The sequence below is a fragment of the Talpa europaea genome, assembly GCF_964194135.1.
Source record: "Talpa europaea genome assembly, chromosome: 15".
Lineage (NCBI taxonomy): Eukaryota > Metazoa > Chordata > Mammalia > Eulipotyphla > Talpidae > Talpa > Talpa europaea.
This window is the reverse complement of record NC_140083.1, coordinates 65,707,141-65,779,229: the sequence shown is the minus strand read 5'-3', so window position 1 is coordinate 65,779,229 and position 72,089 is coordinate 65,707,141.

Genomic DNA, 72,089 nt, shown 5'->3' with positions numbered 1-72,089 from the left:
AGAATTCAGAGATTGATTATAACAAAGAGTTAATGCAGATGGAAAAGTTAGTGAAGTAATATTTATGGAGAATTTTGGAAATGTATAATTTTGTTAACATTGGTCAGCAAGGATCCAGAAGTAAGAGTATTCTGGAGAGAAAAGCATGCTACATGTGGAAAAGCCTTGTGTTAAAATGTAGACCAGGGGAGCGGGCACCCTTAGTTGGAGGGAAATAGTATGATATACTCTTGGATGAGAAAGGACACAGAAGACATAGAGCTTGTAAACTGAGACAATCATTGACATCTTCAGGTTACTCTAAATTCTCAAGGTCTCCAATAAGTTGTCCTGCTCTGTGTTATCCACAGTCACAAATTACTTTATGTCAATAGTGGCATCATTGGTAGTAACGGGGTGATAAGAAATGATACATGTGCATTTATGCAGTATGCATGCATTTGTGTAAATACACATACCCTTGGAATTACTGATATATTTGATTCACATTTAAGAGGAAGAAGTCAAGGATGATCATTTGCCTTTAATTTTTGATATACTTTCAGACTTACACAAAGTCTAAAAAAGTGCTATAAAAAGTGACATATCCTGATTTAGATTACTTAATAATAAAATGACTAAAACATTATTATATTTGACATATTCTTGCCCTTGTCACCTTTATCTCTATTTAGGGGCATGTCTTTGTGTTCACAAAATTTGGAAGGTTTTTAGTCAACATTCTTTTCAAAGTGGTTGAAGTTGATTTTTTTCAAAATTTATTTATAACTTTAATAGGCAAAATATTATTACTTGAACAACTTTAAATAAATGCTGAATGTGATACTTCTGACATTACTCTTATGCTGACTGAGGGTGAGTATTTTAGGGAACACTGATTTGTGATCCCACTTCCCAGTGGAGATTCTTATTTTCTTTTTTTCTTTTTTTTTTTTTTTAATAGAGGCATGTTTTATTTATTTATTTATTTGTTTGTTTGTTTTTGTTTATACATGCACTGGGTACAGTCAGAAGCACGGGAGGGTGAGAGAATTCACCAGAGCCAGAGCGGGGAGCAGAGCAGGCAGAAGGACCTAAGTACACTGCTGAGGGGAGCAGCGGGCGGCAGGAGAGGTCTGTGCGCCATGCGGGACCCTCCTCCGGAGGCCGGGGAGCAGCCGGGGATTGAACCGGTGCCGCAGAGGCCACGGGCAGCTTCGCAACCCAGCACTCAACCGCTGCGCCACGGGGGAGGCCCGAGATTCTTATTTTCTACTCCATCACATCAGAAGTTGAAACTAGTGCAGGGGAGGCAAAATTTTACCTCTACCCATCTTGTGTTTTCTCATAGAGGTCTTTAACAAAAAGATTAAAAAGAGAAAAGTGTGTACTAACTCATATAGTGCACAAATGCTGGAGAACACATAATTTAGACTAACTCAAAATAGCAACCAAAAGTGTAGCTCATTATAAAGCTTCTCCAACAAAACCAATTTGTAGGAAAAAAATGATAGAATATCAACACTTCTAAGTTTCCAAGGGGGCTACATTGTGGGAAGTTAATATGAAAGGAAATTAACAGAGTACAGCTTGTTTGTAGAGTCCTCTGGTGCCATCTTTGGGTTGATAAGAGTCTGTTTCAGAAAAAGATTTTCTATCTTGACTTTAGTCAGAAATGTGAGGTAGAAAGACTATCCTTTGTGTTTGCTGCTGTTTTTGTTTGTGTGTTTGTTTCTTTTAGTGATGAACTAACAATAGCTGTATTGAAATATAACTGAAGTATAATTTTGTGTAAACTTAAGATGTGTAGTATGATGATATGATACATTTTTAATGCAAGATGAGATGCAAAATAGGTGAGTTGACACATCCATTAGTTCACACTCACAGTTACCATTTGTTATTGTTTATAACTGGTGATTTGTACCTTTTCACAAGCATCCTATTTCCCTCAGCCCCAACCTCCTGACACCACCATTCCATTTTCAGTTCTCTGATTTAGACATTTCTAGGTTGCATGGATACGTGAGATGATGCAGTATTAGGCTTTCTGTGATTGACTATTTCACTCACAAAACCCTCTCCAGATTAATGCATGTTGCCACATTAGTCTCCTTCATGACTGCATGGTATATTCATGTGTGTGTGTGTGTGTGTGTGTGTGTCTGTGTACACAACACATTCTGTTTATCCTTTCATCTGTCAATGGACACTTAGCTGCTTTTCATGTCTTGGCTATGTAAATAATGAGGCAATGAACATGGGGCAGGAGACAGCTCTTTGAGATGGTGATTTTAAGCTGCTATTTAATTGTTTTTAGCTCAAAATAGTATTTATGTCACACAGGCATTTTGGGCTTTGCTTTTGATTTACTTCATTAGCATTGGTTTTTGTTACTCTTTCCTGAATTACAGGTTGTATTTGTAATTGCTATTTGTAATATGTTGTAATCTCTGAGTGTCCCAGTTTTTGAAGATAATTTGCATTGATTCATAAGGTTAAGTGGCCCATACACTTTATCTTGAGGCCCAGCGCTCCATGACAACCTGAAAAGCAGAAACTAAAGTTCCTTGAGTTTATTATAAATCCTCAAAATGAAAACCTATTTCTCTGGTGGCTTTTATTTGGGATTCCAATTTTCACTGAATTATAAAATTCTACACAATTTTGACCTTCTTATCAGTTTAACAATGTCTTCTTTAAGTTTTCTTATCCACAAAATTATAAAACTTTTTTTTCTATTTACTTTGAGACTTAATATCAAGCTGTTTACCATTACTTGATTCCAGAAATTGAAGTCTAGCCCAGTTCATATTGCCTTATTTTATTTAAAACACTAAATGAATTTTTTGCATGCTTTCTGTGACTTAAATATTTTAATGTATAATCTTAAAACAAGATATGACTAATTGTTATGTTTTGAAATTCTGTGGTGTGTATTTTGAATTTCAAATAAAATTCAAAAAATAATTTCACCAAAATTTCCTCTTTGACGCTGTAGAACAAAATAAGTTATTTTCTTCATGGTGTTTTAAAAATTATCTCCACAAATGTTAAAACCCATATCTTCATGTCTTTTACAAAATGCATAAACAGTGATTGTACTTAGAATAAAAACTAAGATTATCAATAAAGTTTGGGAAGTCCTGCAGGATTTAGCCTCTGTTCTTCTTGTCCTTAATGATCCTCTTCTCCATCCTTCTGCTCCCATCAAACTGACCTTCCTGACAATCACAAACTTCTTTAACTTCCGCACATTTGCAACTGTTATTCCATGTACCACAAATCTGTATTCTAACAATTAATTTACCAAGACAGCATTCTCCAGGACTGACCGCATACTGGATCAAGAGACAAACAACAAATTCATGAAGACTGAAAGCATATCAAGCAACTTCTTTGACCATAAGTGAATCACAGTAGAAATAAACTATAAGAAGAAAACAGGGAGAACCTCTAATAAGTGGAGACTGAAAAACAAGCTTCTGAAAGAAAATTAGATTAACTAAGAAATCAAAAAACAATATTTAAGACAAATGACAATGAGGACCACACTTCAAGAACTTATATAGCAGAACACAAAAATACTGTAAGGAAGCATATAACAACGCAACCCATATCAAGAAACAACAGAGAGCTCCAATAAATAACCCTTTCTATCATTTTGAGGAACTAGAAAAAGAAGAACAAATAAAACAAAACCCTGTAGAAGAATGGAATAAAATTAGAGATGAAAAAAATGAAATAGTAATAAAAAAAAAAGCAGTCCAAGCAATTAATCCCTCTCTCTCTCTCTCTCTCTTTTTTATTTTTTTTGGGGGGACCCTCTCCTGTGGCTGGGGATGGAGCTGGCGCTGCAGAGGCTGCGGGCAGCCTCGCAACCCAGCGCTCAACCGCTGCACCACCAGGGGAGTCAGTCCAAGCTATTAATAAAACCAAAAGGTAATTCTTTGGAAAAATAAAGAAAATGGAGAAAATTCTAGTTAAGCTCAATGGGAAAATAAGGGAGGATATGCAAATAAATAGGATTAGAAATGAAAGAAAGTGACAGCGGACAGGACATAAATTCAGAGGGTAATAAGAGACTACTCTGAACACTTTAATGCTAACAAATTCAGTAATCTACAGAGATGGACAAATACCTCGCAGCATATAATTGAGACTAAATAGGAAAGAAATAGAAGTCTTTTTTTTAAATTTTTTTAAAAAGATTTATTTATTTGTTTATACAAGCACTAGGTACAGTCAGAAGCGCAGGAAGGTGAGAGAATTCACCAGAGCCAGAGCGGGAACAGAACAGGAAGACTGATGAAATACACTGCTGAGGGGAGCAGCGGGTGGCAGGAGAGGTCTGTGCGCCATGTGGGACCCTCACCCCGTGGTGGGGGATCAAACCGGCGCTGCAGAGGCTGCGGGTAGCTTCGCAACCCAGCGCTCAATGGCTGCGCCACCAGGGGAGGCCCAAGAAATATAAGTTTTAACCAGACTTCACAAGTTTTTTTTTTTTTTTTTAAAGTGAGGAAATTGGAACAGCAATCTAAGCTGTCGCAAAAACAAAAGTCCAGTACCAGTTCTCTTCACACTGAATCCCACCAAAACTGCAAGCATAAGCTAATACCCAGTCTGTGAAAACTCTTCCAAAAACTGAGTTTTTGTTGTTGTTGTTGTTGAAGTTTCTGAGAGTACTTCAAAAACTGAGAGTACTTCATTTGTTGAAGTTTCCACTCGTGCCACCCAATGGTATGAATTTACTGACATTAAAAAATTATATTTAAAACCATAAAAGCACCACAATACTGTTAGGGGGAAAAGGATGTCCTAAAGCTAATTCCATGCAGTCTTTGTGGACTCCACCCCCACTCCAGGCCAAAGCCATCAGGACATTGGGAAAGACGAATCCCGTCACCACCAAAGGGTAGGTGGCTGGGACCTGAGGGTGGAGTTAAGCAGCCAGGTTTGGTATAAAACCAGACATAGGGGCTTTGGGGGGTTCCCTTTTGGCTCTCCGCCAGCTCTCAGCTCTTGGCCAGCTCTCAGGGTGCCTTTGGGTTTCCAGGTCGGCGGATCGGGTAGGACGCATTAAAGACTTTATTTCCCTATTTTCTCCCTGAGTTGTACATTTCCTCATTTCCCTTTCCCTTGTAAATGAACCTTTTATTAACCTTTTGTGTGTGCCTGCAGTGGAGTCTTAATAAGTCCCTTTGAAGCGCGCGGTGAGGACCCACAGCCAGGCAACACGGTTTATATCGGGGCTGCCCTATAACAATACCAGTGCTCAGACAAAATAAATATAACACATGGTTACATGGGATCTCAACAGAGTATGACATCACAAGGTAAGAACAACTCTCCAGCACCCAAACCCCAAAAGATGGAAAATTGTACCCCCATGGAAGAGAGTTCAGAATTCAAAGAGACAGAAGGAAAGTCAGAAAGGCAAATCAAAGTAATACAAGAGAACGTGGAAAAACTAATCAAAGCGATACAACAAAATTCAGAAAAATAAGTTCATGAACTCAGAAACAGGATTAATGAACAGAAAGTGGAAATTAAAGTTTTAAATAAGAAAGTAGCAGAAATTCAGCAGGTAAACAGCTGAACAAATTGCAATCAAGCACTCTTCACAAAGCTATGGAAGTAAAAAGAGCAAATGAAATATTGAATCAGTGACCTCAAAGACAGCAATGCACTAAAGGACTCAGGTGGATGTTAAATGAGCTGTTAGAGAGAGAGAGAGAGAGAGAGAGAGAGAGAGAGATATGAAGCAATTCAAGAAATATCGATGGGGCCTCTCAGATGGAGCAAGGGGTTAAACATCAGTACTATGAGGCTATCTGCAGCCACTGCAGCAAGAGTTTGATCCCGGCCTGGGGAGCTACCCGCATGGCACAGCAGACCTCTCCTGACTGACCTGCTTCTCCCCTCAGCAGTGTATTTCAGTCTATCTTCCTGTTCTGTCCCACAGTCTGTCTCTGGTGAATCCTCTCACCACCCCTCGCCCCGATGGCCTGTACCCCAGTTCTTATATGAATAAATAAATCTTAAAAAAAAAAAAGAGAGAAATATTGATAACGTGCTGTCAGGTTTTGAGGTCTAGTCTCCCAGCCAAGAATGGATCCCAGGCTGCTGTGGCAGAGCCCAGCCCCAGCCTAACTAGACAACCATGGGCTGGTGACTCAGGAAGCCACAGCAGGAACTGCACTGATGCTCAGGCAAGCAAGTGAAAAGTGGCAAGTTGTTTACAGAAATGGATTTAAGGAAAAATGTATTAAAGAGAAAAGGAACAGAGAGTGAAAAACCCAGCTCCTGGACCAGGCCAGGGAGGGGCAAGGAAGCTAAAGTGAGTTGTGCCTCAGGGAATATGCACCTTCTTTCCCTAATGAGTCTAAAGCCCCATCAGTTTCTTTGTGATTGGTTAGTGCTGGGTGGTCTCACTCACTCTGCCTTAAAGTCTCTGTGCCCAGAATTAAGCCTCTGTCCCAGCCCTTTAATCTTAGCATCCTTTTTCTTTATTGTCCTTGTTGGGCAATATCTTGTTGCCCCTAGTCCTGGGGTGTTTGATTATTTCCTTTGGAATTTGTTGCCCTTATCTCTGGAGCCTTCCTACTCCTCCAAGGCCCTTCCTAGTCTATTCTGATCCTAGAAGCTGCCTCTTGCCCTATGGCTCAGGATCTGACAGACTGTTTCTGGGACCCCCCCTAGAGCATGACAAGTTCTGTGCTGAGGTCTGCAGATCCTACTGTGGACCACCTGCATCCTGACCCATGCAGCCTTGCTGAGGTGGGTTAAGGTGAACCCTGCGAGGGGACTGCCAGTTCCACAAGGTAGACTGCAGGAAGCCCATGGCCTCTGGGCCTTGCCTTGCCCAACTGGCTGGGCTGCAAGTTTGGCATTTTCTAAGGCAGGTGAGGTCCCCCTCCTCTGGACTTTACTCCTAGCATGTGCTTTTATTTGAGTTTCCTTTACAAAGTGATTCACTTTGTTCTGTGACTACCTAGCTGTGAGTACTTGGAGGAGATGAGCTCAGCCTCCTTACTGGGCTGCCCTCTTGGCCACCCTCACTAAGTGCTGCTCTGTTATCACTTAAGGTCCAGGATTGTGGCCCTGCCTGTTATTAGCATTGCAGTGAAGTGGATCCCTGAGGCTATAGCAATGAAATGGGGAAGGGAAATAGGACTTGTTGCCAAAGAAAAAAAGTGAGAAAGATGCACCAAAGAAAGGTTAAAGGGTTCAGGTATCTCTGTTTAATATAACTTTGAGGTGAGGGGTGATCACAAATGATAACCTTTTTCCTTAATTATTTTTTTCTCAATGATTAAACAATAAAGTATAAAGTGTAATATTCACTCTTACTCCTTTCTACAAGTTCCCTGAACTCTCCCCCACTAAAAGAATCACAGATTATCATTTTAAAAATTTTCTGTGTAGTTAAAACATATATGCAGTTTCTGTTCCATCCTTCAAAAAAATACACATTTAAAAAAACTACAGAAGTATTTTGTGAATTTTTTCACTAACAAAATATCTTAGTGATTATTCCATATAGTTTTTTTTTTTTTTTTTTTTTTTTATAGAGGCATGCTTTATTTATTTGTTTGCTGGTTTGTTTGTTTGTTTTGTTTATACATGCACTGGGTACAGTCAGAAGCGTGGGAGGGTGAGAGAATTCACCAGAGCCAGAGCGGGGAGCAGAGCAGGCAGAAGGACTGAAGTACACTGCTGAGGGGAGCAGCGGGCGGCAGGAGAGGTCTGCACGCCATGTGGGACCCTCCTCTGGTGGCCGGGGAGCAGCCGGGGATCGAACCGGCGCCGCAGAGGCCGCGCGCAGTTTCGCAACCCAGCGCTCAACCGCTGCGCCACCGGGGAGGCCCTCCATATAGTTTCTTAAAATGTTGTCAATTTTTTAATAGTTGCTTGCATTACATTTGGTTTGCATATAGCATAAACATTCATTATTATATATAATGATTGACAGACTTATTTTTCTCTAATACATTTTTAAATTGTTTCTTAATGTTTGTAAAAAAAAATAAACTGCAGGAGAAATTCCTGAAAGAGTAAAATTATTTATACTATTAATATTTCAATATTATTTATAAATACTGTTATATCTATTTCAAATTTATTTTCACTATTAAATATAAAAATTGAATAGAAGAACATTTGAAGTAAAAATGCTTCTTTGCTTCAAATTCATTTTAACTAATTTTATTTGTTTTGCTGCATCATACATAAAATGGACATTTTGATATTTACGTATTTTTCTAATATATATAATTTATAGGGGTTATTACCCTCCTTTTCTGACATTATTTATTATATAATGACTTTTTTATTGACCTAATGAAGTGAACTTGAAATATATTCATTTTCCTACAGTGATGAAGAAATAGCCCATATTAGCTATATAAAATTGGAAAAAGTTGAAGGAAAGTATTAAATGAATTCAAATTTAAATAATCTAAGCTAAATTATCAGTAGAATTCTCAAGGCTTGAATATTTTTTATTACCCAAAGAATAAAAAAAACAAAAAATTGTATTTGAAATGAATGTGAATAATTCATATTTTAGTATTTGTTGTTTGGTTGATTAGTTTCATTCCCATGACTGATAGAAATGATTCATGGGATTTGATGGATGTTCCACTACAAGAAATGCAAAGGGAGAGGGAGTTAAAAAAAAAAAAAAAAAAAACAGCATCTACTCTGCGGCTGAAAGGGTAAAACAAGAGACAAAAATACCTAAAAAATATATCCAGAATAATAATTAAATTGAGACTGTAGGGACTCCCTGGTGGCACAGGGGTTAAAAACAGCACAAGCTATTGCCAGCCACTGCAGCATGAGTTAGACCCCAGATTGGCCAGGGAGAAACCCACATGGCACAACAGACCTCTCCCGCCTAGCCACTGCTTCCCTCAGCAGCGTATTTCAGTAGATCTGCCTGTTCTGCTCCCCACTCTCTCTGGTGAATCCTTTCAGCCCCCACACCTCTGGCTTACACCCCAGTTCTTGATGCATAAATAAATAAATCTTTAAAAAACATGAGACTGTAATAAAGTATATTGAAAATGCTAAAAAAAAAAAAAAGGTATTTTCTTGACAGTCAATGGCATTCAATTATATAGGTGGCAATGCAGGATTTGAGCAAAAAAGATTGACCATTAGTGCAATTATACTAGGTATCTTGTGTAACTTGAGGTAAGACTGAAGAAAGGCCCAATCTATTGATTATGCAGAGCTAAACTGAGCAGCATATAAGAGTTTCCTGTGTGGTTGCATCCAGAGCTCTCTTATTCTTGACCTTTGTGCTCACCTGTCAGAGTCTCTCGTGGGAGAGAAAAAGGCAGTATTAGCCTGTGCATTTTTTAATTTTCTTTTTTTCTTTATTGGGCTCTGTATCCATACCATGGACCATCACAAATTTTAAATTACAACTGCTTTAATAAGACTTAACATCTGCTTCCTACGAGGAGATATATATACGGACTCTACAAAAGATCAGATAATTCTTTTCTAAAAAGGTATTTATCATTTTCCAGATACTCATTCTAATTTTTAAAATGTCCTTCTTTTAGAATTTTAAGGGCTATTAGCTTAAAAAACTGAAATTATATTTTCAAAGGCAGATTTCTATATCAACATGTTCATATATATAATACATATATATATATTGGATTTCAAGTGATGTATATGTATATACCAAGAAAAAAAGTGATAAAAACATGTGTGGAAGATGGGGCAATGAGGACAGAGAGGAAAAGAGGGAATAAAGTTCTGAAGAAAAGAGAAATACTAGGTGCGACCAGGTAGTGTTAAGGAAGATATTTTAAATATTTATTTTTAGTAATTTTATTAATATTATCAGTGTTATTATTTGATGTGATGTTTTATGATACTCAGGAATTTAAAAATTTTATGCAATATGGGATTAAAGAGAAAAAACAAGGAAAAACATAATTCAACTTGGGGTAATAATAATGGAGTTTCCCATGGGATGTTTCTTTGATTATGAGAACTTGAGTCTCATCTTCAGTAAGAGTGAAAACATCTCTCATGGATTCCTTTCAAATTTTCTAAAATATTTTACTTTGAATTTTTTTTTCAATTCCTTTTGTGCTACAGTTTGTTTAGGACTCAAAACAGTAATTTGGACAATAAAGGGAACTTGTTTTAATGACACAAAGAAATTGAGCACAAATTTATGGCAGTAACAATGAAAATGAAGATATATCAAAGACTCCATAAGCCAATGGGGTGACTTTGATAACATCAAGAAAAGAGATGATTGATAGAATGAGGACAGAGTGTGAGAAATTGAAAGAAGAAATTATTATGGAAAGATCTAGTTCTACTAAGGTTGTGAAAAAAGATCTACATAACAAATAAACAAAATTTATGAGCAAAAATAGAAGGAAAATATAGAATATGAGATAAGTTTGAATAAAGCATGGAGGCTGAGAATTGCTTGTATTGACCATTTTCTTCAACACCCATCTCATTTAATGATTTCACAACATACATGAACTGAAATATATTTTTCTGTTGCTTTTTACCTTATATATGCAGTTCAGTATGAAGGAAGCAGTTTATTTTAATATGGGAGAAATATCTCAACCTCACAGAAGGCAGAACCTGGAAGGACTTCAAAGAAAGGGCCCATCAAATTTCAGTCATCAAAGTATGTGTGCTTTGTATAATTTTTATATCAAATTGCCATTAAGATATATAAAAGTATGCACTATCATGCTTATATATACATGCACACACACACACACACACATACTTCAAATGTGTGTATTTTACTAAACAAGGAAATATACACTTTTGAAGGCAGTTTGAAACTTATTTTCCTTCCTATAAGCATTAAATCAATGGTTTTTGTGTCTTTACATTTTTCCATTGAGATAACATTGGTTAATAGCATTATGTACATTTCAAGTGCACATGGTAATAAATCAACATCTGTATATCCTATGATAATTTCACCACTAAAAGTATAATTCTTTTTCTCACTACACCACTGACAACTTTCATTGGATTTACACTCCCCTTCCTACCCTTTTTTGGTAACCACTAAAATGATTTTACAGTCTAAAAGTTTATTTATATTTTATTTAGTTCATCTGTTTGTTTTGCTTCTTTATGTACCACTGAGAGTGAAATATTAATGATATTTGTCTAATTTTGTCTTATTTATTTCACTAAGAATTTCATCTTTGTTTATAACTGAATGGTATTCGTTGTGTAATGAAACCAAATCTTTTATCAATATTGTGTCAACTAGTACTTAGGATGTTTCCACTCTTGGTTATTTTAAATAATCTTTGACAAACAAAGGGTACATGTATCACTTTGCATTAGTATTATTGTTTCTTTACATCAATATCCTGATGTTGGTTTACTGGATCATGTGGAATATTCTTGAGGAATCGCCATACTGTTCCATAATGGCTCCATTTCACTTTCCCAACTGTGTACAAGAATCCCCTTCTCTCCATAGCATCACAAATATTTTTAGTTCATTGTCTTTTGATAACACAGGAATCAGGTTTTACATTTTATAAGGCAAGTCCAATATTTATTCCATGTTTATGGTGATAGATTCATAGATATAAAGAAAAAAACATAGAAAAATACAGCAGCTCTTTAAAAATATTATCTTATCAAAATTACTTTATAACAAATATGCTAATCTGTTACCAAAAGAAAAAAAAAAAAACAAAGAGAACAAAACACAAATCATACCATCAAATTAGTGTAAATAAGATTTGACCATATTTTTCAAATCTTTTGCTACATGTAATTTAATGAATTTATGTTCTTTATACTTTCATGTTTTTTCTTTTAATCAAATGTAACATTATTCTTTGGCTCTTACTTTCATATGACATAAAAGGTATACTTTCTCTATTCTAAATATTGGAGCAAGTTTGAATTGCATCTACCCTCTTCTCTCTCATTTTCAAAGCATCACCTAGAGAGTCACCTAGTTTTTTGACTTCCAATATCATCTACATGTTAATTTTTCAAAACTTATACCCATTTTGGATATTTCCTGTATTCCAAACTAACTCAATCCAAATCCTAATCCAAATGACCTCTTGGAGGTTAACAGATATCTCAAGTAAATAGCCCAAACTGAATTCCAGATGCTATCCATTAAATAATCCTTTATGCTTTCTCCCACTTAGTACAACATCAGACTTTCAGTTACAAACACCAACAAAACCTTAAACATCCTTGAGCTATTGGCTCAAATCTACATCAGCAAATCCTGACAGCTTTTACTTAAAATAGCAGGATTTCATCAGATTCTGCACGTCTCCAGCACATGTACCAAGCTGCCAAATTCTCTTTTATATTATTACAGTAGATGCTTGTCTGGTCTCCTTCTCTCTTTACCTATATGCCTTTCCACATCCACACCTTTCCTCATCCATGTCTGCAGCAGCAGAATGCCTGGGGTCACCTATTGAAATTATACATCATGGCAATCCTCCCTCAGACAGTTCCTAATTCATCAGAAAAAACTCTACTAGCTCCTTTGACATACAGAGTCGACAAAGCTCTACTGTTGTCACAGGCTTATTTTCTCTTTCTGTAGGTCTCCCTGCTCCAGCTTCTTCATGGAAAATCATTGCAGTGACTCTGGGGATCATTTGCCTGGGGCTTATAATGTCTTTAGGATACTTTGTTACAATGTGTAAGTCACAGTGTAAAATAGAAATCTTTTGCACTATATATAGAGTGAAATATGAGAAAGCTAATACAGATTTGATTAGTTCAATTTCTGGAACAAATATAACACTATTCCCACAGATGAAGATAATTTATTTAATGTGTGTGGGTTTTTTTTTTTTGTTTTTTGTTTTTTGTTTTTTTGCAAGTAGAAGAACTGGGGTGTTGGCTAGAAGTGAAGGGCTGAGAGGATTCACCAGAGACAGAGTGGGGAGTAGAACAGGCTGATTTCATGAAATATACTGGGAAGGGAGCAGTGGACCAGATAGGAGAAGTCTGCTGTGTCATATATAGTTAGTTCCTGACTGGCGATGGAACTCATGCAATACAGACCTTACAATTTACTCTCATGTTTCCTTCATAAGAATAAATTTTTAAGTATTTCTGACTGTAAAGATATTCTCACAGTCTTTTCAAATTATATTTCTTTCTGTGTCCAATTGCTATAAAAAAGTTGTTTACTTGTATTATAATTTGACTTTGTGTTTATAACTCCATTATAATGAATACATAAATGTCCAAATGTTTTTCTTTATTATCTGATCCTATATTTCTTAATCATCTTCAGTACTGGAAACCATGCTTGTATCAGTGATTTTTTTTTTAAATTGGAAATAATAATAATAATAATAAAAAAAACTCTGACCTTTATGAAAATTCTTTAGGGACTCCAAAATTAGTTCAAGTAGAAGAATACCCAGGAAATGTCTCTTACAGCACAGAAGCAAACAAAACAGGTAATTTTGGAAGAGTCTTGTGTTATAATGTTATTTTCAGAAGAGAGAAGAAAATTAACTTTGTATCAACTATTTGCTTTATACATACAACTGAATGCCTGTATGAGTCAAATCTATTTGTATGTCTAAATGTGTTTTTCATGTAGTCAAATGCATACATTTGTCAACACTCAGAACAATGAATAGCATATGGTGACCGAAGATTGAATGAGTTATTTTGAAAAGACATCATGATTTTATAGAGTGGATATCTGTTCTTGATTTAAGCTATGTATTTCTCACATAATTTTGAAACTTAAAAATAGTAATGTGTATGAATGTTTCCTTTTTCTTAGAGCACAAAAAACATTGCATAAACAGTTTCAACTGTGACACATCCTATATGTACATTATTAATTGTGTAATTTTAAGACATTGGTTCCCATTACGTTTCTTACGAATTCTGAAAACCAAAATGTTTTTGTAAAGGTGAATTAAGTAAAGTGAAATCAAACACTAAATTACAATGTAAACTGTGTTTAATGTAAAACTCAAAGATATTTTATTTGTAGATCTCAGATGCCATGTAAGTATATCTGATGTGATTTGCAATGATGGAAGGTATTCATTTATATCCCATTGTTTTAATAGACTGTAAATCCCTTTCTTGTCCAATGGGCTGGCATCAGTATGGAGAAAACTGCTACTATTTTGCAAGATCATCTCTTGCTTGGAACAAATGTCAGAGCTATTGCAAGGGTGTAAAATCAAGTTTCCTTAAAGTGAATACTGATGAGGAGATGGTACATATAAGATTTTCTTTCATATGTCATTTTTAGTATCAGAAAATATTAAGAAAGACAGCAATCACTCATGTTACATTCTTATAAACACTTTTTATGCAGCAAGCAAATGAATCTTTACTATTTGACTAATTTTTATGTCCACTAAAGTAACGTTTGGATTGCTTTGTCAGCACTCAGGAGAAGTAGAGATACATGATAATATTTCATTTCTATTCTCATCCTACTTCTTTCTCTGGTCACCTCTGTGAATAAGGACTTCCCACAAGACTATTTTAGGGAATCCTGCCATGGTCCCAGCTGTATGAACTTATAAATTTATTATATTCCCCTTCTTACTTCCCTGACTTTCAATTTTTTTTTTTTTTAAATCATCCTGTGCCACCTTTTAGGTTCCCCAGGGCCTTCATCAGACTTTCTCTTTGTTATTACATCTTTATTTTAAGATTTTAACTTGTTAGACAGTTTCTTTTGAAAACGTTTTTGATTCACCAAGACTTGTTCATTCTACTTTGATCCTATAGTTCCAAAATGTGTTGCAGGTGTAAATGCTTATTACATTGTAAAACTAATTACAGTTTTCAATGACTAAGAAATGTGACTACAGCTTTAAGAGTTTTTGATCGCCTTTATAACCCATAACCTATGATAATGACTTATATAATACAAACTTTAAAAAATTCCTTGGTGCAGCGGTTGAGCGCTGCGTTGTGAAGTTGCCCGCAGCCTCTGCAGCGCCAGTTCAATCCCCGGCTGCTCCCCGGCCACCGGAAGAGGGTGCCACATGGCGTGCAGACCTCTCCTGATGCCCGCTGCTCCCCTCAGCAGTGTACTTTGGTCCTTCTGCCTGTCCTGTTCCCCGCTCTGGCTCTGGTGAATTCTCTCACCCTCCCATGCTTCTGACTGTACCCAGTGCTTGTATAAATAAATAAATAAATCCTAAATAAATAAATAAATAAATGTTCGATAAATAAGCGTAATCAGCTTGTGACCGAGCCTCTGGTTAAAGAATACACAGTTAATCCCTCCTAATTCTTTTTTTTTTTCTTTTTAAAGATTTATTTATTTACACAAGCACTGGGTACAGTCAGAAATGCGGGCAGGTGAGAATTCACCAGAGCAGGGAGTAGAACAGGCAGAGTGACAAAATACACTGCTGAGGGGAGTAGTGCGCACGGCAGGAGAGGTCTGTCGCACCACGTGGGACCCTCGCCGGTGGCCTGGAATGGGAACCCACACTGCAGAGCCTGTGGGCAGCTTCGCAGTCCAGCACTCAGCTGCTGCGCCACCAGAGGAGGCCCCTCTCCTAATTCTTAGCATATAGTCAAACGGACTCTGCAGGAATATCTATAAATTAAACATATTTAATTTTAAGTCATTATAGTCCCCTTTCAGGAAAAGTTCTACTTACTGACTTGTTTTCCTCCCCTTGCAGAATTTTGTCTTTAAATTTTCAAAGATGCAATGTGACATGCAGAATGAAAAGTTTTCAATCAGTTTATACTACAACAGCAGACAACTGAAATGGGAGTGGCTGGATGGTACAGATCTTACCCTGAGCAAGTAAGTCTTCAACTTTTGAAAATTTAGTCCAATGGAGGAAGTTATTCATTTTTTCTTGTATATATACACACACATACACACACACACACATATATACAAACATATATATGCACAGACACATATATATACACACACGTGTATATATTCTTTGCATATGGACTAATGACAGATTTCATGACAAATGCATCCATAGTAAATCAACAAGGAAGAAACAATTGAATGAAATCCTCTGCAGTATTATCATATACAACTCAGGAATGCAAATATTTTGACCAAGGCATAGAATCATAGACATCTTCATGCATATTAAAATCCAAACACCAATAATTGAATGGAGTGGAGAGGAGAAGAAACTGCTGATTACCAGTGATAAAATTGGTACAAATAAAATTGGTTCAAAAGAAAGGTTCAAATATAGACCATAATGATCTCCTATTAATAAGTTTGGAAAACCCCAAAATTTCCTATAAAGCTTTCATAGGAGAGTGACATCAATTATCTACAATTAATTACATATTCAGTTTATGTTCCTATCAGATTATGGGTGCATTAATGACTGAAGAGATGAAATAACACAATCACCCAGAATCATCATAGAACATTCTGTATAAGGTGTCCCTAAATTCACTTTATTGTACTCCAATGCTTAGTGAACAGATTATGAAATGTAGTGATATTTGTGCAATGAAAAACAATTGATTTTGAAAATCAGAAATTTATTTAGTTCTTTTATTATTTTCCAGAACATACCTTCCAACCTACCTTTCTAATTAAGCATTCATTGCAAACACCTGCTGTAAAATATATACTCATATAAATACCCAAATATATCATAAAAAAGGTTCGAAAAACTCTTGAGACTTACCATTCTAAGAACCACTCTAAAGCTAAATTGCTCTATCTCTACTAGAGTGATAATAGCCTTGTTACTCAAACATTCTGAGTTCAGTTTTTGTAGCATCATCTGTAAAAATAAGGTAAATAAAGGAAACTAGCTAAGGGAGAACGCAAAAAACTAATATATTGAGTGATAAGTTTCAGGATGGGGAAAGTGGTACTTCAAACAACTCAATAAAGATGTTTTTTACCTTTATTCCTTCTCCACACATCTTTATAGCAAAGGAAATAAATCATGAAATACATGAATCTACTTAAAACATATGATCTCTACTATGAAATCTTATGAACAAAATAGGCTCGAGTCTTTACACTGTGTCCACACTTAACGGACATGTTTTCCTAATATAAGTCCTGTGTTCAAATTAAGACTATAGAGTAGCCTAATATTCTAAGACATTGCATTTTTATTTCAAATTGCTGCATTTTCACATAGTGACCACATGACCAGCTTCAAGAACTAGAATGCATATTTCAAGAGATTTTCCCTGAATTCCTTTGATTCTCATTAATGTATTCAAATGTATCATCTTTTAAAAGCTTCACTCATTTTTACTAGGATTCTGATCTTTCCTCTTGAAGGATTAAGCTAATTGTTTCCATTGTTAGTGATGACAACAATAATTTTGTTCATCTAGTTAAGAGTGGAACATGTTTATACAAATGCTATTGTATAAAGGGAAACTGTAAACCCCAGTGAAAATGGAAACCACTTTAAGTTTCATGCGGGCACAGAGATTATAGCCAGAATTTTAAGCATGTTAAATCTTTCTTTTTCCATATCTAACATTAACTTCTGTATGACACTTGAGTACACTCATTATTTCTCTTAGCAGAGATTTGGGAAAATAATGTTTCCTTTTCTTTGGAAGTATATCAAAATAGTATTGATCTTAAAATAGATATATAAAGCAAATTAATCTTTTAACAGAAATAATTTTCTCTTCTAGGTCTCTAATTCCAGGATATGAAAATGCTAATGATAAATGCATGCATATAAAATATGGTAAGACAGTTACTGAAAATTGCCAAACTGTGGGCTATTGTATCTGTAAGAAGACAACATATCAGATTAAATAAAATACAGTGAAAAGAAAGAAAAAAAAAAAAAAACAAACATCTGAGAGTTTCATGTGTGGAGTTTCAACTGCACCAGATAATTATTTCTGTAATAGTAGGTGTCGTTCATTATAATATCTAAAAATATAAATGTGATCGATACTATTCAAAAGCCTAACAACTGACACAAAGAAAATTATGAATGTAAGGGACATTATTGAGACAGGATTTTAAATAAAATCCTTCACTACTAGAATAGTATTATTAGTAAATTCTGCTAAAGGTAGTCAATTTGTTTAGTAATTTCAAAATGAATTCTGTTATACTTTCATACTAATGTTGATGTCTCTGTGCAACACCAGTCTCTTCTGTCTCATTAAGTTATCTGTGTGAGAATGAAACCTCAGGGTTAGAAGACAAAATTGCCTGAACAAATGAATCTCAAAAATAATTGCATTTTTGGGCCTTCCCTGGTGGTGCAGGGGTCGAGCGCTGGGCTGCAAGGCAGCCCGCAGCCTCTGCAGCTCTGGTTCGTTCCCCGGCCACCAGCGAGGGTTCCACAAAAAAAAAAAAAAAAAAAAAAAAATGCATTTTTGAGAAATTGGAAAAGTGGTTTAAAAATAGATTTGGAATGTTCAGAGATTGATTATAATAAAGAGTTAATGTAGGTGGAAAAGTTAGTGAAGTAATATTTATGGAGAGTTTTGGAAATGTGTAATTTTGTTAACAAAGTTCAGCAAGGATCCAGCAGTAAGAGTAATCTAGAGAGAAAAAGCATGCTACATGTGGAAAAGCTTTGTGTTGAAATGTAGACTGGGGAGCTGGATCCCAGAGTTGGACGGAAATAGTATGATATACTCCTGGAGGAGAAAGAAGGACACAGAAAACACGGAGCTTAAAAACTGTGAGACAGACGTTGACATCTTCAGGTTACTCGCAATTCTCAAGGTATCCACGCCGACCCATAATGGAATGAAGTTTTCCCGCTCTTCCTCATCCACAGTCACAAATTACTTTGTGTCAAGACTGGCATAACCGGTAGTAACGGGGTGATAAGAAATGATACATATGCATGTACGCATGCATTTATGTGTATATACATACCCTTGGATTTCCTGATATATTAGATTCATGTTTAAGAGAAAGAAGACAAGGATGATCATTTGTCTTTAATTTTTGATATGTTTTCAGACTTACACAAAGCCTAAAAAAGTGTTATAAAAAGTGACATATCCCCTGATTCAGATTACTTAATAAGAAAAAGACTAACACATTATTATATTTAACATATTCTTGTCTATGTCATCTTTATCTCTTTAAGTGACATGCCTTTAGTTCACACAATTTGGAAGGTTATTAGTCAACATTCTTTTCAAAGTGGTTGAAGTTGATTTTTTTTCAAAATTTATTTATAACTTTAACAGGCAAAATATTATTACTTGAACAACTTTAAATAAATGTTGAATGTGATACTTCTAACATTGCCCTGATGCTGACTGGGGGTGTGTTTAAGGGAGCACTGATTTGTGATCCCAGTTCCCAGTGGAGATTCTTATTTTCTACTCCATCTTGTCAGAATTTGAAACTAGTGCAGGGGAGGCAAAATTTTACCTCTACTCATCTTGTGTTTTCTCATAGAGGTCTTTAACAAAAAGATTAACAAGAGAAAAGAGTGTACTAACTCATATAGTGCGTAACATGCTAGAAAACACATAATTTAGACTAACTCAAAATAGCAAACAAGAAGTGAAGCTTATTATAAAGCTTCTCCAACAAAACAATTTGTAGAAAAATGATAGAATGTCAACACTTCTAAGTTTCCAAGGGGCTTAAATTGTGGGAAGTTAATATGGAAGGGAATTAATAGAGTACAGCTTGTTTGTAGAGTCCTCTGGTGCCATCTCTGGGTTGATAAGAGTCTGTTTCAGTAAAAGATTTTCTATCCTGCCTTTAGTCAGAGAAGTGAGGTAGAAAGACCATTCCTTGTGTTTGCTTCTGTCTTGTTTTGTTGTAATGATGAAATACCAATTGTTGTATTGAAATATAACTGAAGTATAATAATGTATAAATCTAAGGTGTGTAACTTGATGATATGATACATTTCTAATTCAAGATGATACATACAATAAGGTGAGTTGACATATCCATTAGTTCACACTAACAGCTACCATTTCTTATTGTTTATGACTGGTGGTTTGTACCTTTTCACAAGCATCCTATTTCTCTCAGCCCCAAGCTCCTGACATCACCATTCTATTTTCAGTTCTCTGATTCATACATTTCTAGGTTGCACGTATAAGTGAGATGATGCAATATTGGGCTTTCTGTGATTGACTATTTCACTCAGCAAATGGCTCTCCAGGTTCATGCCTGTTGCCACAAATGACAGACTTTCCCCTCTTCTTCATGACTGCATGGTATATTAATGTGTGTGTGTGTGTGTGTGTGTACACACAACACATTCTGTTTATCCTATCAGCTGTCAATGGACACTTAGTTAGTGTTCATGTCCTGGCTATGTAAATAATGACACAATGAACATGGGGCAGGAGACAGCTCTTTGGGATAGTGATTTCAAGCTGCTATTTAAATGTCTTCAGTTCAAAATAAAAGTTATGTCAGAAGTACTGTGAGCTTTGCTTTTGCTTTGCTTCATTAGCAGTGGTTTTTGTTACTCTTTCCTGAATTATGGATTGTATTTGTTATTATTTTTTGTAAAATCATGTTGTAATCGCTGAGTGTCCCAGTTTTTGAAGATAATTTGTGTTGATTTTTAAGGTTAAGTGGCCCATACACTTTATCTTGAGGCCCAGTCCTCTGTGACAACCTGAAAAGCAGGAACTAAAGTTCCTTGAGTTTATTATAAATTCTCAGAATGAAAGCCTATTTCTCTGGTGTTTTTTATTTGGGATTCCAATTTTCAATGAATTATAAAATTCTACATAATTTTAACCTTCTTATCAGTTTAACAAAGACTTCTTCAAGTTTTATCATCCACAATATTATAAAACATTTTTCTATTTTCTTTGAGACTTAATATCAACCTGTCTACCATTACTAATTCCAGAAATTGAAGCCTAGCCCAGTTCATATTGCCTTATTTTATTTAAAACAGTATAAGACTTTTTATTGCATGCTTTCTGTGAATTAAATATTTAAATGTATAATCTTAAAACAAATATGACTAATTGTTATATTTTGGAAATTCTGAGGGGTGAGTTTCAAATTGCAAAGAACACTTAAAAAATAATTTCACCAAAATTTCCTCTTTGATTATGTAGAAAATAATTTATTTTCTTCATGGTATTTTAAAAAAAATTATATCCGCAAATGTTGTTAGCCCATATCTTCATGTCTTTTACAAAATACATAAATAGGGCCTCCCTGGTGGTGCAAGGGTTTAAGACGCAACCTATGAAGCAATGCACAGCCACTGCAGCACAAGTTCAATCCCTGGTCAGGGAACTACCCACATGGTGCAGCAGACCTCTCCTGACTCACCCGCTGCTCCCCTCAGCAGTGTATTTCAATCAGTCTTCCTTTTCTGTTTCCCACTCTGTCTCTGGTGGATCCTCCCACCCCCACACCTCTGGCCTGTACCCCAGTTCTTGTATGCATAAATAAATAAATCTTTAAAAAATACATAAATAGCAATTACACTAGAATAAAAACTAAGATTATCAATAAAGTTTGCAAAACCCTGTAGGATTTAAGTCTTTGTCCTCCATGCCCTTATGCTCCTCTTCTCCATCCTTCTGTTCCCATCAAACTGACCTTCCTGAGATTCACACACTTTTCCAACTTCTGCACATTTGCAACTATTATTCCATGTAACACAAATCTGTATTCTAACAATCAATTTTCCCAGGCAGCATTCTCCAGGACTGACCACATATTGGGTCATGAGACAAACAACAAACTCATTAATACTGGAAGCATACCAAGCATCTTCTCTGACCATAAATGTATCATGCTAAAAGTAAACCACAAGAAGAGAACAGGGAGATCCTCTAATATGTGGGGACTGAAAAACAAGCTACTGGAAGAACAAGAGGTTAACTAGGAAATCAAAGAAATCAAAAAATTATTCAAGACAAATGACAATGAGGGCACAACCTTCAGAACTTATATAGCAGAACAGAAGAATACTAAGAAGGGAGTATATAACAATACAGTCCCACATCAAGAAACAAGAAGGAGCACAAATAAATAACTATGTCTTTCACTTTGAGGAACTAGAAAAAAAGAACATGTAAAAAAAAATTCTGTAGAAGAATGGAATAAAATTAAAGAATAAAATAGTTTTCAAAAAAATAGTCCGAGCTTTTTATGAAACCAAAAGGTAATTCTTTGAAAAAATACACCAAATGGAGAAAATTCTAGTTAAGCTCACTGAGAAAATACGGGAGAACATTCAAATAAATAGGAATAGAAATGCAAGAGAAGTTACAGCAGATATGGCAGAAATTCGGAGGATAATAAGAGACTACTGTGAACATTTTTATGCAGATAAATTCAATAATCTAGAAGAAATGGACAAACATTTAGAATCATATAACAGTCTGAGACTAAATAGGAAAGAAATAGAAGTCTTAAATAGTCCTCACAAGTGAGGAAATTGAAACAACAATCATCCTTTCCCAAAAACAAAAGTCCAGGATGAGGTGCTTTCACACTGAGTCCTACCAAAACTGCAAGAATAAGCTAATGCTCAGTCTGCTCAAAATCTTCTAAAAACTGAGAGAGAAGGAAAACTCTTTTTTATATTTAAAGAATGGGTTTATTAGGGAGAGGGAAAAATGAGTAAAAGACACTTGCTTAGACACAAGTGGCAGGAAGAGCTGCCCCAAAAGGGACAGGTCTGTTGAGAGAGGCCTGCATGGTTGCAGGTGGGCAGCCTTGAGGAGAGCGGCCTCCGCTGAGGGAGGTCACTGAAGAGAAGTCCTGGGATGGCACAGGTCACGGACAGGCAGTGGGGGCTGCTGCCTGCAGAGGAGAAAGCTGGTGAAAAGAAGCACCTGCATAGTCACAGGTGAGCAGACAAGTGCTGCCGAGAAGGAAAACTTTTAAACATATTTTATGAGGGCAGTGTCACTCTGCTACCAAAACCAAATGAAAACAGCACATGCACACATACACACACACAGAGAACTATAGATCAATCTCTCTAATTAATTAAGATCGATGCTAAAATCCTCAGTGGAATCTTAGCAAACTGCATCCAACTCTGCATTCAAGGGATTATACACCACAACCAAGTCGGGTATAATTATACCAGGGACACAAAGATGGTTCAACATCTGAAAATCAATCAATATAATTCATCATATCAACAGAAAGCAGAATACTAATTAAATTGAGACTGTAATAAGGTATATTGAAATTATTTTAAAAAACTGGTTACTTTATTAAGAGTTAACGACATTCAATTATATAGGTAGCAATGAAAGATTTGAGCAAAAAGAATGACCATTAGTGCAAATATACTAAGTATCTTGTGTAATTTGAGGTAAGACTGAAGAAAGGTCGGACATAAAGATAATGCAGCCCTAAACTGAGCAGCATAGAAGAGTTTCCTGTGTGGTTGCATCCAGAGCTCTCTTATTCTTGACCTCTGTGCTCACCTGTCAGAGTCTCTCATGGGAGAGAAAAAGGCAGTATTAGCCTGTGCATTTATTTATTTATTTTATATTCATTACTCTGCTGCATGTCCATACCATGGACCATGACGAATTTTAAATTCCAGCTTATTTAGTAAGAGTTAACATCTGCTTCCTCCAAGGATATGTATATACTCGCTTTACAAAAGACCAGATATTTTTCTTCTGAAAAGCAGGTATTTATCATTTTCCAGATATTCTAATTTTCAAAATGCGTTTCTTTTAGAATTTTAACTGTTATTAATTTATTAAAAAGTCTGAAATTATAGATTCAAAGGCAGATTGCTATATCAATGTTTGTGTATATAATACATATGTATATTGGATTTCAAGTGGTATATATGTATATGTATATCATATATATAGTATTCTATATGTCTTTATGTATGAATTAGGGAAAAAAGGTAATAAAAGCATATATGGAAGACTGGGGAATGAATGAGGAGACAGGAAAAGAGGTAATAAAGGTTGAAAAACAGAGAAACACTAGGTATGATCATGTAGTTTTGTTAATTACATTTTTTTAGTAATTTTATTATTATTATCACTATTATTGTTTGATATGATGATTTCTGATAATCGGAAGTTTTTAAGTTGTATGTGATATGGGGTTAAAGAAAAGAAATAAGAATAAACAAAATTCAACTTGGGGTAAAGATAATTAAGTTACTCATAGGGTGTTTCTTTGATTATGAGAACTTGAGTCTATTATTTTCTGTAAGAGTGAAAAATCTCTTATGGATTCCTTTCAAATGTTCTAAAATATTTTAATTTGAATTTTTTTCCAAATTCCTTCTGAGCTACTTTATTTAGGTTTCAAATTTATAATGAGCAAAAATAGAAGGAAAACATAAAATATAAGGAGAATTTGAATAAAATATGGAGGTTGAGAAGTGCTTGTGATGACCATCTTTTTCAACACCAATTTTATTAATGGTTTCACAACATACGTGAACTCAAAACATATTTTTCTGTAGATTTATCTTATATCTGTTGTTCAGTAATGGAGGAAGAATTTTATTCTGAAGTGGAGGAAGCATCTCAGCCTAACAGAAGGCAATATCTTGAAATACCTCAAAGTAAGGGCCCAACAGATATTAGCCCTCAAGGTATGTGTGCTTTGTTCAATTTTTATTTCAAATTGCCCTTATGTACATAAAAATATGTATTATGCTCACACACTAAAGCACATGTGCAACTCCACATAATTCAAATATTTGAATTTCGCTGATCAAGGAAATACACACTTTTGAGGGCAGGCTAAGACTTATAGTCCTCTTGAAAGATTGAATGAATCTTTTTTTTGTGTGTGTCTTCTTAAATTTTTTGATTGAAGTAACATTGGTTAACAGCATTATGTAGATTTCAAGTACACGCGATTATAAATGAACATCTGTATATACTTCCATAATTTCACCACTAAAAGCATAATTCCTTCCCTCACTATACCACTGACCACTTTTATTGGATTTACCCTCCGTCCTCATCCTTGCCTTCTGTTTACCACTAAAATGACCTTTTGGTCTAACAGTTTTTGTTTTTTTTTTATTTAGTTCATTTGTTTGTTTTGTTTCTTTCTGTACCAAATAAGAGTGAAATATTAACAGTATTTGTCTTATTTCCCTAAGAATTTAATCTTTGTTTATAACTGATTAGTATCCCATTGTGTGGTGAGACCAAACCTCTTTTATCAATAGTCAACTAGTACTTAGATTGTTTCCACTCTTGGTTACCGTAAATAATCTTTGACAAACACAGGGTACATATATCACTTAGAACTATTATTTTGTACTTTATATAAATACCCTAAAGGGGGATAAATGGATTTTGTGGATTTTTTTCTGTTTTTTTTTTATTTTAATTATTATTATTTTTTAATATTTTATATAATTCTTATATCATTTTTCATTTTTGCACAATGTATGCATTTTCATTTTGGTTATGATTTGGTAATTGTATGGGGAATATAACCAAAATGAAAATACATACATTGTGCAAAGATTTTGTGGAATTTTTTTGAGGAATCTCCATACCCTTTTCCATAATGGATTCATTTCACAATCCCACTTAGTATAAGAATTCCTTTCTCTCCATTACCTCACAAATATTTTTACTTAATTACCTTTTTATAATGTGAGCATCAGGCTTTCTCTATACAAGGTAGTCAATATATATTCCAGATATATGGTGATAGCTTCGCATATAAAGAAAAATATTATAGAAAAATACAGCAGTTCATTAAAAATATCATCTTACTAAAACACAATGTTAAACAGCTACCAGAAAGAAATTAATGTATTATTTTTACCACCAAATTAATGGATATAAGATTTGAACATGTTATCTTTCAAATCTTATTGACACATAATTAAATGAATGTACACTCTGTTCTTTAAATATTCTTTCTTGTTTTTTCTTTTACCCAAATGCAGTTTTATTCTTTAGCTCTTATTTTCATATGACATAAAACATATACTTTCCCTGTTCTCTAACTACTGGACCATCTTTGAATGTAGCTATGCTCTTTTTTTTTTTTTTTTCATGTTTCAATCACCACCTAGTGATTCACCCAGGCTTTTGACTTCAGATAACATCTGCATGTTAAATTTTTCAAAACTTATATACATTTTGGATCTTTCCCCTGTTCCAAACTAACTCAGTCCAAATCTAATCCAAATGACCTCTTAGAGGTTAACAGATATCTCAAGCATATAGCCAAACTGAATTCCAGATGCTATCCCATTAAATGCTCACTTATGCTTTTCCCCACTTAGTTACAACATCAGGAATTCGGTCATAAACACCAACAAAACCTTAAACATCCTTGAGCTTTTGGCACACAATCTACATCAGTAAATCCTGACAGCTTTTACCTAAAATATCACAATTTCTTCAGATTCTCCACACCTCCAACACCTGCTCCAAGCTACCAATTTCTCTTTTATATCATTACAGGAGATGCTTGTCTGGTCTCCTTCTTTCTTTACCTATGCACCTTTCCACATCCACACCTTTCCTCATCCATCTCTGCAGAGTGTCCAGGGGTCGCCTATACTTAAACCTCATGACAATCCTCTCTTAGACAGCTTCCTAGTTCATCAGAGAAAAGTTAAGCTCTCCATTGACATGCAGAATCCACAAAGTTGTACTGTTGTCACAGGCTTATTTTCTGTTTCTGTAGGTCTTCCTGCTCTATCTTCTTCATGGAAAATCATTGCAGTTACTCTGGGGATCATTTGCCTGGGGCTTATTTCATCTTTAGGATACTTTGTTACACAGTGTAAGTCACAGGGTGAAATAGAAATCTTCTTTTGTACTGCTTATGAAGTGAAATATTTAGAAAAAAAATATATATATATATATTTGATTAGTTCAATTCCTGAAATAAGTAAAATACTGTTCCTATAGATGACGATGATTTCTTATAGGCATATTGAACTGGTAGACATTTTGAAGCATAGCATGTCACTTACTTACTACCTGATGATTTATTCTTATGTTTCATTTATGAGAATAAGTTTAAAAATATTTCTGCTTATAAAAATTTTCTCACAGTCTATTCAAAGTAAAAATTCCTTTTGTGACCAATTGCTATGTCAAGTTGTTATACTTGTATATTTTTTTATTTATAACTCCGTTATATTGAATACATAAGTGTCCAATTGCTTTTCTCTAGGATCTGATCCTATATTTCTTAATCATCTTCAGTATTGGAAACCAATGTTATATCAATGATTTTTAAAAAATAGGATATAATAATAAAAAAATGATCTCTGAGCTTTCTGAAATTTCTTTAGGGAGTCCAAAATCAGATCAAGTAGAATACCCAGGAAATATCTCTTACAGCACAGAAGCAAGTAAAACAGGTAATTTTGGAAGAGTCTTGTGTTATAATTTTATTTTCAGAAGAGAGAAGAAAATTAACTTCCTATCAACTGTTTTCTTTATACATATAACTGAATACATGTATGAATGTCAGAATGTATTTTTCATGTAGTCAAATATATACATTGTCACATACTCAGAAATTATGAAATTAGCTTATGGTGACCAAAGATTGAAAGAGTTATTATGAAAAGTCATCATGAGTTTGTATTAAGTGAATATCTATTCATGATTTTAGCTATTATATTTCTCATAATTTTTGAAACTTTACAATAGTAATGTGTGTGAATATTCCTTTTTTCTTAGAGCACAAAGAACATTAAATCAACAATTTCTACTGTGACATATCCAATATGCATGTTATAAATTCTGTGATTTTAAAACAGTGGCTCCCATTTTGTTTCTTATGAATTGAAAACCAAAATGTTTTCATAAAGGTGAATTAAATAAAGTGAAATCAAACACTAAAATGTATACAGTCTGCAATGTATACAGTCTGTAATGTAAAAGTCAAAGATATTTTATTTGTAGATCTCAGATGTTATGTAAGTTTACCTGATGTGATTTGCACTGAAGGAAGTTATTCAATTATCTCCCATTGTTTTAATAGATTGTAAATACCTTACTTGTGAAACGGGCTGGCATCAGTATGGAGAAAACTGCTACTATTTTGCAAGATCATCTCTTGCTTGGAACAAATGTCAGAGCTATTGCAAGGGTTTAAATTCAAGTTTCCTTAAAGTGAATACTGATAAAGAGATGGTAAATAAATGATTTTCTTTCATTTGTCATTTTTAGTATCAGAAAATATGTCATTTTTAGTATCAGAAAATATTAAGAAAGACAGCAATCACTCATGTTACATTCTTCTAAACACTTTTTATGCTGCAAGCAAGGGAATCTTTACTATTTGACTAATTTTTGTGTCCACTAAAGTAACATTTGGATTGCTTTGTCAGCACTCAGAAGTAGAGATATCATGATAATATTTCATTTATATTCTGATCCTACTTCTTTCTCTGGTCACCTCTGTGATTAAGGACTTCCCACAACACTATTTTAGGGAAGCCTGCCATGGTCCCAGCTGTATGGGGTGGGGGGATCCTATAAATTCATCATATTCCCCTTCTTATATCCTTGACTCTCAAATTGTTTTTGTTTTTTTTTTTTCCATCTTCCTGTGCCACATTTTAGGTCCTCCGCCCACCCCAACAAACTTTCTCTTTGATTCACCAAGACTTGTTCATTCTACTTTGGTCCTATAGCTCCAAATGTGCGGCAGGTGTAACTGCTTATTATATTGGCTAACTAATTACAGGTTTCAATGACTAGTAAATGTGATTATAGCTATAGGGATTTTTTATCACCTTTATAACCATAACTTATGATAATGACTACTATATAATACACATTTTAAAAATAATTGTTTGATAAATGAGAGTAATCAGCTTGAGACCAAGCCTCAGGCTAAAGAATCTACAGTTAATCCCTCCTGATTCTTACCATATAGTCAAATGGACTCTGCAGGAATGTTTGTAAATTAAATATATTTAATTTTAAGTCATTGTAGTCCTCTTTCAGGAAAAGTTCTACTTACTGAATTATTTTCCTCCCCCTGTAGGATTTTGTCTTTAAATTTTCAAAGATGCAATGTGACATGCAGAATGAAAAGTTTTCAATCAGTTTATACTACAAAAGCAGACAAATGAAATGGGTGTGGCTCGATGGTACAGATCTTACCCTGAACAAGTAAGTCTCTAACTTTGGAAAATTTAGTCCAGTCCAGGAAGTTATTATTTCATATATAAACATATATATTCATATACATATATTTCATATGTATTTTCATATATTTTCAGATATATATACACACATACACATATATACACACATGCACATATATATATACACACATGTGTATATATTCTTTGCATATGAACTAATGACAGATTTCATGACAAATGCATCCATAATAAATAAACAAGGAAGAAATAATTAGATGGAAACAAAGCTAAATATCATTCATATCATTTGTGTTTTGTATCAGGTTTATGACTGATGTATCACCATTCTGCAATCTATGAAGTAGCAATTGAATAGAAAATTGCACCTAATATCTGGGTACATTTGAGAGCTCACATATTGCTTTTGTACATGATTGGTTTGACTCTAAGACATGCAGGCATGTGAGATTTTCTCAAACCTGCCCTCTCCTTCTCTAGGACACCTATAGTGCAATTTGCCTAGCTTTTCTGGACTTGGCATCACAAATTACTGCAGTCTGGGGGGGCTTTAAGCTAACTGAATTTACTCTCTCACAATTCAGAAAGGAAGATGTCTAAAATTAAGGTTTGGTACAGTTGGTTCCTTCCGGAAGTTCATTTCCTTTGAAGGAGCTACAGAAATTTTCCAGAGAGAAGTTTCATTGTTATTCACAATGAATGAATTTCTTGTACTATGTATTCTGTAGAGTCATTTTATCAAAATGCTATAATATAAAGGAAATGTAGCAAAACCCACTGACAATGAATGATATTCTTAGACAGCATAATGCCAAAGAAATGCTAGATTTAGGGCCTCACTGGTGGCGCAAGGTGTTAAGCACCATACTATAAAGCAATCCGCAGCCACTACAACATGAGTTCGATCCCCGGATGGCCAGGGAGAAACCCACATGGCGAGGCAGACCTCTCCAGTCTTGCCAGCTGTTCCCCTCAGCAGTGTATTTCAGTCAGTCTGCCTGTTCTGTTCCCCATTCTGTTTCTGGTGGATCCTCTCACCCACCCCCATCTCTGGTCTGTACCCCAGCTCTTGTATGCATAAATAAATAACTCTTTAAAAAAAGAAATGCTAAATGGTCATCTTTGGCATCATTTAAATATATACCACCCATTTCACATTGTTTCTTTTCTGCATATTTGTGTACAATTTTTCTTGAATAAGAATCTTTCATGGGACTTAACCTAATATAATATGATATCAGCCCTATCCTTACTTTAATTACATGTATTACAAACTATTTCAAATTAGGTCACATTCTGAGTTCTAGGCAGAGATTACTGTTAGGGGTTACTATAAACAGATTTCATACTTTATCAGAAAGAAATTTTTAGGCCCCAAATAATGATTTCATTAGGCTATTTAGAACTGGAGGGTATAAAATACATTATAAAAAAACAGTATTCCATGAAATCCTCTAGTACAGTTTAAAATTCCCTGCATATAACTCAATAGACAAATATTTTGACGAAGGAGGCATAGAATCATAAACATCTCATACATATTAAAATCAAACTACAAATAATTGAATGGACAGGTGAGGAGAAGAAACTGCTAATGACCAGTGATAAAATTGGTACAAATAAAATTGGTTCAAAAGAAAGGTTCAAATATCAACAATAAAGTTCTCCTACTAATAAGTTTGGAAAACTCCGAATTTTCCTATAATGTTTTCATAGGAGAGTGACATCAATTATCTACAATTAATTACATATTCAGCTTATCATCCTATCAGATTATGGGTGCAGTAATGAAATCACACAATCACCCTAAATCATCATAGAACAAGGATCTCTGTATAGGGTGCGCATATATTCACTCTATTGTACTCCATTACTTAGTGAACAGATTATGAAATGTAGTGATATTTATGTAGTGCAAAAGGAAACAATCAATTTTGAAAATCAGAAATTTATTAAGTTCTTTATTAAGTTCTTTGATCTTCTTCCAGAACATACCTTCCAATCTACCTTCGTAATTAAACATTTATTTCAAACACCTGCTCATATAAATGTATACATATAAAAAAAAAAGTATTCCATGAAATCCTCTAGAACAGTTTAAAATCCCCTGCATACAACTCAATAGACAATTTTTTTTTAAGATTGATTGATTGATTGATATAAGCACTGGGTACAGTCAGAAGGGCGGGAGGGTGACAGAATTCACCAGAGCCAGAGCAGGGAACAGAACAGGCAGATTGACGAAATACACTGCTGAGGGGAGCAGCGGGCACTGCAGGAGAGGTCTGCGTGCCATGTGGGACCCTGGCCGGCGCCTGGGGATCAGGCCAGTGCTGCAGCTTTGCAGCCCAGCGCTCAACCGCTGTGCCACCAGGGGAGGCCCTCAACAGACTAATGTGTTGACCAAGGCATAGAATCATAAGCATTTCATACATATTAAATGTCAAATATATCATAAAAAATGTTTGTAAAACTCATGAGACTTACCATTCTAAGTACAGCTCTGAAGCTAAACTGCTGTTACTGGCATACTAGTCTTGTTAGTCAAACGTTTTGAGTTCAGTTTTTGTAGCATCATCTGTAAAAATAAGGTAAATAAGGGAATCTACTTCATAGGGAGAATGCAATCAAATACATTGAATGAGTTTCAGGATGAGGAAAGTGTCCAGTACTCCCAACAACTCAATAATGTTGTCTTTTATCTTTATTCCTTCTCTGCACATCTTTACAGTAAAGGAAAAAAAAAATCATGAAATGCATGAATCTAATTAAAACATATGATTGTTACTATGAAATCTTATGAAGAAAACAGGCTAACGTCCTTCCACTGTGCCCACACTTAACAGACTTGATTTCCTAACATATGTCCTGTGTTCAAATGAGACTACAGAGTTACCTAGCATTTTTAAGAGATTACATTTTTATTTCAAATTGCTGCACTTTCACTTAGTGATCACGTGACCCGCTTCAAGAACTAGAGTGCATAGTTCCTGAGACTTTTCCTGAATTCCTTTGATTCTCATTAATATATTCAAAGGTTTCATCTTTAAATGCTTGACTCATTTTTATGAGGATTCTGATCTTTCCTCTCAAAGGAATAAGCTAAATATTTCCAATGTTAGCGCTGACAGCGATAATTTTGTTCACACACTGTAGTTAAGCAGTGGAGTGTGTGCACCTGTAGGGGCAGGATAGGCACAGTGCAGGTTTTCTGATACAGCAAACGGGTAAAAGAGGAATCCTGGAGCCCTCCGTGGCTTTCTCAGACTTTTATTGAACTTTACAAGCTTTGCAGCAACCAGGTACAGGCATGCAGAGGTTGGGGGCGGGGGGAGGGGGAGCCAGGGGGCCAGGGGGCCGGAAGGCCTCCAAGCCCCTGGAAAGACTTCACTCTGGGCTTCTCTGGCCTTCTTTCCCTCTTCTCTCTCCTACCTCTACTGCTGCTTCTCTTCTCAGTAACTGTCTCAATACTCCTTCCTCCCATGGCCCACAGAAATAAACGATAATTTGCAACAATGTAACAACTGCAGGTGCCCCATCAGGCAAGGCAATCCTAATGGTGGGAGGGCAGAAAAGCCTGAAAAACCATTTACCCTACAGTATCTAAATGCTGTTGTATAAAGGGAAACTGTAAACCCCAGTGAAAATGGAAGCCACTCTGAAGTTGCACGTGGGTACAGAGTTTACAGCCAAACTTTTAAGCATGTTACTTCCCATTTTCAGATTTAATATTAACTTTTGTATAACATTTGAGTAGACTCATTATTTGTCTTACCAGAGACTTAGGAAAATAACATTCCCTTTTCTATGGAAGTATATCAAAATAGTACTGATCTTAAAATAAAATTGATATATAAAGCAAATTAATCTTTTAATGGACAATGTTTTCTCTTCTAGGTCTCTAATTCTAGGATATGAAAATGCTAATGATAAATGCATGCATATAAAATATGATAAGACAGTTGCTGAAAATTGCCAAACTGCGGGCTATTGTATCTGTAAGAAGACAACATATTCAGATTAAATAAAATACAGTGAAAAGAAAACAAATATTTGAGACTTTCATATGTTAGAACTTCAACAGCACCAGATATTTATATAGCTAATATTAGGTGTCATTTATTATAATATCTAAAACTATAAATGCAATAGATACCATTCAATAACCAAAGAAATGACACAAAGGAAATTAAGAATGTAAGGGACATTACAAAATGGAATTTTGAATAAAATCCTTTAATACTGGGACAATGCTATTAGTAAATTCTGCTTAAGGTGGTCAAATTTTTAGTACTTTCAAAATAAATTCTGTTATAGTTTCCTACTATGTTGATGTCTCTGTGCAACACCAGTCTCTTCTGTCTCATTAAGTCAGCTGTGGGAGAATGAACCCTCAGAGTTAGAAGATAAAAAAGCCTGAACAAATGAATCTCAAAAAAAATTACATATATGAGAAATGGGAAAAATGGTTTAAAATAAGATTTGGAGAGTTCAGAGATTGATTATAACAAAGAGTTAATGCAGGTGGAAAAGTTACTGAAGTAATATTTATGGAGAGTTTTGGAAATGTATAATTTTGTTAACAAATGTCAGCCAGGATCCAGAAGTAAGATTAATTGGGAGAGAAAAACATGCTACATGTGGAAAAGCCTTGTGTTGAAATGTAGACTAGGGGAGCTGGATTCCAGAGTTGGAGGGAAATAGTATGATATACTCGTGGAGGAGAAAGAAGCGCACAGAAAACACAGAGTCTAAAAACTCTGAAACTTTGACATTGTCTTTATGACATCCCTGTCTCAATTTAGTCACATGTCTTTGTGTTCACAAAATTTGGAAAGTTATTAGTCAACATTCTTTTCAAAGTGACTGAAGTTAATTTTTCTCAATATTTATAACAGGCAAACTGTTGTTACTCAAACAATTTGAAATAAATGTTGAACATGATACTTCTGACATTGTCCTTTTGCTGACTGAGGGTGTGTTTTAGTGAGCACTGATTTCTGATACCAGGTCCCAGTGGAGATTCTTATTTTCTACTCCAATTTGTCAGAAGTTAAAACTAGTGCAGGGGAGGCAAAATTTTACCTCTACCTATCAAGTGTTTTCAGGCGGGGGTCTTTAACACTAAGAATAACAAGAGAAAAAATAATGCAGACTAAGTCAAAATAGCAACCAAGAAGTGCAGCTTATTGTAAAGCTTCTCCAACAAAAATATTTTGTAGAAAAATGATAGAATATTAACAATTCTAAGTTTCCAAGGGGGCTACATTGTGGGAAGTTAATATGTAAGGAAATTAACAGAGTACAGCTTGTTTGTAGAGTCCTCTGGTGCCATCTCTGGGTTGATAAGAATCTGTTTCAGTAAAAGAATTTCTATCCTGCGTTTAGTCAGAAAAATGAGGTAGAAAGACCATTCCTGGTGTTTGCTGCTGTTTTGTTTTGTTTTAGTGATGAACTACCAATAATTACATTGAAGTATAACAGAAATATAATGATGTGTAAATTTAAGGCATGTGACATGATATGATACATTTATAATGCAAGATGATACACACAATAAGGTGAGTTGACACAACCATTAGTTCAGTTACCATTTGCTACTGTTTATAACTGTTAGTTTGTTCCTCTTCACAAGCATCCTATTTCCCTCATCCCCAAGCTCCTGACACCACCATTCTATTTTCAGTTCTCTGATTTAGACATTTCTAGGCTGCATGTATAAGTGAGATGATGAAGTATTGGGCTTTCTGTGATAGACTGTTTCACTCAGCAAAAGGCTCCCCAGGTTCATCCATGTTGCCACAAATGACAGACTTTCCCCTCTTCTTCATGACTGAATAGTATTTTAGTGTGTGTATGTGTGTGTGTGTGTGTGTGTGTGTGTGTGTGTACACAACACATTCTGTTTATCCTTTCATCTGTCAATGGGCACTTAGTTTTCATGTCTTGGCTATGTAAATAATGACACAATGAACATGGGGCAGGAGACAGCTCTTTCAGATGGTGACTTCAAGCTGTTATTTAATTGTTTTCAGCTCAAAATAATATTTATGTCATGCAGGCATTTTGGGCTTTGCTTTTGATTTGTTTCATTAGTAGTGGTTTCTGTTACTCTTTCCTGAATTACAGGTTGTATTTGTAATTGTGTTTCTGCAATATAATGTTGTAATCTCTGAGTGCCCTAGTTTTTGAAGATAATTTGTGTTGATTCATAAGGTTAAGTGGCCCATACACTTTATCTTATGTCCCAGTGCTTCCTGACAACCTGAAAAGCAAGAACGAAAGTTCCTTGAGTTTATTATAAATTCTCAGAATGAAAGTCTATTTCTGTGGTGGCTTTTATTTAGGATTCCAATTTTCAATGAATTATGAAATTCTACTCAATTTTAACCTTCTTATCAATTTAATAATGTCTTCTTCAGTATTATAAAACAATTTTTCTATTTTCTTTGAGACTTAATATCAACCTGTTTACCAATACTTAATTCCAGAAATTGAAGCCTAGCCCAGTTCATATTGCCTTATTTTATTTAAAACACTAAATCAATTTTTATTGCATGCTTTCTGTGACTTAAATATTTTAATGTATAATCTTAAAACAAAATACAACTAATTGTTATGTTTTGAAATTCTGTGGGGTATTTTTAATTTCAAATAAAATTCAAAAAATAATTTCACCAATATATCCTCTTTGACTATGTAGAAAATAAGTTATTTTCCTCATGGCATTTTAAAAATTATCTCCACAAATGTTATTAACCCTTATCTTCATGTCTTTTACAAAATGCATAAACAGTGATTGTACTTAGAATGAAAACTAAGATTATCAATAAAGTTTGGGAAGTCCTGCAGGATTTAGCCTCTGTTCTTCTTGTCCTTAATGGTCCTCTTCTCCATCCTTCTGCTCCCATCAAACTGACCCTCCTGAGAATCACAGACTTTTCCAACTGCACATTTGCAACTGTTATTCCATGTACCACAAATCTGTATTCTAACAATTAATTTACTGAGACAGCATTCTCCAGGACTGACCACATACTGGATCAAGAGACAAACAACAAATTCATGAAGACTGAAAGCATTCAAGCATATCTCTGACCATAAGTGAATCACACTAGAAATAAACTACAAAAAGAGAATAGGGAGAACCTCTAATACGTGGAGACTGAAAAACAAGCTACTGAAAAAATACTAGGTTAACTAGGAAATAAAAAAAAATATTCAAGACAAATGACAATGAGGACCACACTTCAAGAACTTATGTAGCACAGCACAAGCAATACTACGAGGAAGCATATAACAAGGCAGTCCCATATCAAGAAACAAGAGAGAGTTCCAATAAATAATGCTTTCCATCATTTTGAGGAACTAGAAAAAGAAGAACAAATAAACAAAACTCTGTAGAAGAATGGAATAAAATTAGAGAAGAAATAAATAAAATAGAAATCCAAAAAAAAGCAGTCCAAGCTATTAATAAAACCAAAAGGTAATTCTTTGAAAAAATAAAGAAAATGGAGAAAATTCTAGTTAAGCTCACTGAGAAAATAAGGGAGAACATTCAAATAAATAGGATTAGAAATGAAAGAGAAGTGACAGCAGACAAGGCATAAATTCAGAGGATAGTAAGAGACTACTATGAACACTTAAAGGCTAACAAATTCAATAATCTACAGAGATGGACAAATACCTAGCATCGTATAATTGATACTAAATAGAAAAGAAATAGAAGTCTTAACCAGACTTCACAAGGTCTTTCTGAGACAGGGCAAGCTAGGATTATTAGGCAGTTTTAGGGACAGTGCAGGAGGGGACCTCTGAAGAATTTAGGGAGGCTTCAGAGATAAGGACAACCAAAGAAATATAACCAATTCCATTAGGAAAAACAAACATGCCAGGACCAAGGACAACATTGTTAATGCTGGTCCTGGTTTCCTTCAGGTGGTAAAGGGAGGCGGAGATTGGAGAAATGGAGAGTGGTTTAATTTATGGTCACATTAGAAGGGCAGCTGTTTAACTTCAATGCAGGGATGCCCATCCAGAAGACTGGGCCATAAATTTAAAGATGCAACAAATGGGAAAATAGAAAGCTGTTAGATAAGAAATGTGAAGATCCTGCACTCAGTAGCAAATTAAGTGAGACAGCCGAGAACTAACCAATCACAAAGAGACTGGGGCAGCTTTAGAATAATGAGGGAAAAAAGGTATATATTCCCTAAGACACAACTCCACTTTGGCTTCCTTGCCCCTCCCAGGCCTGGTTCCCTGGCCTGGGAGTCCCACTTTATTTCTGCTCTTTTTCTCCTCAATAAACTTTTTCTTCTAAACAAACCTGCCTCTTCTCGCTTGCTTGCCTGAGCGTCTGCGAAGTTCCTGCTGCGGCTTCGTGAGACACCAACCCGTGGGGGTCTAGTGGCTGGGGCTCAGCGCTGCCCTGCAGCCTGGGATCCGTTCCTGGCTGGGAGACTAGGCCTGACAATTCCGGTATCATTTCTAAGTGAGGAAATTGGAACAGCAATCTAAGCTGTCCCCAAAACAAAAGTCCAGAACCAGTTCTCTTCACACTGAATTCCACCAAAACTGTAAGCATAAGCTAATACCCAGTCTGCACAAACTCTTCCAAAAACTGAGTTTTTCATTTGTTGACGTTTCTGAGAGTACTTCAAAAACTGAGAGTACTTCATTTGTTGAAGTTTCTACTCCAGCGACCCAATAATATGAATTTACTGACATTAAAAAATTTTATTTAAAACCATGAAAACACCACAATACCAGTGCTCAGACAAAATAAATATAACACATGGTTACATTGGATCTCAACAGAGTATGACATCACAAGGTAGGAACAACTATCCAGCACCCAGATCCCCCAAAATGTAAAATTGTACCCGCCATGGGAGAGAGTTCAGAATTCAAAGAGACAGAAGGAAAGTCAGAAAGGCCAATCAAAGTAATACAAGAGAATGTGAAAAACCTAGAGATACAACAAAATTCAGAAAAATAATTACATGAACTCAGAAATAGGATTAATGAACAGAAAGTGGAAATGAAAGTTTTAAATAAGAAAAGAGCAGAAATTCAGCAGGTAAACAGCTCAACAAATTGCAATCAAGCACTTCTTCAGAAATCTATGAAGTAAAAATGTTAGGGGGAAAAGGATGTCCTAAAGCTAATTCCATACAGGCTTTGTGGACTCCACCCCCACCCCAGGCCAAAGCCAGACACTGGGAACTCCAAATCCCATCATCACCAAAGGGAAGGTGGCTGGGACCTGAGAGGGGGTTAAGCAGCCATTTGGTATAAAGCCAGACACGTGGGCTTTGGGGGATTCCCCATTTTGGCTCTCTGCCAGCTGGCAGCATCCAGCCAGCTCTGAGAGTGACTTTGGGTTTCCAGGTCGGCTCATCAGGTAGGACGCATTAAAGACTTTATTTCCCTATTTTCTCCTTGAATTGTAAATTTTCCTTATTTCCTTTTCCCTTGTAAATAAACCTTTTGTTACACTTTTATTAACCTTTTGTGTGTGTCTGTAGTGGAGTATTCATAAGTCCCTTTTAAGCGCGCGGGTGAGGACCCACAGCTAGGAACCCATTCAACATCGGGGCTGCTCTATAACAAAAAGAGCAAATGGAATATTGAATCAGTGACCTCAAACACAGCAATGCACTAAAGGACTCAAGTGGATGTTAAATGAGCTGTTAAAAAAAGAGAGAGAAAAGAAGAGGCAATTCAAGAAATATTGATGGGGCCTCCCTGGTAGAGCAAGGGATTAAGCATCACACTATGAGGCTGCAAGGCCACTGTAGCAAGAGTTCAATCCTGGTTGGGGAGACACCCACATGGCACAGCAGACCTCTCCTGACTGACCTGCTTCTCCCCTCAGCAATGTATTTCAGTCTATCTTCCTGTTCTGTCCCACAATCTGTCTCTGGTGAATCCTCTCACCACCCCTAGCCCCGATGGCCAATAACCCCAGTTCTTGTATTCATAAATAAATAAATCTTCCAAAAAAAAGAAATATTGATACCATACTGTCAGGTTTTCAGGTCTAGTCTCCCAGCCAGGAAAGGATCCCAGGCTGCTGTGGCAGAGTCGAGTCCCAGCCTCACTAGACCACCAAGGGCTGGTGTCTCAGGAAGCCGCAGCAGGAACTACGCTGACCTAATGCTCAGGCAAGCAAGGGAAAAGCCGAAAAGCAGCAAATTGCTTGCAGAAAGGGATTTAAGGAAAAATGTATTAAGGAGAAAAGGAACAAAGTGAGAAACAAAGAAACAAAGTGAGAGACTCCCAGCTCCTGGACCAGGGCAGGGAGGGACAAGGAAGCTCCAGTGAGTTGTGCCTCAGGGAATATGCACCTTCTTTCCCTGATTAGTCTAAAGCCCCATCAGTTCCTTTGTGATTGGTTAGTTCTGGGTGGTCTCACTCACTCTGCCTTAAAGTCTCTGTGCCCAGAATTAAGCCTCTGTCCCAGCCCATTAATCTTAGCATCCTTTTTCTTTATTGTCCTTGTTGGGCAATATCTTGTTGCCCCTAGTCCTGGGGTGTTTGATTAGTTCCTTTGGAATTTGTTGCCCTTATCTCTGGATCCTTCCTATTCCTCCAGGGCCCTTCCTATTCTATTCTGATCCTAGAAGCTACCTCTTGCCCTATGGCTCAGGATCTGAGAGTCTGCTTCTGGGACCCTCCCTAGAGCCTGACAAGCTCTGTGCTGAGGTCTGCAGAGCCTACTGTGGACCACCTGCTTCCTGACCCATGCCCATGGCCTCTGAGCCTTGCCTTGCCCACCTGGCTGGGCTGCAAGTTCGGCATTTTCTAAGGCAGGTGAGGTCCACCTCCTCTGGACTTTACTAATCTTAGCATGTGCTTTTATCTGAGTTTCCCATACAAAGTGATTCACTGTGTTCTGTGACTACCTAGCTGTGGGTACCTGGAGGAGATGAGCTCAGCCTCCTTACTGGGCTGCCCTCTTGCCCACCCTCACTAAGTGCTGCTCTCTTATCACTTAAGATCCAGGACTGTGTCCCTGCCTGTTATTATTAGCATTACAGTGAAGTGGGTCCCTGAGGCTATAGCAATGGAATGGGCAAGGGAAAAAGGACTTGTTGCCAAAGGAAAAAAGTAAGAAAGATGCACAAAAGAAAGATTAAAGGGTTCAGATATCTCTGTTTAATTTACCTTTGAGGTGAGGGGTGATCACAGAAGATACCCTTTTTCCTTATATTTTTTTCTCAAGGATTAAACAATAGGAGGATAAAGTGTAACATTTACTCTTAATCCTTTCTGCAAGTTCCCTGACCCCCCCCAAAAGAATCACAGATTATCATTTTAAAAATTTTCTGTGCAGTTAACGTATATATGCAGTTTCTGCTCCATTCTTCAAAAAAAAAAAAAACACATTTAAAAAACTACAAAAGTATTTTGTGAATTTTTTTCACTAAGAAAATATCCTAGTGATTATTCCATATAGTTTCTTAAAATGTTGTCAATTTTTAATAAATAGTTGCTGGCATTACATTTGGTTTGCATATAGCATAAACATTCATTAGTATATATAAAGATTCACAGACTTATTTTTTTCCAATGCATTTTTAAATTGTTTCTTAATGTTGCTAAAAAAAACTCTTTAGGAGAAATTCCTGAAACAGTAAAATTATTTATGTTATTAATATTTTAATATTATTTATAAATACTGGTATAATTGTTTCAAATTTATTTTCACTGTTAAATATAAATCAATAGAAGAATGCTTGAGGTAAAAATGCTTGTTTGAAATTCATTTTAACTAATTTTATTTATGTTTTGCTGCATCATACATATAATGGACATTTTGATATTTACACTTTTTCTAACATATATAATTTTAAAGGGGTTATTTCCCTCCTTTTCTGATATACTTATTTCTATAGTCGCTTTTTTATTGACCTAATGAAGTAAATTTGAAATGTATTCAATTTCCTACAGTGATGAAGAAATAGCCCATATTAGTTATGTAAAATTGGAAAAAGCTGAAGGAAAGTATAGAATTAATTCAAATTTAAATTAATCTAAGCTAATAGAATTAGAATTCTCTAGAATTCAATAGAATTGTCAAGGCTTGAATATTTTTATTACCCAAAGAATAAAAAAAAAATTGAAAAACTGTATTTGAAATGAATTTGAATATCTCACATTTTAGAATTTGTTGTTTGGTTGATTCCTTTCATTCACATGACTGATAGAAATGATTCTTGGGATTTGATGGATAATCCACAAACAAGAAATGCAAAGGGGCTGAGAAAATTCACTAGTGATGAAAAAAAAAAAAAAGCACCTACTCTACAACTGAAAGTGTAAAACAAGAGACAAAAGTACCTCAAAAATAAATACAGAATAATAATTAAATTGAGAATGTAGGGACTCCCTGGTGGTGCAGGGGTTAAAGACAGCACAATCAAGCTACTGCCAGCCACTGCAGCATGAGTTCTATCCCAGATTGGCCAGGGAGAAACTCACATGGCACAGCAGACCTCTCCTGCCTTGCCCACTGCTCCCCTCAGCAGTGTATTTCAGTAGATCTGCCTGTTCTGCTCCCCACTCTCTCTGGTGAATCCTTTCAGCCCCCACACCTCTGCCTGTATCCCAGTCCTTGTATGCATAAATAAATATTTTTTTTTAAATTGAGACTGTAATAAAGTATATTGAAAATGTTAAAAAAAAAAACCCTGAAGTTATTTTCTTAACAGTCAATGGCAATCAATTATATAGGTGGCAATGCAAGATTTGAGCAAAAAAAATTGACCATTTGTCCAAATATACTAGGTATCTTGTGTAACTTGAGGTGAGACTGAAGAAAGGTCCAATCTAGAGATGATACAGAGCTAAATTGAGAAGCAGTAGAAGAGTTTCCTGTGTGGTTGCATCCAGAGCTCTCTTATTCTTGACCATTGTGCTCACCTGTCAGAGTTTCTCATGGGAGAGTAAAGGCAGCATTAGGTTGTGCATTTTTTTATTTCCTTATCTTCTTTACTGGACTCTGTATCCATACCATGGACCATCACAAATTTTAAATTAAAACTGCTTTAGTAAGACTTAACATCTGCTTCCTCCGAGGAGATATATATACGCACTCTACAAAAGATCAGATAATTCTCTTCTAAAAAGGTATTTATAATTTTCCAGATACTTACTCTAATTTTTAAAATGTGCTTCTTTTAGAATTTTAAAGGCTATTAGCTTAAAAAAAACCTGAAATTATATATTCAAAGGCAGATTGCTATATCAACATGTTTATACATATAATAAATGTATATATTGGATTTCAAGTGATGTATATGTATATACCAATATGTCTCTGTGTTATTTGGGAGAAAAAAAGTGATAAAAACATGTGTGGAAGATGAGGGAATGAGGACCGAGAGGAAAAGAGGGAATAAAGTTCTAAAGAAAAGAGAAATATAAGGTGTGACCAAGTAATTTAAGCAAGTTATTTTAAATATTTAATTTCAGTAATTTTATTATTATTACCACTGTTATCCTTTGATATGATGTTTTATGATACTCAGGAATTTAGAAATTTTATGCAATATGGGATTAAAGAGAAGAAAAGAGGAAAAACATAATTCAACTTGAGGTAATAATAATTGAGTTTCCCATGGGATGTTTCTTTGATTATGAGAACTTGAGTCTCATCTTCAGTAAGAGTTAAAACATCTCTCATGGATTACTTTCAAATTTTCTAAAATATATTACTTTGAATTTTTTTTTTCCAAATTCCTTTTGAGCTACAGTTTAGGACTCAAAACCGTACTTTTTGATAATAAATGCAACTTGTTTTAATGACACAAAGAAATTGTATACAAATTTATGGCAGTAACAATGAAAATGGAGACAGATCAAGGACTCCATAAGCCAATGGTATGACTTTGATAACAGCAAGAAAAGAGGAGATGATTGATAGAATGAGGACAGAGTGTGAGAAACCGAAAGAAGAAATTGTTATGGAATGATCTAGTTCTATTAAGGATGTTAAAAATGATCTATATAGCAAATAAACAAAATTTATAATGAGCAAAAATTGAAGGAAAATATAGAATATGAGATGAGTTTGAATAAAACATGGAGGCTGAGATTCGCTTGTATTGACCATTTTCTTCACCATCAATCTCATTTAATGATTTCACAACATACATGAACTGAAATATATTTTTCTGTTGCTTTTTATTTATATATGCAGTTTAGTATGACGGAAGCAGTTTATTTTAATATGGAAGACATATCTCAACCTCACAAAAGGCAGAACCTGGAAAGACTTCGAAGAAAGGGCCCATCAAATTTCAGTCATCTAAGTATGTGTTCTTTGTATAATTTTTATATCAAATTGCCATTGAGATATATAAAAGTATGCATTATCATGCTTACACATACATGTACACACACATAATTCAAATGTCTGTACTTTACTAAACAAAGAAATATACACTTTTGAAGGCAGGTTGAAATTTATATTCCTTCTTATAAGCATTAAATCAATGCTTTTGTGTCTTTACATTTTTCCATTGAGATAACATTGGTTAATAGCATTATGTAGATTTCAAGTGCACATGGTTGTAAATCAACATCTATATGCTACGATAATTTACCACTAAAAGTATGAGTCCTTTTCTCACTACACCCTTGACCACTTTCATTGGATCTACACTCCCCTTCCCATACATTTTGGTAACCACTAAAATGACTTTATGGTCTAAACGTTTATTTTTATTTTATTTTGTTGATCTGATTGTTTTGCTTCTTTATGTACCACTGAGAGTGAAATATTAATGATATTTGTCTAATTTTGTCTTATTTATTTCACTAAGAATTTCATCTTTGTTTATAACTGAATGGTATTCCATTGTGTAATGAAACCAAATCTGCTTTTATCAATAATCTGTCTACTAGTACTTAGGATGTTTCCACTGTTGGTTATTTTAAATAACCTTTGACAAACAAAAAGTACATGTATCACTTTGCATTAGTATTATTGTTTCTTTACAATCTGGGTATTGATATACCCAGATGCTGGATAACTGGATCATGTGGAATATTCTTGAGGAATCGCCATACTGTTCCATAATGGCTCCGTTTCACTTTCCCTACTGTGTACAAGAATCCCCTTCTCTCCACAGCGTCACAAATATTTTTAGTTCATTGTCTTTTGATATCACAGGAATCAGGTTTTAAGGCAAGTCTAATATTTATTCCATGTATATGGTGATAGCATCATAGATATAAAGAAAAAACATAGAAAAGTACAGCAGCTCTTTAAAAATATTATCTTATCAAAATTACTTTATAACAAATATGCTAATCTGTTATCAAAAGGAAAAAAAAAGCACAAAACACAAATCATACCACCAAATAAATGTAAATAAGATTTGACCATATTTTTTCAAATCTTTTGCTACATGTAATTTAATGAATGTATGTTCTTTCAATATACTTTCTTGTTTTTTCTTTTAATCAAATGTAACTTTATTCTTCAGCTCTTACTTTCATGTGACATAAAAGGTATACTTTCTCTATTCTAAATATTGGAGCAAGTTTGAATTGCATTTACCCTCTTCTCTCTCATTTTCACAGGATCACCTAGTGAGTCACCTAGATTTTTGACTTCCAATATCATCTACATGTTAATTTTTCAAAACTTATATTCATTTTGAATATTTCCTGTATTCCAAACTAACTCAATTCAAATCCTAACCCAAATGACCTCTTGGAGGTTAACAGGTATCTCAAGTAAATAGCCCAAACCGAACTCCAGATGCTATCCCATTAAATACTCCTTTATGCTTTCCCCTACTTAGTTACATCAGGCTTTCAGTTACAAACACCAACAAAACCTTAAACATCCTTGAGCTATTGGCTCAAATCTACATCAGCAAATCCTGACAGCTTTTACTTAAAATAGCAGGATTTCATCAGATTCTGCACGTCTCCAGCACATGAACCAAGCTGCCAAATTCTCATTTGTATTATTACAGTAGATGCTTGTCCGGTCTCCTTCTTTCTTTACCTATGCACCTTTCCACATCCACACCTTTCCTTATCCATGTCTGCAGCAGCAGAATTTCAGGGGTCACCTATTGAACTTAAACCTCATGACAATCCTCTTTGACAGCTTCCTAGTTCATCAGAAACAACCCTACTTGCTCCTTGACATACAGAGTACACAAAGCTCTGCTGTTGTCACAGGCTTATTTTCTCTTTCTGTAGGTCTCCCTTCTCCATCTTGTTCATGGAAAATCATTGCAGTGGCTCTGGGGATCATTTGCCTGGGGCTTATAATGTCTTTAGGATACTTTGTTACAATGTGTAAGTAACAGTGTAAAATAGAAATCTTTTGCACTACTTACAGAGTGAAATATTAGAAAGATAATACAGATTTGATTAGTTCAATTTCTGGTACAAATATAATACTATTTCCATAGATGAAGATAATTTATTTAATGTGTTTTTTTTTATTTTTTTGCAAATAGAAGAACTGGGGTGTTGGCCAGAGGTGAGGGGCTGAGAGGATTCACCAGAGACAGAGTGGGGAGTAGAACAGGCAGATTTCATGAAATACACTGGGAAGGGAGCAGTGGACCAGACAGGAGAAGTCTGCTGTGCCGTATATGGTTAGTTCCTGACTGCGGATGGAACTCATGCAATACAGACCTTACAATTTATTCTCATGTTTCCTTTATAAGAATAAGTTTATAAGTATTTCTGACTATAAAGATATTCTCACAGTCTTTCCCAATTAAATTGCTTTCTGTGTTCAATTGCTATAAAAAGTTGTTTACTTGTATTGTAATTTGACTTTTTTTGTTTATAACTCCATTATAATGAATATATAAATGTCCAATTGCTTTTCTCTAGTATCCGATCCTATATTTCTTAATCATCTTCAGTATTGGAAACCAAGGTTGTATCAGTGATTTTTTTTTAAGTGGAAATAATAATAATAAAAAAAAAATCTGACCTTTCTGAAAATTCTTTAGGGACTCCAAAATTAGTTCAAGTAGAAGAATACCCAGGAAATATCTCTTACAACACAGAAGCAAGTAAAACAGGTAATTTTAGAATAGTCTTGTGTTACAATGTTATTTTCAGAAGAGAGAAGAAAATTAACTTTGTATCAACTATTTGCATTAGACATATAAATGAATGACTGTATGAGTCAAATCTATTTGTATGTCAAAATGTATTTTTCATGTAGTCCAATGTATACATTGTCATACACTCAGAATGATGACTAGCATATGGTGACCGGTGACCGAAGATTGAATGAGTTATTTTGAAAAGACATCAGGATTTTAGAGAGTGGATATCTATTCTTGATTTTAGCTATGTATTTCTCATATAATTTTGAAACTTAAAAATAGGAATGTGGGGCCTCCCCGGTGGCGCAGCGGTTGAGCGCTGGGTTGCGAAGCTGCCCGCGGCAACCACTGCGCCGGTTCGATCCCCGGCTGCTCCCCGGCCACCGGAGGAGGGTCCCACATGGCGCGCAGACCTCTCCTGCCGCCCGCTGCTCCCCTCAGCAGTGTACTTTGGTCCTTCTGCCTGCTCTGCTCCCCGCTCTGGCTCTGGTGAATTCTCTCACCCTCCCGCGCTTCTGACTGTACCCAGTGCATGTATAAACAAAAAACAAACAAACAGACCAGCAAACAAATAAATAAAGCATGCCTCTATACAAAAAAAAAAAAAAAAACCTAAAAAAAAAAAATAGGAATGTGTATGAATGCTTCTTTTTCCTTAGAGCACAAAAAACATTGCATAAACAGTTTCAACTGTGACATAGCCAATATGTACATTATTAATTCTGTAATTTTAAGAAATGGTTCCCATTATGTTTCTTATGAATTTTGAAAAACAAAATGTTTTTGTAAAGGTGAATTAAATAAAGTCAAATCAAATACTAATTTACAATATATACAGTGTCTAATGTAAAACTCAAAGATATTTTATTTGTAGATCTCAGATATCATGCAAGTTTACCTGATGTGATTTGCACTGATGGAAGTTATTCGATTATATTCCGTTGTTTTAATAGACTGTAAATCCCGTTCTTGTCCAATGGGCTGGCATCAGTATGGAGAAAACTGCTACTATTTTGCAAGATCATCTCTTGCTTGGAACAAATGTCAGAGCTATTGCAAGGGTTTAAAATCAAGTTTCCTTAAAGTGAATACTGATGAGGAGATGGTAAATATAAGATTTTCTTTCATATGTCATTTTTAGTATCAGAAAATATTAAGAAAGACAGCAATCACTCATGTTACATTCTTATAAACACTTTCTCTGCAGCAAGCAAATGAATCTTTACTATTTGACTAATTTTTATGTCCACTAAAGTTACATTTGGATTGCTTTGTCAGCACTCAGGAGAATAGAGATATCATGATAATATTTCATTTATATTCTGATCCTACTTCTTTCTCTGGTCACCTCTGTGATTAAGGACTTCCCACAACACTATTTTAGGGAATCCTGCCATGGTCCCAGCTGTATTTATAAATTTATTATATTCCCCTTCTTATTTCCCTGACTTTCAATTTTTTTTTTTTAATCATCCTGTGCCACCTTTTAGGTCCCCCAGGGCCTTCATCAGACTTTCTCTTTGTTAATGCATCTTTATTTTAAGATTTTAACCTGTTAGACAATTTCTTTTGAAAACGTTTTTGATTCACCAAGACTTGTTCATTCTACTTTGATCCTATAGTTCCAAATGTGTGGCAGGTGTAACTGCTTATTACATTGGTTAACTAATTACAGTTTTCAGTGACTAAGAAATGTGACTACAGCTTTAAGATTTTTTGATCACCTTTAAAATACTTAACCTATGATAATTACTATTATATAATACAAACTTAAAAAAAATAAATGTTCAATAAATAAGCGTAATCAGCTTGTGACCGAGCCTCTGGCTAAAGAATCCACAGTTAATCCCTCCTAATTCTTTTTTTTTAATATTTATTTGTTTGTTTGTTTGTTTGTTTGTTTATAGAAGTACTGGGTACAGTCAGAAATGCAGGAGGGTGAGAGAATTCACCAGAGCAGGGAACAGAAGAGGCAGAGTGACAAACACACTGCTGAGGGGAGCAGCGGGCATGGCAGGAGTGGTCTGTCATGCCATGTGGGACCCTCGCTGGTGGCTGGGGATCTAACCGGCGCTGCAGAGGCTGCCGGCAGCTTCACAGCCCAGTCTTCAACCGCTGCTCCACCAGGGGAGGCCCCCCCTCCTAATTCTTACCATATAGTCAAACGGACTCTGCAGGGATGTTTATAAATTAAACATATTTAATTTATGTCATTATAGTCCTCTTTCAGGAAAAGTTCTACTTACTGACTTATTTTCCTCCCCCTGCAGCATTTTGTCTTTAAATTTTCAAAGATGCAATGTGACATGCAGAATGAAAAGTTTTCAGTCAGTTTATACTACAACAGCAGACAATTGAAATGGGAGTGGCTCGATGGTACAGATCTTACCCTGAACAAGTAAGTCTCCAACTTTTGAAAATTTAGTCCAATGGCAGAAGCTATTCTTTTTTTCTTATATATATACACATACATATATACACACACATATATACACAAACATATATATGCACACACACACACATATATACACACTCATGTGTATATATTATTTGCATATGGATTAATGGCAGATTTCATGACAAATGCATCCATAATAAATCAATAAGGAAGAAACAATTGAATGAAACAATTGTAAGAAGGATATAAAGAGTCACTGTGCAAAGATAAATATCACTCATATCATTTAGGTTTTGTATCAGGTTTATGACTGATGTATCAACCCCATTCTGCAATTTATGATGTAGCAATTGAATAAAAAAAATCATACCTAATATCTGAGTACATATGTGAGCTGTCATACTGCTTTTTTATATGATTGGTTTGACTCTAAAAGATAAAGGCATGGTGAGATTTTCTCAAATCTGCCCTCTTCTCAGAACACCATCAGTACAGTCTGCCTCACTTTTCTATACTTTGCATCACAAATTACTGCAGTCCAGAGGGGTTTGAAGCTAACTAAATTTACTCTCTCACAATTCAAAAGGGCAAAAGTCTAAAATCAAGGTTTAGTAAAGTGGGTTCCTTCAGGAAGTTCATTTCCTTGGAAGGAGCTGCAGAAAGTTTCCAGAGAGAAGTTTCATTGTCATTCATAATGAATGACTTTCTTGCACTGTGTATTCTGTAGAACCATTTTATCAAAATGCTATCATATAAGGGAAGTATAGCAAAACCCACTAACAATGAAAGATATTCTGAGACTGCATGATGCCAAAGAAATGCTAGCTGGTAATCTTTGGCATCAATCAAATATATACAACCAATTTCACATTGCTTCTTTCTACGTATTGGTGTACCATTTCTCTCAAGTAAGCCTCTTTCATTGGATTAACCCAAAATAATATGATATCAGCCCTATCATTACTTTATTACATGTTTAAATGTTTCTAATTAGCTTACATTCTGAGATTCTTGGTAGAGATTACTTGGTAGAGATAACTTTTAGAGGTTATCCCAAACAAATTTCATACTTTATCAGAAAGAAATTTCTAGACATCAAATATGATTTTATAAGGCTATCTAGAACTGCAGGGTATAAAATGCATTCTAAAAATATTATTCCATGAAATCCTGTAGTACAATTTAAAATCCTCTGCAATATTATCACATAGAACTCAATAATGCAAATATTTTGACCAAGGCATAGAATCATAGACATCTTCATGCATATTAAAATCCAACCACCATCATTGAATGGAGTGGTGAGGAGAAGAAACTGCTGATTACCAGTGATAAAATTGGTACAGATAAAATTGGTTCAAAAAATAAAAAAGATTCAAATATCAACCATAAAGATCTCCTATTACTAAGTTTGGAAAACCCCAAAATTTCCTATAAAGCTTTCATAGGAGAGTGACAGCAATTATCTACAATTAATTACATATTCAGTTTATGTTCCTATCAGATTATAGGTGCAGTAATGACTGAAGAGATGAAATAACACAATCACCCAGAATCATCATAGAACAAACATTCTGTATAAGGTGCCCCTAAATTCACTCTATTGTACTCCATTGCTTAGTGAACAGATTATAAAATGTAGTGATATTTGTGCAAAAGAAAACAATTCATTTTGAAAATCGGAAATTTATTAAGTTCCTTTATCATTTTCCAGAACATACCTTCCAACCTACGTTTCTAATTAATTAAACATTCATTGCAAACACCTGCTGTAAAATATATGCTCATATAAATACCCAAATATATCATTAAAAAGGTTCAAAAAACTCTTGAGACTTACCATTCATTCTAAGAACCACTCTGAAGCTAAATTGCTCTATCTCTACTAGAGTGATAATAGTCTTGTTAGTCAAACATTCTGAATTCAGTTTTTGTAGCATCATCTGTAAAAATAAGGTAAATAAAGGAAACTAGCTAAGGAAGAATGCAAAAAAAATACATTGAGTGATAAGTTTCAGGATGGGGAAAGTGTTCGGTACTATAAAATCTTAGGAACAAAATAGGCTCGAGTCCTTACACTGTGTCCACACTTAACGGAAATGATTTCCAACATAAGTCCTGTGTTCAAATTAACACTACAGAGTAGCCTAACATTCTAAGAGATTGCATTTTTATGTCAAATTGCTGCATTTTCATATAGTGACCACATGATGCGCTTCAAGAACTAGAGTGCATATTTCAAGAGACTTTCCCTGAATTCCTTTGATTCTCATTAATACATCCAAATGTATCATCTTAAAAACTTCACTCATTTTTATGAGGATTCTGATCTTTCCTCTTGAAGGAATAAGCTAATTGTTTCCATTGTTAGTGATGACAACAATAAATTTGTTCATCTAGTTTAGAATGGAATGTGTTTATCCAAATACTATTGTATAAAGGGAATCTGTAAACCCCAGTAAAAATGGAAACCACTTTAAGTTGCATGTGGGCACAGAGATTATAGCCAGAATTTTAAGCATGTTAAATCTTTCCATTTCCAGATCTAACATTAACTTTTGTATGACACTTGAGTACACTTATAATTTCTCTTAGCAGAGATTTGGGAAAATAACATTTCCTTTCCTCTGGAAGTATATCAAAATAGTATTGATCTTAAAATAGAAATATAAAGCAAATTAATCTTTTAATGGAAATAATTTTCTCTTCTAGGTCTCTAATTCCAGGATATGAAAATGCTAATGATAAATGCATGCATATAAAATATGGTAAGACAGTTACTAAAAATTGCCAAACTGAGGGCTATTGTATCTGTAAGAAGACAACATATAAGATTAAATAAAATACAGTGAAAAGAAAAAAAAAAAAAGAACATCTGAGAGTTTCATGTGTGGAGTTTCAACTGCACCAGATAATTATTTAGGTAATATTAGGTGTCATTCATTATAGTATCTAAAAATATAAATGTGATTGACACAAAGAAAATTATGAATGTAAGGAACATTATTGAGACAGGATTTTAAATAAAATCCTTCACTACTAGAATAGTGTTATTAGTAAATTCTGCTAAAGGTAGTCAATTTGTTTAGTATTTTCAAAATGAATTCTGTTATACTTTCATACTAATGTTGATGTTTCTGTGCAACACCAGTCTCTTCTGTCTCATTAAGTCATCTATGGGAGAATGAACCCTCAGGGTTAGAAGACAAAAATGCCTGAACTAATGAATCTCAAAAATGCAGATTTTTAAGAAATGGGAAAAGTGGTTTAAAAATAAATTTGGAATGTTCAGAGATTGATTATAACAAAGAGTTAATGCAGATGGAAAAGTTAGTGAAGTAATACTTATGGAGAGTTTTGGAAATTTATAAATTTGTTAACAAAGTTCAGCAAGGATCCAGCAGTAAGAGTAATCTGGAGAGAAAAGCATGCTGCATGTGCAAAAGCTTTGTGTTGAAATGTAGAGTTGGGAGCTGCCTCCCGGTGTTGGACAGAAATAGTATGATATGCTCCTGGAGGAGAAAGGACACAGAAAACACAGAGCTTGAAAACTGTGAGACAGATGTTGACATCTTCAGGTTACTCTCAATTCTCAAGGTATCCACGCCGACCCATAATGGAATGAAGTTGCCCTACTCTTCCTCATCCACAGTCACAAATTACTTTATGTCAAGAGTGGCATAACTGGTAATAACAGGATGATAAGAAATGATAAATATGCATGTATGCATGCATTTATGTGTATATACATACCCTTGGATTTACTGATATATTAGATTCATGTTTAATAGAAAGAAGTCAAGGATGATCATTTGTCTTTAATTTTTGATATACTTTCAGACCTACACAAAGCCTAAAAAAAGTGCTATAAAAAGTGACATATCCGCTGATTCAGATTACTTAATAAGAAAAAATCTAAAACATTATTATATTTAACATATTCTTGTCTATGTCATCTTTATCTCTTTTAGTGACATGTCTTTGGGTTCACAAAATTTTGAAGGTTATTAGTCAACATATTTTCAAAGTGGTTGAAGTTGATTTTCTTCAAAATTTATTTATAACTTCAACAGGCAAAATATTATTATTTGAACAACTTTAAATAAATGTTGAATGTGATAAATCTGACATTGCCCTGATGCTGACTGGGGGTGTGTATTTAAGAGAGCACTGATTTGTGAACCCAGTTCCCAGTGGAGATTCTTATTTTCTACTCCATCTTGTCAGAAGTTGAAACTAGTGCAGGGGAGGCAAAATTTTACCTCTACCCATCTTGTGTTTTCTCATAGAGGTCTTTAACAAAAAGATTAACAAGAGCAAACAGTGTTATTAACTCATATAGTGAATAATATGCTAGAGCAAACATAATGCAGATTAAGTCAAAATAGCAACCAAGAAGTGCAGGTTATTACAAAGCTTCTCCAACAAAAACAATTTGTAGTAAAATGATAGAATATCAACACTTCTAATTTTCCAAGGGGGCTACATTGTGGGAAGTTAATATGTAAGTAAGGAAATTGGTAGAGTACAGCTTGTTTGTAGAGTTCTCTGGTGCCATCCCTGGGTTGGTAAGAGTCTGTTTCAGTAAAAGAATTTCTAACCTGCCTTTAGTCAGAAAAGTAAGGAGAATGACCATCCCTTGTGCTTGCCGCTGTTTTTTTTTTTGTTTGTTTGTTTGTTCTGGTGATGAACTACCAGTAGTTATATTGAAAGTATAATGTTGTATAATGTTGAAGTATAATGTTGCATAAACTTAAGGTGTGTAGCTTGGTGATATGATCCATTTATAATGCAAAATGATACACACAATAAGGTTAGTTGACACATCCATTAGTTCACGCTCACAGTTACCATTTGTTATTGTTTATAACTGGTGGTTTGTACCTTTTCACAAGCATCCTATTTCTCTCAGCCCCAAGCTCCTGACATCACCATTCTACTTTCAATTCTCTGCTTTAGACATTTCTAGGTTGCAGGTATAAATGAGATGATGCAGTATTGGGCTTTCTGTGATTGACTATTTCACTCAGCAAATGGCTCTCCAGGTTCATGCATGTTGCCACAAATGACAGACTTTCCCCTCTCCTTCATGACTGAATAAGATATTTGTGTGTGTGTGTGTGTGTACACAACACATTGTGTTTATCCTTTCATTTGTCAATGGACACTTAGTTTTCAAGTCTTGGCTATGTAAATAATGACACAATGAACACTGGGCAGGAGACAGCTCTTTGACATGATGATTTTAAGCTGCTATTTAATTGTTTTCAGCTCAAAATAATATTTATGTCATACAGGCATTTTGGGCTTTGTTTTTGATTTGCTTCATTAGCACTGGTTTTTGTTACTCTTTCCTGTATTTGTAATTGCTATTTGTAATATTGTGTTTTAATCTCTGAGTGTCCCAGTTTTTGAAGATAATTTGCGTTGAATCATAAGGTTAAGAGGCCCAAACACTTTATTTGAGGCCCAGTTCTCCGGTGACAACCTGAAAAGCAGAAACTAAAGTTCCTTGAGTTTATTATAAATCCTCACAATGAAAGCCTATTTCTCTGGTGGCTTTTATTTGTGATTCCAATTTTCACTGAATTATAAAATTCTACACAATTTTATCCTTCTTATCAATTTAACAATGTCTTCTTCAAGTTTTATTATCCACAATATTATAAAACTTTTTCTATTTTCTTTGAGACTTAATATTAACCTGTCTACCATTACTTAATTCCAGCTCATACTACTTTATTTTATTTAAAACAATAAATGAACTTTTTATTGCATGCGTGCTGTGGCTTAAATATTTAGATGTATAATCTTAAAAGAAATATAACAAATTGTAATGCTTTGGAAATTTTGAGGGGTGTATTTTAAATTTCAAAGAAAATTTAAAAAATAATTTCACCAAAATTTCCTCTTTGATTATGTAGAAAATAAGTTATTTTCTTGGCATTTTAAAAACTATCTCCACAAATGTTGTTAACCCATATCTTCATGTCTTCTACAAAATATATAAATAGTAATTGCACTTATATTAAAGACTAAGATTATCAATAAAGTATGCAAAAATCCCGCAGGATTTAACCTTTGTTATTCATGCCCTTATGCTCATCTTCTTCATCCTTCTGTTCCCATCAAACTGACCTTTCTGAGATTCATAGAGTATTCCAATTTCTGCACATTTGCAACTATTATTCCATGTAACACAAATCTGTATTCGGACAATTAATTTACCCAGACGGCATTCTTCAGGATTGACCACACATTAGGTCATGAAGTAAACAACAACTCATGAAGACTGAAAGCATACCAAGCATCTTCTCGGATTATAAATGTATCATGCTAGAAATAAAGTACAAGAAGAAAACAGGGAGAACCTCTAACACGTGGAGAGTGAAAAACAAGCTACTGAAGGAATATTAGGTTAACTAGGAAATCAAAAAATTATTCAAGGCAAATGACAATGAGGACACTCACTTCAAGAACTTATATAGCACAACACAAGCACTACTCTGAGGAAGTATATAGCATCGCAGTCCCATATCAATTAACAAGAGAGAGCTCAAATAAATAACCCTTTCCATCACTTGTAGGAACTAGAAAAAGAAGAATAAATAAAACAAAACCCTGTAGAACAATGGAATAAAATTAGAGAAGAAATAAATCAAGTAAAAATTGAAAAAAAAAAAAAAACAGACCAAGCTATCATTAAAATCAAAAGGTAATTCTTTGAAAAAATAAACAAAATGGAGAAAAGTCTACTTAAGTGCACTGAAAACACAAGGGAGAACATTTAATTAAATAGGATTAAAATGAAAGAGAAGTTACAGGAGACAGGGCATAAATTCATTGGCTAGTAGGAGACTACAGCAATCAAAGCTGTCCCAAAAACAAAAGTCCAGGACCAGTTCTCTTCACAGTGAGTTCTACCAAAACTGCGAGCATAAGCTAATTCCCAGTCTGCGCAAACTCTTCGAAAAACTGAGAGAAAGAGTAGGTCATTTGTTAAAGTTTCTACTCATGCCACCCAATGATATGAATTTACTAACATTAAAAAAAAATCTATATAAGGGCCTCCCCTAGAACCGCAGGCGGTTGAGCGCAGTGCTGTGAAGCTGTCCACAGCCTCTGCAGCGCGGGTGTGATCCAGGCTGCCTGGTGAGGGTCCCACATGGCTCAGCCGACCTCTCCTGTCTCGCCTGCTGCTCCCCTCAGCAATCTGCCTTTCCTCACTTTGTCTCTGGTGAATCCTCTCACCTCCAATGCATCTGGCCTATACCCCGGTTCTTGTAAAAACAAACAAACAAATAAATAAATAAATCTTTTTAAAAAATCTACTTAAAACCATGAAAAAAGCACAATACCAGTGCTCAGACAAAATAAATATAACACATGGTTACGTGGGATCTCAACAGAGTATGACATCACAAGGTAAGAAAAACTCTCCAGCTCCCAAGCCCCAGAAGTCAGAAAATTATACCCCCCATGAGAGAGAGTTCAGAATTCAAAGAGACAGAAGGAAAGTCAGAAAGGCAAATCAAAGTAATACAAGAGAATTTGGAAAAGCTAATTAAAGAGCTACAACGAAATTCAGAAAAATAATTTCATGAACTCAGAAATAGGATTAATGAACAGAAAGTGGAAATTGAACTTTTAAATAAGAAAGTAGCAGAAATTCAGCAGGTAAACAGCTCAACAAATTGCAATCAAGCACTCTCCAGAAAGCTATGGAAGTAAAAAGAGCAAATGGAGTCAGTGACCTCAAAGACAGCAATGCACTAAAGGACTCAAGTGGATGTTAAATGAGCTGTTGAAAAAAGAAAGAGAGGGAGAAAAGAAGAGGCAATTCAAGAAATATCTATGGGGCCTCCCTGGTGGAGCAAGGGGTTAAGCATCAGCACTATGAAGCTATCTGCAGCAAGAGTTTGATTCCGGCTGGGGAGATACCCACATGGCATAGCAGACCTCTCCTGCTCGCCCACTGCTCCCCTCAGCAGTGTATTTCAGTCCATCTGCCTGTTCTGTTCCCCACTCTGCCTCTGGTGAATCCTCTCACCACCCCTCGCCCATCTGGCCTGTACCCCAGTTCTTGTATGAATATATAAGTAAATTAAAAAAAAAAGAAATATTGATAACATACTGTCGGGTTTTTCAGACTTGTCTCCCAGCAGGAAAGTATCCCAGGCTGCTGTGGCAGAGTCGAGTCCCAGCCTCACTAGACCACCATGGGCTGGTGTCTCAGGAAGCCACTGCAGGAAATGGGCTGACCTGACACTCAGGCAAACAAGGGAAAAGCCGAAAAGCGGCAAATTGCTTGCAGATATAGATTTAAGGGAAAATGTATTAAGGAGAAAAGAACAGAAACAAAGTGAGAGTCCCAACTCCTGGACCAGGGCAGGGAGGGGCAAGGAAGCTACAGTGAGTTGTGCCTCAGGGAATATGCACCTTCTTGTCCTGATTAGTCTAAAGCCCCATCAGTTTCTTTGTGATTGGTTAGTTCTGGGTGGTCTCACTCACTCTGCCTTAGTGTCTCTGTGCCCAGAATTAAGTCTCTGTCCCAGCCCTTTAATCTTAGCATCCTTTTTCTTTATTGTCCTTGTTGGGCAATATCTTGTTGCCCCTAGTGCTGGGGTGTTTGATTAGTTCCTTTGGAATTTGTTGCCCTTATCTCTGGAGCCTTCCTATTCCTCCAGGGCCCTTCCTATTCTATTCTGATCCTAGAAGCTGCCTCTTGCCCTATGGCTCAGGATCTAAGAGACTGCTTCTTGGACCCTCCCTAGAGCCTGACAAGGTCTGTGCTGAGGTCCGCAGGCCTGCTGTGGACCACTTGCTTCCTGACCCATGCAGACCTTGCTGAGGTGGGTTAAGCTTAACCCTGCAAGGGGATTGCCAGTTCCACAAGGCAGACTGCAGGATGCACATGGCCTGTGGGCCTTGCCTTGCCCACCTGGCTAGGCTTCAAGTTTGACATTTTCTAAGGTAGGTAAGGTCCCCCTCCTCTGGACTTTACTCCTAGCATATGCTTTAATCTGAGTTTCCCTTACAAAGTGATTCACTTTGTTCTGTGACAACCTAGCTGTGGGTACCTGGAGGAGATGAGCTCAGCCTCCTTACTGGGCTGCTCTCTTGGCCACCCTCACTAAGTGCTGCTCTGTTATCACTTAAGATCCAGGACTACTGTGGCCCTGCCTGTTATTAGCATTGCAGTAAAGAGGATCCCTGAGGCTACAGCAATGAAATGGGTAAGGGAAAAAGGACTTGTTGCCAAAGAAAAAAAGTGAGAAAGATGCACAAAAGAAAGGTTAAAGGGTTCAGGTATGTCTGTTTGATATAACTTTGAGGTGAGGGGTGATCATAGATGATACCCTTTTTCCTTAATTATTTTTTCTCAATGATTAAACAATAAAAGGATAAAGTATAATATTCACTCTTAGTCCTTTCTATGAGTTCCCTGAAATCCCCCCACAAAAAAAGAATCAGAGGTGATCATCTTAAAAATTTTCTGTGCAGTTAAAATAAATATGCAGTTCCTGCACCATCCTTAAAAAAAAAAAAAACATTGAAAAAATTACAAAAAGGCCACCCCAGGTGGTGCAAGCAGTTGAGCACCACCCTGTGAAGCTGTCCACAGCCTCTGCAGCTCCAGTTGGATCCCGGCCAGCAAGGGTCCCCCATGGTGCAGCGGACTTCTCCTGTCTTGCCGGCTGCTCCCCTCAACAGTGTATTTCGTCAGTCTGCCTGTTCTGTTCCCGCTCTGTCTCTGGTGAATCCTCTCACGCGCCCATGCTTCTGGCCTGTACCCTGGTTCTTTTATAAATAAATAAATAAATCTTAAAAAAAATAAAATAATATAAAACTACAAACGTAATTCTGTGAATTTTTTCACTAAGAAAATATCCTAATGATTATCTCATATAGATTATTAAAATAGTGTAAATTTTTTTTTTAATAGAGGCATGTTTTTTATTTATTTAGTTTGTTTTGTTTATACATGCACTGGGTACAGTCAGAGGCACGGGAGGGTGAGAGAATTCACCAGAGCCAGAGCAGGGAGCAGAGCAGGCAGAAGGACCGAAGTACACTGCTGAGGGGAGCAGCGGGCGGCAGGAGAGGTCTGTGCGCCATGTGGGATCCTCCTCTGGTGGCCGGGGAGCAGCTGGGGATCGAACCGGTGCCGCAGCCGCGGGCAGCTTCGCAACCCAGCGCTCAACCGCTGCGCCACCTGGGAGGCCCCTAGTGTCAATTTTTTAATAAATAGTTGCTTGCATTACATTTGGTTTGCATATAGCATAAACATTCATTAGTATATATAATGATTAACAGATTTATTTTTTCCAATACATTTTATATTGTTTCTTAATGTTTGCTAAAAAAAATACTCTTGAGACAGGGCAAGCTAGGGTTATTAGGCAGTTTTAGGGACAGTGCAGGAGGGGACCTCTGAAGAATTTAGGGAGGCTTCAGAGATAAGGACAACCAAGGAAATGTAACCAATTCCACTGGGAAAAACAAACATCGTATGGCCACAGACAATCTTGTCAAGGATGGTCCTGGTTTTCTTCATGTGATAAAGATAAGGTATGGAGATGCTCTCCCAGAAGACTAGGTCATAAAGATAAAGATGTAACAAATGGGGGATGTAACAAATGGGGAAAGACAAACCTTTTAGATAAGGAATATGAAGATCCCCCACTCAGTAGCAAATTAAGTGAGACAGCTGAGAACTAACCAATCACAAAGAGACTGGTGGAGCTTTAGAATAATCAGGGAAAGAAGGTCTATATTCCCTGAGACACGACTCCACTTTGGCTTCCTTGCCCCTCCCAGGCCTGGTTCCCTGGCCTGGGAGTCCCACTTTATTTCTGTTCTTTTTCTCCTCAATAAACTTTTTCTTTCTCTAAACAAACTGCCTCTTCTCGCTTGCTTGCCTGAACGTCTGCGAAGTTCCTGCTGCGGCTTCCTGAGACACCAACCCATAGGGGGTCTAGTGGCTGGGGCTCAGCGCTGCCTTGCAGCCAGGGATCCTTTCCTGGCTGGGAGAGTAGGCCTGATAATTCCGGTATCACTCTTTAAGAGAAATTCCTGAAAGAATAAAATTATTTATATTATTAATATTTTAATATTATTTATAAATACTGGTATATCTATTTCAAATTTATTTCACTATTAAATATAAAAATTGAATAGAAGAATACTTGAGGTAAAAATGCTTCTTTGTTTGAAATTCATTTTAACAAATTTTATTTATAATGTTTTGCTGCATCATACATATAATGGACATTTTGATATTTACACATTTTTCTAATATATATATAATTTTAAGGGGTTATTGCCCTCCTTTTCTTTTTTTTTTTTTTAAAGATGCCTTTGGCTTATTTTCTGGTATATTTCTGTGCTCTATAAATAAATAATTGTCAGAAATGAGCTCGTCCATGTTTTCAGACATTATTTTTTTATAATAAATTTTATTTTTATATTCCCCATACAGTTGCAACCCCCTTATTTTGAAACAACCCAAATGCCCAAAAATAGATGACTGGATCAAGAAGATGTGGTACTTATACACCATGGAATATTACTCAGCATCAAAAAAGATAAACACATGCAATTTGCAGCAACATGGATGGCGCTGGAAGGGATCATGCTCAGCGAAATAAGCCAGAAAGAAAAAGAAAAATACTGGATGGTCTCACTCATAGCAGGAATCTAAAAAACTTAAATAAGGGACCAGGAAAATGAATAACTATAAGAAAGTGAAAATCAAAATCAACAAAAAAACTATGAGTCAAAATATTGCCCTCATTTTCTGATATACTTATTTATATAATCACTTTTTTATTAACTTAATGAAGTAAAGTTGAAATATTCATTTTCCTACAGTGATGAAGAAATAGCCCATATTAGTTATATAAAATTGGAAAAAGATGAAGGAAAGTATACAATGGTGTTGTGTGGGACAACACCACACTGACAAACGGGAGTCATGGAGCATGCTACATAATGCAGGATGCTGCTGAAGAGCAAGATCCTGGCCCTTTTATTTACACACATAATTGGTTGTAAGGAGATTAAGGAGATTAAAGAAAGGGGAAGGGTGTAGAAGATTAGGGATTGTAAGTCTGCCCTCCAGGCACTTCTAATCTACTTGATGATACACCCCAATCCCCAGCCATGGTTCTAATCTTATCAACAAGGTGCTCCACTGATCAACTTCTGGGGTCCCTTGTCATACATCAGTCTTCGGCCCCCCGGGCATTCCCAGTCATGCCTCTTGATGTATAAGTTGGGAGTATGTGTTATGCATCATTCCTTAGCCCCCTGGGTGTTCCGGACATACCTCCTGATGCACATATTAGGCTCTGGTCCTCAACCCGCTGGGCATTCTGGACATACCTTGTGATGCCTAACCTTCCCAGTGTGATCCAGCTTTGTGCTCTTGTTTGATTTGAAGGGCATAAGGGTTGGGGTCCTGTTCCTAACTGGCAGGACCACTTTGACCTTGTTTAGGTGACAAAATGGCAACTGAATAGGCTGCCTAGGAGTAGCAGACTCACTCAATAGATTCAAATTTAAATTAATATAAGCTAAATTATCAGTAGAATTCTCAAGGCTTGAATATTTTTTATTACCCAAAGAATAAAAAAAAAATTGAAAAATTGTATTTGAAATGAATGTGAATAACTCATATTTTAGTATTTGTTGTTTGGTTGATTCATTTCATTCACATGACTGATAGAAATAATTCTTGGGATTTGATGGATGTTCCTCTAACAAGCAATGCAAAGGGAAGCTGAGGAAAAAAAAAAATCAAAAAATAGCATCTACTCTATGACTGAAAGGTTAAGAGGCAAAAATACCTTGAAAATATATCCAGAATAATAATTAGAGACTGTAGGGACTCCCTGGTGGCGCAGGGGTTAAAGACAGCACAATCAAGCTATTGCCAGCCACTGCAGCATGAGTTCGATCCCAGATTGGCCAGGGAGAAACCACATGGCACAACAGACGTCTCCCGCCTTACCCACTGCTTCCCTCAGCAGTGTATTTCAGTAGATCTGCCTGTTCTGCTCCCCATTCTCTCTGGTGAATCCTTTCAGCCCCCACACGTCTGGCCTGTACCACACTTCTTGTATGCATAAATAAATAAATCTTTAAAAAAATTGAGACTGTAATAAAGTATGTTGAGAATGTTAAAAAAATACCTTGAAGTTATTTTCTTAACAGTCAATGGCATTCAATAATATAGGTGGCAATGCAAGATTTGAGCAAAAAAGATTGAGCATTAGTCCAAATATACTATGTATCTTGTGTAACTTGAGGTAAGACTGAAGAAAGGCCCAATCTAGAGATGATGCAGAGCTAAATTGAGAAGCAGTAAAAGAGTTTCCTGTGTGGTTGCATCCAGAGCTCTCTTATTCTTGACATTTCTGCTCACCTGTCAGAGTCTCTCATAGGAGAGGAAAAGGCAGTACTAGCCTGTGCATTTTTTTTTTTTTATTTTCTTATCTTGTTTACTGGGCTCTATATCCATACCATGGACCATCACAAATTTTAAATTACAACTTCTTTAGTAAGACTTAACATCTGCTTCCTCCGAGGAAATATATACGCACTCTACAAAAGATCAGATACTTCTCCTCTAAAAAGGTATTTATCATTTTCCAGATATTCATTCTAATTTTTAATATGTTCTTCTTTTAGAATTTTAAGGGGTATTAGCTTAAGGAAACTGAAATTATATATTCAAAGGCAGATTGCTATAACAAGTGATGTATATGTATATACCAACATGTCTCTGTGTTATTTGGGAAAAAATAGTGATAAAACATTTGTGAAAGTTTGGGGAATGAGGATCGAGAGGAAAAGAGGAAATAAAGTACTGAAGAAAAGAGAGATACTTGGTATGACCAGGTAGTGTTAAAGAAGTTATGTTAGATATTTAATTTTAGTAATTTTATTATTCTTACCACTGTTATCCTTTGATATGATGTTTTATGATACTCAGAAATTAAAAAAAAATATGCAATATGGGATTAAAGAGAAGAAACAAGGAAAAACATAATTCAACTTGAGGTAGTAATAATTGAGTTTCCCATGGGTTGTTTCTTTGATTATGAGAACTTGAGTCTCATCTTCAGTAAGAGTGAAAACATCTCTCATAGATTCCTTTCAAATTTTCTAAAATATTTTACTTTGATTTTTTTTTCCAAATTCCTTTTGAGCTACAGTTTGTTAAGGACTCAAAACAGTAATTTGGATGATAAATGGAACTTATTTTAGTGACACAAAGAAATTGAGCACAAATTTATGGCAGTAACAATGAAAATGGAGGCATATCAAGGACTCCATAAACCACTGGGGTGACTCTGATAACAGCAAGAAAAGAGGAGATGATTGATAGAATGAGGATAGACAGAGTATGAGAAATTGAAAGAAGAAATTGTTACGGAATGATCTAGTTCTATTAAGGATGTGGAAATGATCTACATAGCAAATAAACAAAATTTAGCAAAAATAGAAGCAATAATAGAATAATAGAGCAAAAATAGAAGGAAAATATAGAATATGAGACGAGTTTCAATAAAGCAAGGAGGTTGATAATTGCTTATATTGACCATTTTCTTTAACAACAATCTCATTTGATGATTTCATGACATACATGAACTGAAATATATTTTTCTGTTGCTTTTTATCTTATATATGCAGTTCAGTATGAACGAAGCAGTGTATTTTAATACGAGAGAAATATCTCAACCTCACAGAAGGCAGAACGTGGAAAGACTTCAAAAAAAGGGCCCATCAAATTTCAGTCATCAAAGTATGTGTGCTTTGTATAATTTTTATATCAAGTTTCTGTTAAGATACATGAAAGTATGCACTATCATGCTTACACATACCTGCACACACACACTTACACATACTTCAAATGTGTGTATTTTACTAAACAAGGAAATATACACTTTTGAAGGCAGGTTGAAACTTGTTTTCCTACTTATAAGCATTAAATCAATGTTTTTTGTGTCTTTACATTTTTCCGTTGAGATACCATTGGTTAATAGCGTTATGTAGATTTCAAGTGCACATGAATGTAAATCAACATCTGTATATGCTACGATAATTTCACCACTAAAAGTATAATTCCTTTCCTCACTACACTGCTGACCACTTTCATTGGATCTCCACTCCCCTTCCTACCCTGTTTTAGTAACCACTAAAATGACCTTATGGTCTAAAAGTTTATTTTTATTTTATTTAGTTCATCTGTTTGTTTTGCTTCTTTATGTAAGTACCACCTGAGAGTGAAATATTAATGCTATTTGTCTAATTTTGTCTCATTTATTTCACTAAGAATTTTATCTTTGTTTATAACTGAATGGTATTCCATTGTGCAATGAAACCAAATCTTTTATCAATAGTCTGTCAACTAGTACTTAGGATGTTTCCACTCTTGGTTATTTTAAATAATCTTTGACAAACAAAGGGTACATGTATCACTTTGCATTAGTGTTATTGTTTCTTTACATCAATACCCTGATGCTGGATAACTGGATCATGTGGAATATTCTTTTATTTTTTTAAGATTTATTTATTTATTTATACAAGCACTGGGTACAGTCAGAAGCACGGGAGGGTGAGAGAATTCACCAGAGCCAGAGCAGGGAGCAGAACAGGTAGAGAGACAAAATACAATTCTGAGGGGAGCAGAGGGCAGCAGGAGAGGTCTGCACTCCATGTGGGATCCTAGCCGGAAGGCCAGGGATCGAACTGGTGCTGAGGGGCTGCTGGCAGCTTTGCAACCCAGCACTCAACCGCTGCACCACTGGGGAGGCACTCCTGTGGAATATACTTGAGGAATTGCCCTACTGTTCCATAATGCCTCCATTTCACTTTCCCAGCTGTGTACAAGAATCCCCTTCTCTCCACAGCATCACAAATATTTTTAGTTCATTGTCTTTTGCTAACACAGTGATACCGGAATTGTCAGGCCTAGTCTCCCAGCCAGGATGGGATTTCAGGCTGCAGGGCAGCGCTGAGTCCCAGCCACTAGACCCCTCCAGGGTTGGTGTCTCACGAAGAAGCCGCAGCAGGAACTTCGCAGACGCTCAGGCAAGCAAGCGAGAAGAGGCAGGTTCATTTATAGAAAGAAAAAGTTTATTGAGGAGGAAAAGAGCAGAAATAAAGTGGGACTCCCAGGCCAGGGAACCAGGCCTGGGAGGGGCAAGGAAGCCAAAGTAGAGTCGTGTCTTAGGGAATATATACCTTTTTTCCCTCATTATTCTAAAACTTCACCAGTCTCTTTGTGATTGGTTAGTTCTCGGCTGTCTTACTTAATTTGCTACTGAGTGCAGGATCTTCACATTCCTTATCTAACAGCTTTCTCTTTCCCCATTTGTTGCATCTTTAAATTTATGGCCCAGTCCTCTGGATGGGCATCCCTGCATTGAAGTTAAACAGCTGCCCTTCTAATATGACCATAAATTAAACCACTCTCCATTTCTCCAATCTCCGCCTCCCTTTACCACCTGAAGGAAACCAGGACCAGCGTTAACAATGTTGTCCTTGGTCCTGGCATGTTTGTTTTTCCTAATGGAATGGGTTACTTTCCCTTGCTTGTCCTTATCTCTGAAGCCTCCCTAAACTTTTCAGAGGTCCCCTCCTGCACTATCCCTAAAACTGCCTAATAACACTAGCTTGCCCTGTCTCAACAGGAATCAGGTTTTACATTTTATAAGGCAAGTCCAATATTTATTCTATGTATATGGTGATAATTTATAGATATAAAGAAAAAAAAACATGGAAAAATACAGCAGCTCTTTAAAAATATTATCTTATCAAAATTACTTTATAACAAATATGCTAATCTGTTACCAAAAGAAAAAAAACAAAGAAAACAAAACACAAATCATACCACCAAATTAGTATAAATAAGATTTGACCATATTTCTTTCAAATCTTTTGCTACATGTAATTTAATGAATGTAAATATACTTTCTTGTTATTCTTTAAATATACTTTCTTGTTTTTTTCTTTTAATCAAATGTAACTTTATTCTTCGGCTATTACTTTCATATGACATAAAAGGAGTACTTTCTCTATTCCAAATATTGGAGCAAGTTTGAATTGCATCTACCCACTTCTCTCTCATTTTCACAGGATCACCTAGTGAGTCACCTAGTTTTATGACTTCTGATATCATCTACATGTTAATTTTTAGAAACTTATATCCATTTTGGATATTTCCTGTATTCCAAACTAACTCAATCCAAATCCTAACCCAAATGACCTCCTGGAGGTTAACAGGTATCTCAAGTAAATAGCCCAAACGAACTCCAGATACTATCCCATTAAATACTCCCTTATGCTTTCCCCCACTTAGTTACATCAGGCTTTCAGTTACAAACACCAACAAAACCTTAAACATCCTTGAGCTATTGGCTCACAATCTACATAAGGAAATCCTGACAGCTTTTACTTAAAATAGCAGGATTTCATCAGATTCTGCATGTCTCCAGCACATGTCTCAAGCTGCCAAATTCTCTTTTATATTATTACACTAGATGCTTGTCTGGTCTCCTTTACCTTTCTTTATCTATACGCCTTTCCACATCCACACCTTTCCTCATCCATGTCTGCAGCAGCAAAGAGTGCCCAGGGGTCGCCTATTGAACTTAAACCTCATGACAGTCCTCTCTCAGACAGCTTCCTAGTTCATCAGAGAAAACGTTAAGCTCTCCATCGACACACGGAGTCCACAAAGTTCTGCTGTTGTCACAGGTTTATTTTCTCTTTCTGTAGGCGTTCCTGCTCCATCTTCTTCATGGAAAATCATTGCAGTGACTCTGGGGATCATTTGCCTGGGGCTTATAATGTCTTTAGGATACTTTGTTACAATGTGTAAGTCACAGTGTAAAATAGAATCTTTTGCACTACTTACAGAGTGAAATATTAGAAAGCTAATACAGAAATACAGATTTCATTAGTTCAATTTCTGGAACAAATATAATACTATTCCCATAGATGAAGATAATTTATTTAATTCGTGTGTGTGTTTTTGTTTTTTTGTTTTTGTTTTTGTTTTTTTGCAAGTAGAAGAACTGGGGTGTTAGACAGAGGTGAGGGGCTGAGAGGATTCACCAGAGATAGAGTGGGGAGCAGAACAGGCAGATTTCCTGAAATACACTGCTGAGGGGAGTAGTAGATCAGTCAGGAGAGGTCTGCTGTGTCATATATGGTTAGTTCCTGACTGGGGATGGAACTCATGCAATACAGACCTTACAATTTACTCTCATGTTTCCTTTATAAGAATAATTTATAAGTATTTCTGACTATAAAGATATCCTCACAGTCTTTTCAAATTAAATTGCTTTCTGTGTTCAATTGCTATAAAAAAGTTGTTTACTTGTATTATAATTTGACTTTTTTGTTTATATCTATTATAATGAATACATAAATGTTCAATTGCATTTCTCTATGATCTGATCCTATATTTCTGAATCATATTTACTATTGGAAACCAATGTTATATCAGTGATATTTTTAAAAATAAGAAATAATAATAATAATAATAATAATAATAATAATAATAAAAACTCAGACCTTTCTGAAATTTCTTTAGGGACTCCAAAATTAGTTCAAGAAGAAGAATACCAAGGAAATGTCTCATACAGCACAGAAGGTAATTTTGGAAGAGTCTTGTGTTATAATTTTATTTTTAGAAGAGAGAAGAAAATTAACTTTGTATCAACTATTTGCTTTATACACACAACTTAATACCTGTGTGAGTCAAATCTATTTGTATGTCAAAATGCATTTTTCATGTAGTCAAATGTATATATGTCATATACTCAGAAATTATGAAATTAGCATATGGAGACCAAAGATTGAATAAGTTATTGTGAAAAGTCAGATCTCTGATTTCTGAAATTTCTTTAGGGAATCCAGAATCAGATCAAGTAGAATATCCAGGAAATATCTCTCACAGCACACAAGCAAGTAAAACAGGTAATTTTGGAAGAGTCTTGTGTTATAATTTTATTTTCTGGAGAAGAAAATTAATTTTGTATCAACTAATTGTTTTATACATACAAATGAATACCTGTATGAGTCAAATCTATTTGTACGTCAAAATGTATTTCCATGTAGTCAAATATATACATTGCCATGTACTCAGAATGATAAAACTTGCAAAAGGACATCTAACATTGAATGAACTATTTTGAAAAGGCATCATATTTTTTGAGTGAATATGTATTTATCTTTTTAGCTATGTATTTCTCATATAATGTTTGAAACTTAAAATTAGTAATAAATATACGAATGTTTCTTTTTGTCTCAAAACTCAAAGAACATTGAAATGATTTCAAGAGTGAGTTCTATTTGATGTGCACATTTTTAATTTTTTGATTTAAAAAAAATTGGCTCCCATTATGTTTCTTATGAATCGAAAACCAAAATGTTTTCATAAAGGTGAATTAAGTAAAGTGATATCAAACACTAAATTAAAGTGTATCCTGTCTATACTGTGAAACTCAAAGATGTTTTATTTGTAGATCTCAGATGTTATGTAAGTTTACCTGATGTGATTTGCACTGATGGAAGGTACTCAGTTATATCCCGTTGTTTTAATAGACTGCAAATCCCTTTCTTGTCCAATGGGCTGGCATCAATATGGAGAAAACTGTTACCATTTTGCAAGAACATTGCATGCTTGGAAAGACTGTCAGAGCTTTTGCAGTAATTTAAATTCAAATTTTCTTAAAGTGAATACTGATGAAGAGATGGTAAATATAAGATTTTCTTTCATATGATATTGTTAGTGTCAGAAACTATTAAGAATGACAGCAATCCCCATTATATATTCTTCTAAACACTTTTCATGCTCCAAACTCTTCCATTTGACAAATTTTAATGTCCACTGAACTAATATTTGGATTCCTTTGTCACCACTCTGGAGAAGTACGGATAACATGTGGACATTTCATTTGTGTTCTGATCCTATTTCTCTGGTCACCTCTGTGATTAAGGACTTCCTACTAAGCTATTTTAGAGAACATGCCAGGCCCAGCTTTAAGGAACTTATGAATTCATCCTATTCCTTCTTTCAGGTCCTTGACTCAATTTTTTTTTTTTTATCTGCCTGTGCCACATTTTAGGTCTTCTACCTTCCCCATCAAACTTTCATTTTGTTAATGTATTTTTCTTTTAAGATTTTAACTTAGTAGACAATTTCCTTTGAAAATCTTTTGATTTACCAAAACTTATTCGTTCTACTTTGATCCTATATTATAAATGTGTGGGAGTTGTAATGACTTATGACATAGACTAATTACAATTACAATTCTTCAGTGACTAATAGGTGTGCATACAGCTATAGGACTTGTTCACTTTTATGACGCATAACCTAAGAAAGTGACTATAATATAATACAATCTTTAAAATATAATTGTTCAAATAATAAATGAGTACTTGTTGAGATTGAATCTCTGACTAAAGAATCTATGGTTAATCCTTCTCCATTGTTACAATATAATACAACAGAAGCTGGAGGGAAGTTTACAAATGAAATATATTTAATTTTAAGTCATTAGATTCCTCTTTCAGGAATAGTTCTACTTTCTCACTTATTTTCCTCTTCTGGCAGAATTTTGTCATGAAATTTTCAAAGATGCAATGTGATATGCAGAATGAAAAGTTTTCAATCAGTTTATACTATAACAGCAGACAACTGAAATGGGTGTGGCTCGATGGTACAGCTCTTACCCTGAGCAAGTAAGTCTCCAACTTTTTGAAAATTTAGTTCAGTCCAGAAAATTATTATTTTCACACACACACATACACACACACACAAATGTGTGTATATATTCTTTGCACAGGGACAAATGACAGGTTTCATAACAAATGCATCCATAATAAATCAACAAGGAAGAAACAAATAGATGGAAAGAAGAATGAATCATAGTACAAAACTAATATCTAATATTCATACATCATTTAGGTTTTTGTCAGGTTTATAATAGAGGTATCACCATTCTGCAATTTATGAAGTAGTAATTGAATAAAAAATTGCACCTAATATCTAAATACATATGAGAGTGGTCATATTACTTTTTATGTGATTGATTTGGCTCCAAAACATGCAGACTTCATGAGATTTTCCAGGTGGGATTTTCCAGAAATTTTCCAGGGAGAAATTTCATTGTTATTGATGAGGAATGACTTTCATGTCATTGTGTAGATCCATTTTATAAAAATGCTATGAAATAAAGGAAATACAGCAAAATCCACTGAATATGAAATATATTCTTAGCATGATGCCATAGAGATGCTAATTGGTAATCTTTGGTGTCATTCAAATATATGCCTCCAATTTCAAGTTGTTTATTTTCTGCATATTTGTGTCCCATTTCACTCAAGTAAACCTCTCTCATTGGACTTAACCCAATATAATATGATATCATCTGGAGCATTACTTTATTTATTTATTTATTTATTTATAATGATTTTTTTGAAGATTTATTTATTTATACAAGCACTGGGTACAGTCAGAAGCGCGGGAGGGTGAGAGAATTCACCAGAGCCAGAGCGGGGAGCAGAACAGGCAGAAGGACCGAAGTACACTGCTGAGGGGAACAGCGGGCGTGGCAGGAGAGGTCTGCATGCCATCTGGGACCCTCCCCGGGGACTGGGGATCGAACCAGCTTTGGAGAGGCTGTGGGCAGCTTAGCAGCCCAGAGTTCAACCGCTGCGTCACCAGGGGAGGTCTGGGGGCATTACTTAAATTACATGTATAACAAACTGTTTCTAATTGGGTCACATACTAGATTTCTGGGTAGATATTAATTTTAAGGGAAGGGTAACTGTAAACCCATTACATACTTTATCAAAGGATTGGCAAGGCCTTACATAAAATGATTTTATGAGGCTATCTAGAAGTAGAAGGTATAAAATGCATTATGGAATAATTATTTCATGAAATCCTGTATACACTTTAAAATCCTCTGCAATATCATGACCTACTTCAATTCAATGTTTACAAATATTTTGACCAGGGATAGAACCATAGACATCTTAATACATTTTAAAACCAAACCACCAGTAATTGAAAGGAGTGGTTAGGAGAAGAAACTGCAGAAGACCAGTGATAAAACTAGTCAAAATAAAAGGTTCAAATATCAACAATAAAGTTCTCCTACTAACACGTTTGGAAAGCCCCAAAAATCCCAATAAAGCTTTCATAAGTGAGTGTGACAATTATCTATAATTAATTACATATTCAGTTTACCATTCTATCAGATTATAGGTATAGTAACGACTGAAGATTTGAAATAACAGAATCATCCTGAATCATCATAAAACAAACATCTCTGTATAAGGTGCCCATATATTTACTCCATTGTACTCCATTGTATAGTGATAGAACTTGTGAAATACAGTGATAATTGCGCAAAGGAAAACAATTGATTTTGAAAATCAGAAATTTTATTAATTTTTTTTATCTTTTTCCAGATCATACCTTCCAATCTACCTTTCTAATATAACATTAATTTCAAACACTTGCTGTACAATATATTGCTATAAAATTGCCCAAATATATCACAAAAAAGTTTGTAATAGAAAATCTATTAAACTCATGAGACTTACTATTCTAGGTGCAACTAAGTATCTAGTTTGCTGTAATTATAATTTATTGTTCATCTCTGTGTTTTTAGTTTCTACTCTGTTCTTTATCATGGATACTCTTTTTCTAATAGAAAATCATATTTATTGACTTTTTCATTTCATTTACTACAAGCCCATTGCTATATTATCCCCTACTGGATTCCCAGTGTGATCAAGTAGACACTACATTTGTAAAGGTTAATTTAGCAAAACTATCAGGGAAATTTAAAATAACAATACCCTGGTTTGTCCAATTTCACTTCCACAATTTAATGTGCTGGATAATTGATATCACAGGCTCTGAAGCTAAACTGCCTAGTTTGAAATCTTGGCTCTGTCACTGGATTGACGTTAGTCTTGCTAGTCTTGCTATTCAAACATTCTGAGTTCAGTTTTTGTACCGCAACAGACTCAGTAGAAATCATACCATTATAAACTGAATAAGGGAAAATACTTCATAGAGAGATTGTGAAAAAATGCATAGTATTATAAGTTTCAGGAAGTGAAAAATGTCTGGTACTTAGAACAACTCATTAAAGGTGTTTTTTACCTTTATATCCTCTCTGCAAGTGCTTAAGGTAAATTAAAGTGAAATAAATCTTGAAATTATGAATCTGATTAAAACATATTATCTCTACTATGAAATCTTATGAACAGAATAGGCTAAAGAGCTTCCACGGTGCTCACACTAAACAGACATGATTTCCTAACATAAATCCCAGGTCAAATTAAGACTACAGAGTTACCTAACATTTTAAGAGATTGCATTTTCATTTTAAATTGTGGCACTTTCATGTAATGATCACATGCTGTGCCTCAGGAATTAGAGCACACAAGTTCATAAGACTTTTCCTGAATTACTTTGATTCTCATTAACATATTCAAACATTT